Source organism: Coptis chinensis, chromosome 8 (genome assembly GCF_015680905.1).
Source record: "Coptis chinensis isolate HL-2020 chromosome 8, ASM1568090v1, whole genome shotgun sequence".
In the NCBI taxonomy this organism is placed as follows: Eukaryota; Viridiplantae; Streptophyta; class Magnoliopsida; order Ranunculales; family Ranunculaceae; genus Coptis; species Coptis chinensis.
In genome coordinates, this window is record NC_141463.1 from 77,963,453 (window position 1) to 78,034,733 (window position 71,281).

The window sequence follows — 71,281 nt, forward strand, 5'->3', positions numbered from 1 at the left end:
CCAATATATATATGTTTTACACACTACTCACGTCAAATCTTAATTAGATAATGACAAACAACGTTATATACTTTCCGACAATATTTTATTACTATATTTGTCCATATTCTTAAATATGAGAAAAACTGGAAAAAGTCAACATTTTACAGTCAACGGTCAACGGTCACAGTCAACGGTAAATAGTCAAAGTCAACACGTCATGGTCAAAGTCAAAGTCAACACGTCATTGTTAAAGTCAAACTGTCGTTTCCATGTTCGACAGGTTCAGGGTCATAGCCATGGTTCATGTCTAAGGTCAAAGGTGCATGGCTCATGGGCTCATGACCAAGGTAATGGTTCGGACCCAACTGGCCAAGCCCAAACCTTAGAACCCAAAAGTCTAAAACCAACTCATTTATTCTACCTGACCCAATTGGGGACATAAAGACCAGCCTACATAAATTAGAAATCGGCCCAACGAAAACTAATTGGAAAAGGCCCAAACAAAACAAATGAAACTGGCCCATAGAACTTAATCTAGAACTGGCCCAAACAAAATTTAATTAAACTGGTCCAAAATACAAAACAAATAGAAAAGGGCCCAAACAAAACACTCTAAACTAGCTAAGGCCCAACCACTTAAATTAGATTTCGGCCCAGCAAGAAATAGAACCGGCCCAACATAAAAATAATGTTTTTGGCCCAACCGATTAGGCCCAAGCCCAAATCGGTTACTGTTCATCTTCTCCAGGCTTCTCTTCCTCCAGCCACCAAAACCGACCACCACAATCCTCCACACGACCACCCATTTCAACCAACCGAAAATGGAGAGAGTACAAACCCCCACCACTTTATAAAACAAAAATCCCCACATCCTTCAATCCCTATCTCCTCAAAAACTAGATCTAGAATTTTTTTCCGACCACCATTAATGACTTCCACCACCTTTCAACAGCACTCAAACACCCAAAAACCAAACATCAACCCAATCATCCACAATCAAAAACGAAAAACCAACACTAACAGTTACATAAACTATTACTGGCGATTTCTTGGTTGTAGCTTTGGCAGCCATTGACGCCTCTCATCGAAGCTCCAACAAAGACTTCCGGCCAACCCCAACCACCGGTCTACAGCCCATCATCAGCCAACAACTTATAACAAAACCACCCAACAGTTACATAATATGGTATCGGCGATTTCTTGGTGCCGCCATTAATGTTTCTTCAGAGCTTGAACAGCTCATCCAAACCACAATAACCAACATCAAACCTATAACCCCCGACCTCAAACAACCCATATAAAACCAACAAAATACCCCAAATCCACAATTCCCAGTTCGACAGTCTAAAAGCTCAGTAACACAGTATTTCAATATCTGAGTTTCACTAGAGTTTTAACGACCCGACAAACACGACGACGTTGAATAAAAACAAGATAATGAGCAGTAAAAAAAGAAACATTAGACAGTATACACCGATATACGAAAACTATAAATCCGGTGAAATAGCAAAATAGCTACTCACCTTTATTAACAGCTCGACGAATTTCTCTGAGTCCGAGTCGTCGCACTCCGACGCTCTAGCCAACGAGCTTTCATCTCCGCCTCCATTTTTATCATTTTTTATTCTCCAAGAACCCTATTCTCTAGAACAATGTGTTTATATACTTGGGTCTAAAACCCAAGCCTAACACAGACTCGGGCCCAGAAACCAGGCCCACAAATCTCAAATCCAATCCAGCCGATTTTTTAATAAATAATTAAATTAATTAATAAATCAATAAATAAATACGTATTTTAAATACGGGCGTTACAGTGGAGAACCTATGTGCTATCAAGAGGCACTTGAAGGTACAGACAAAGAAAAGTGGTTGAAGGCTATGCATGATGAGATGGATTCTTTGCATAAGAATCACACTTATGAGTTAGTTGAGAAACCCACAGGGAGAAAAGTTCTCAAGAATAAGTGGATATAAAAAGTCAAGCATGAGGAAAACAATCCTCACCCAAGGCACAAAGCTCGCCTTGTTGTGAAGGGATTCGGTCAAAGGAAAGGAATTGACTTTGATGAGATTTTCTCTCCTGTAGTGAAGATGACTTCTATCCAGGTGGTATTGGGTATGGCCGCAAGTATGAACCTAGAGATTGAGCAGCTAGATGTTAAGACAGCTTTTCTTCATGGAGACCTTGAAGAAGATGTCTACATGGACCAGCCAGAGGGGTTTGAGATCAAAGGCAATGAGCACCTAGTATGCAAGCAGATAAAGAGCTTGTATGGGTTGAAGCAAGCACTGAGACAATGGTACATAAAATTTGACTCCTTTATGGCGAAGCAAGGATACAAGAAGTCTGCTTTCGATCATTGTGTGCTTGTTCAAAGATTTCTAGATGGGGATTTCATAGTGCTATTGCTGTATGTGGATGATATGTTGATAGTTGGCCCAAACATCAACAAAATATCCAAGCTGAAGAAAGACTTGAGTAAGTCCTTTGAGATGAAGGATTTGGGTCGCAAAGCATATACTTGGGATGGATCACCTCGTGACGAAAGAGTGGGAAGTTGTGGCTTTCAAGAAAGCTACATTGAGAAGGTGTTGAAGATATTCAACATGGATCAAGCGGCCGGTCGGTTGTCCGCTTGGTGGCCCGGCCCGCATGACCAAAGAGATGTGTCCTAAGGGTGAGCATGAGCAGAGTCGGATGGAAAAGATTCCTTATGCATCCGCAGCAAGGCGGTTTGATGTATGCCATGGTGTGTACTAAACCGGATATTGCTTTCGCCGTTGGGGTTGTAAGCAGATTTCTGTCAAATCTGGGTAAAGAACATTGGGAAGGTGTTAAGTGGATATTGAGATATCTCAAGGGCACTTCCAAATCGTGTTTGTGTTTTGGTGGAAGTAAGCCCTTACTTGAAGGCTACATCTGGAACATGGCGGGTGATGTTGACTCGATGAAGTCCACTCCGGTTATCAAAGGTTACTTTTGCAGAAGGAGCAATTTCTTGACAATCAAAGTTGCAAAAGTGTGTTGCCCTCTCCACTACAGAAGCTGAGTATATTGCAGCCACTGAGTGTTGCAAAGAGATGCTATGGATGAAGAGGTTTTTCGACGAACTAGGGCTAAAGCAAAAACAATTTGTAGTTCTATGTGTGATCGGTGAGCCATCCACTTGAGCAAGAATCTGAAGTTTTCATTCTAGATCCAAGCACATACACGTGCGTTATCATTGGATTAAAGAAGTACTCGAAGACAAGTATTTGTGTATCGAGAAGATCCATACCGACAAGAACGGGTCGGATATGATGACCAAAGTCTTACCGAAAGGTAAGTTTGATATTTGTTATGCTACCGCCCGGAATGGTAGCGAGACTCTTCCCGTTGATTTGAAATTGCATGGAGGTATCCCCTCACCGCTCGAGGAGGGGAGATTGTTGGAGTTATCCCTCACATGAGGAGAGAAACAGAGCTGGAGAGAAACGGAACTGATTCGGCGTTGGATATGTCAGAGCGCGCCTGCGCTCGTGCCTTTGAATCAGTCCAGTGTTCAGAGCGCGACCCGCGCTCAGAGAGAGCGCACCCGCGCTCGTGACTCCAGTGTTTGGGCGCGACCCGAGCTTAAAGGGGGCGCACCCACGCCTAGGTCTAATCTTCGTGGGCTTCGCTATAGTAACCGCGAAATTTGGTTTTTGGAGATAAAAAACCAAAATCAAGGTTTTGGAAAACCTAACCAAAACCAAGTCAGAAGGATTGGAATCTAGACTAAAACAAAGAGAGAGAAACCCAATCTTGAAAGCTATCAATATTGAGAGATAACATTTACAGAGATATAACCCTGTAAAGAGATAAGAGTGATCTAGTAAGGTGAGAGACTTAAATGAGAGATTGTAATCTTTCTTCCCACTTTATAAAGAACTGGCTCTTGTGGAAGTAGGCATCATTGGCCGAACCACGGTAAATCTTTGTTTTGTGGTTTGCCTTTACTGCTTTGTATTATTATTTGTTGTTGATAGTTGTTTAGCAAGTTGGGCATGTTAGTATAGGTTGTAGTTGATATTTAGATTTTTGTCCGGAGTTGAATTGTTTTCATAAATAAGTTATCTGTGTAGTGAGGGAATCGATTGGTATTGGTATAATCCCCAACAAAACGATGATGTAAGATATTACAGCCCATCACACAAGTACTGATAGAATGTAAACACTAAAATGTACTCAGATTAGTTTTTAGGTTTTATGAATTTTTTTTTTGTTTTATATTGAATTAAATAAATTTAGGAATACTCCTATTATTTGTTTCGTATTCCAAATTAAAATTGAATCATATCTGGATTACGATTAGATGTTTCATCTTTCTGTTGACCACTCAGACCTCTTAGAGGTTTTTGGGGCTTCGAGCTTTAAAGTTGAAGGGGCTTCAAGCCTTATGTAATCATAGAGAATTCCACAAAGAGGATCTCCTTCCCTAGCTTGTGTGAGGTATAGGATGTTGTCTCCCTTTATAAGAGCATCATCAACGCGTTTTTTAATTTGGTTGTGACACATCATCATTTTTAGCAATCAAAAATTTCTAAAACGAATGGTTGAAACAACGCGGATTGGTTAAATTTTGTTAAAAAAATTTGAACGGGTCAAGTTGTCCCGTCCCACTCCAATTTTTTTTTGAATCGGGAGTAGTTGTCCCGTGCACTCTATTAGCCATTTTATTTGAAAAACGAACAATGTTCCAAAGAACATTTGCCCCGCAAGAACTCACCAACATCTCAAAATCCAAACCTTCAATCACCCAATAAAAATTCGATTTTCAACCAAATTTGTTTCTGTTTTTTGCAATGGATCAACGTCGCCGAGCTGGGACGTAAGAAGACTATTATGCGTGGCTCGGGAGTTCAAATCCTCCGAAAATGAGAGTGAACTCGCATCGGAAAATGATTTCAATTTTCCACGAGATTGAGTATTCTTGATCATCCGACATTGGCTCTCGATCCGGACATGCATGTTTCAGGTTTATATAACACCGACGGAGTAAGTATGAGTTTATGAACGTTGTTCAATTGATTTTGATTTAAAATCGTGTTTAAAATTTAACGATATACTAACTGTTTGATTAAATGCCTCAATGTATAGAAAATGAGTTCGACGAGATGGAGATGCTAATGCCGAAGTATTAAAGACTTCCTCGAGTCATCTAGTGGAAAGAGGGGAGGAAATGGAGCACGAAGAGCTCGAATTTTGGGAACACCTTTTGGTCCATTGATATCGCGGTAATGTCGAGCATTGAACCGATTGTCCAATCGATATTTGCATTGGCGGAACGATGGTGGCACACCACGCACACTTTTCACCTTCCATGTGGTGAGATTGGTATCACACCACTTGACTTTACAATGCTAACGGGTTTAAGTGTGGGCGGTGAAGAAGCCGCTTTTGTTTGATTCAAGTATCGAAGATGATTTTGAAAGGTTGAAGACTCTAACGCCGTTGTTTGATGTTGAAGGTAGACTTGTTTCAGAGAATATGGATGGCAGATACATTTTGAACCTGTACATCAGAGAAAAATTCATGCACCGATTGAGTATTGAATATTGTTTAGAACATGAAGTTGACGCCCTATATTTGGACCCAAACTCTGCGGAGGAGGATGAGTTTATCGGGATATTTTGTTATATTTTTGGGCCAAGTTGGTTTTACAACAGGAAAATCTGGGGTTCGGGCTGGTTGGTTAGCATCTTTGGTAGACCTTGATAGCTTGGAAGATTTTGATTGGGGAGGTGCTTTCATGGCACATTTATATACAGGGCTTGATTTGTTTGTACAAACAAATCAAATGGGGAAGCAATGCAACGGAATTACTTGGATACTACAGGTAATTCAATAGGATTTAACTTTTAAGATATAAGTTTTTATTTTGTTAGTTAAATATTATATAATTTAAATTAATTAGATACACTTTCATTTGATTATTTCAGTACTGGTGGTATGAGTATTTGGCTTGCTTAAACCCTATACTGAAAGAGGATTGGGTTAAGGACTTATGGCCTCGCCCTCAGGGATGGGCTGTTTTTGGTCATGCTAGATTAAAAGATGAGGTCCATAATGATCTTCAAGCTGCTAGGATCCAAATAGAGACGAAAAGTATGAAATCTATTGTTTGGAGTCCGTGGCAAGGTTCTCAATTTGAGAATATGCATATCTGTCAGCATAGTACTCTAATGTCATTAAAAAGATTCATATTGCAAGCCCCTGATATACGTGCTTGGTTCCTTGGAGATAGGGTGACTATGCAAACCATTGGATATACATATATTCCTGCTCCCCCACCCACAGATATGCGTGCCATGGATGTTTCAGAGAATTTGATTGAACGGTATCGTTGAGAGTGCGCGGGCGTGTTTTTACGTGATTATGTTGATGTGAACTCCAGTCTTGATTATGAGACTTATTGGCGGAAAGTTTCTAGGGAAGCCTATCTCAAGGGTCCATCAGATAGAGGTGCAAACATGGATGTGTCGAACTAGTCGAGTTTTAGGCTAGACGCCGTCAATTCAGAACCCGCAAGTTCCACAAGAACATCCGAGTATATCATGGTTATACACCCCCACCTAGTGATCCATATGACCCATGGTCATACCGCGTTGTTAGTTCTCAGGGAATGGAGACCACATTTCACTTGGAGCGTCCGGTGCTTGTACCTGATCTACAACAGTTTAATGAGGTATATTTATATTTCATTATGTTAATTTAAACACACTATGTATATTTAACTTATATACAATATTGACACAATGCAGGAAACAGATGAAAGGCAAATCAACCAGGGGCTTCGAGCTAGTTTAATTGAGCACACTCAACAGTATTATGGCTATTTAGACTAAGAACGAAAAGCAAAAGAAAACGCCGAAATTAGGATACCATTTGAGATGACAAACGAATTGGAAGCCTTGGTAATTTTATTATATGTTTTACATTTTCATTTTTTTTTAATATATATTCAATTTTATATTTTAATTGCATTGTGTTGATGTTTCAGAGAATTGCTACTGATATCATGCAACAAAACAGTGCTCCTAATAAGAGAGGGCTTAAAACGGAGAGGGAGTTTGAAAGCGTGATAAAAAGTGCTCCATAGTGTTATATTGCACTATTTTGTAATAATTTAGTTATGTCATTGTTTTTGTTGTTGGTTGTTGGTTGTTGTTATTTTTTAGGGTTTGAAATGTGTTTTGAGAATCTTAACAAAGTTTAGGTATATGAATTATGTTGATTAAACAAAGGAGGCTATGTCCAATTTTTTTTATGCATTAAATTAATTATTACATTACGTTAATTTAAATTCAAGACATTACGTTAATTATTACTTAGAATCTATACATGCTTTTTATTATGTAGACAAAGAAATTCTCATGTGAACAATCAAGCCCATGTGAACGTGACTAATAAGCCCATGGGCCTCAATTTATTATTCTTCCAATCAATTTATATCCGTTGGCATTATTCCCAAAGGGGATCAATTTATATCCAGATTTATTTCCCAACGGATATATTTCTATCCGTTGGGCCTTTGCATATATATTCAAAGTCATTTTCATTCCTCACTTCAGCTTCTCATTTTCATTCTCTAATCTTTCTCAACTTCAACTACCAATATGGGCGGATCAAATATTGTCCACATTTCTACACTTGAGATTTGTCAAGTGGTGTAAGGAAGTTGGTCATTACGCTACTTCATGTCCATACATTAACATCAAATGCCCAAACCCTGAATGCAACGGCATGATGATAGTGGTCATAACTATCAATGATGATGGAACATTGGAAGACAAACTTCTAAAGTGTGATGTTGATGATTGTCCCTCAAATATCAACATCTATCATTCAAAAAAGGTTGACATACCTGTATGTCATTTTTGCAAGAAAGCAGTAGATTTCTGCCCTAGGTGTGGCTTGTGCGATCAATGCAATCCTTCAATGTAATATTTGTATTTTGTTTAATTCCCTAGTGTATTGTCTTTAATTGTTTTGCATGTGTTTTTAAGTCCGTAGAATTTTATAAGATGTTTTGTATTTTATTTCAAATTAAGTTGTAATGTTTTTCATTTCTAGTTGAGTTGATTTGTTTTTAATTTCAACTTATAAACAAACACATTTTTTCAAGAAAATATACTTTCATTAAAACAAAATACAATTTTATTTAAAGAAAAACATACACGTAAACAATAAAAATAGATTACAACATAAAATTTAAATAAATTAGTACGCTAAAACATAATCTAATACCACCCAAATACATGTTCAAAGCCCAACGGGGTACAAAAGTTTTATTACGGTACAATTTTTGCAAATCTTCTCAAATCGTTTCAGCCCAACCCAACGTACAAAAGCCCAACAAGATAATTTTTGTAAATCTTCTAAAATCGTTCGGGCCCAATGTTGAAAAAAGCCCAATGTTAATAAAGCCCAAAGGTACAAAAATCGAATCTGTTTGAATTTTTTAATAAAAAAACAAAAAAAAATTTGACGGTTAAAGTAGTCCCGCCCCACTCTTGGGACGGGTCAAGTTTTCCCGCACACCATTTCTATTTTCTTAACCAATTTGACTCCAGTTTTGACAATTCTTATTATAGAAACGATAATTTGACAACGCGTTGGTGATTAAAATTGCTATAAACATTGTCAACTGTCACATTGAAAATAAAAAATAGCAACGCGTTGATGATGCTCTAAGGAATGATGAGGATATATCGATGTTGAAGAGTCGGTATAATCCATGAATCCCATGACGAACAACAGCATTATCCATGCCTAAATTTAGCACTTGAAATACAAGGTGGCCATCTAGACTATTTATGTGGACCTGTGGTTAGAATAAGTGTTAAAGAGAAGTCAAGAAGATTGGTAACAGTTTGGAAAACAAAGATGCATTAATTACCTGGAGGTTGGAGCGGTTAGCTGATGCCATGGCAATTCGAAGCTTGTAAGTTCCATTGGTTACTGAATCTAGATTGAACTTTACTTGCCATACTGATGGAACATAATTTTCAGCTCCCTTCCTGAAAATATTGTTTGAACCATTTTTGTCAGCTTGCAATAGAACTTTTAGAAGTTAAAAAAAGTTGGGATACAAAATAGAAGAATGTCTTAAAACTTTTGATAAATTATAAATTTGTGTGTGTATTTTTCCAAACTTAACCAAAGTTTCTGCTTCTATGTAACAGACTTGTCATCCTTCCACAAAATAATGTTATTTGACTAATAAGAGTTTTAAATCACTGACAAGGAGTCAAGGATGAACAAAACTTTTGAACAAGGAAATAGAACTAGAAACACCTATAGGCTATAGATAGGTGAACTTGGTTATGTTATATGGGATTAGAGTCCGTTTACTGTTGTATTTCTGTGACCGATGTGAAGCTCAAAGTCGAGACTCGTCTAGTATACATGTGAACTTATAATTTTTCAGACATCAGAGTAGCCATTATTTGCTTATGCGCAATTTAAAACATTTAATGAATGGTCATGCTAGGCATGGCAGGTGTCAACTAGCAAAGCTGGTAAAATTTTTGGGTGATGATACTAGAGGTCTGGGGATCAAACCCGCTAGTTTGAGGTGTGTATAAAACCGGCCGGTCGGTTTCAGGTCGGTTATGTTTATTAGTTGGTTTGATTCGGTTAAGTATATGTGAAAACTGATAGGGTCAGTTCGGTTGTCGGTTTAGTCTTAAACCCGACTTGAACCGACCGCTATATATAATATATACTAAAATATATATATTTAATTGATTTAATTTAAAAATATGTAAAACCGATTCGGTTAATATCGGGTTAAACCAGAACCCAGTTGGTTCGGTTCGGATATTGGTTCTGTTGGAAATTAGTTTGGTTTGGTTCGGTTCGGTTCGGTTAATATAACCCAGCCGATTCGGTTTGGTTCTAGAAAAGCATAAACCGATAGGGTCAGTTTAGTCCCAAACCCGACCCGTGCACACCCCTACCGCCAACATCACTGAGTTATTGATCTCATTTAAAACAGGTTGCGAATCAAAAAAGAAAAGAAAAGAAAATGCTTAGCACATTATATTGGTTAAGAAGCATTTCTTCCTTGATAATGATAAATTTTGTGGCAGACTAAAATACTGTGGAAATGATCACATAAAGACTACGACAAATAGGTTGGACTTAAAACTTTCACCTGTCTACTGTTGGAATCTTCATGTGTATTTCAAATACTTGTGTGTTGTTTAGTCCCACATTGGTGAACCACCACTAGGTAGTGAGGTATATGAGGTGAACCTCTAACATAAGGGCGTGCCCTTAGGGTACAAAGGCTTTTGTGTTAGGAGGGAGGACTCACCCAAAGCCACACATCGCCTGCCCGCCCCAACCGAAGTCGAAGTCGCGGTCGCGGTCGCTGGCTGGGCAATCGAGGAGTCATTCTCATGTTTGGATTCCTACGAGTAAACCTCTATATAAACACGCTAGCAGTGTGTGTCTATAGGGATGAACCGACATGAGAGTAAAGAGTAAGAAGTTGAAGTCGCGGTCTTCTGCCTCCACACCAAATAAAACGTAACTCGTGGATACTCCCCTACACGAAAACGGATAAGTCTTTTATTGCTTCAATCTTCTTCTTTTTTCTTCTTCCACCCGTAGAGAGAGTTATATTGTCGTTTCTAGAGGGTAGTTTGTTCTAGTGCAAAAGTCGATCGCTGTTAACCATTGAATCCTCGTGAGGAAGACGTCATTGTTGCCTTTTCGCACCATTGGAAGCGGGCTTAAATCTTTCCTTAAGGACTGACTAATCCGCGCCTTGGTTATTATTGCTATTCGTCCTTGTCTTCTATTGTTTCTTTTATCCGCATACAACAATCTTAAGGAAAGATCAAGATGTCTACACTGTTGACACCCGCCCGATCAAAGAAACTAATTCTCGAGTCATGGAAATAACTTCGTCTATGAGAGATCTTTGCACCTCTTGAATGCTCGAAATTTACCCAATGTGTCAAAGATTGAATCCTTCACCGGGTTCACACTTCGCGATCGAGAGAAAGGGTGTTCACAGCCCTAGATGTACTCAACTATGCAAAGTATCTCACCGATACAAAGACCTATGGAGGGTTCTAATGATTTCAAAGAAATCAAGCCGCTTTGGCTCAATGGGAATAAGGTATGTCGTCATGCTATTTTCGAGTACCTTGTCCAATGAGATTTTTGATATTTATTGTTCAAATAAGAATGCACATGATATATGGGAGAGTTTGAACAAGAAATACATAATAGAGGATGCTAGTAATTTAAATATGCTATCGGGAATTTTCTAAGGTTCCATATGAGAGAGGATAGAGATGTAACGCCTCAAATCCATGATTTTCATGCGGTCGATTAATGATTTGAAAACCGAGGGTATTAATTTACCCGAATCCTTTGTTTGGATGTTTGATTGAGAAACTCCCCGAAGTCTTGGAAACACTATAAAAATAGTATGAAGCATAAGCGTAGTTAGTGATGACTCTTGAGGATGTGATCATTCACATTCACATAGAGGAAAAGAACAAGACTTCGGGATGAGGTGTTGTCTAAGGAATTTCATTCTAAAGCCAATATCGTTGAAGGTAATCCCAAAGAAATCTAACAAAACCTCTAAGAAGCGAAGTCCAACAAAAATAATAATTTCAAGGTCAAAGGCACTTCTTTTAAAAGGAGTGGTAATACCGCAATGGAAATTGTTATGTTTGTGGTAAACCCGGACATAGGGCTTTTCGCAAGCATAATAAGAAAGACACCGATGATCCTCCCAATGCTAATCTAGTTGAGGGAGATGATATTGTTCTTCGCCGGCGTGTCCACAGTGTTCATAGCCACCGGGAAGAGGAACTGGGTACTAGATTCGGTGCCACCCGCCACATCCTGTGGTGATGTTGAAAGCCTTCTCGGACTACATACTAGTGAAAGATGAAAAGGTCTATATGGGTGACTCTAGGTCCGTTCTGTTGAAAGGAACATGCAAGGTTCTTCCGGGTTAACCGGGGAAAACCCTTTCACTTAGTAATGTTCTTCATGTTCCCGAGATTCGCCGGGACCGATTTCGTGGTCCCTACGGGAAAAGTCAAGGCCAAGGTGACTTTTGAGAGTGACAAGTTTGTTCCGACAAAGAATGAGGGTTTTTTGTTGGTAAAGGTTATTGTAATAACAGTGGTCTTTTCATGTTGAATGTACTTTGACAACATTATTATTAATAAGAATGAATCGCTTCGCTTATTTGCTTGACTCTTTGATATATGGCATGGTAGACTAGGACATGTGAATGTTCAAGATATGAAAAGGATGAAAGCATGTGGTTTATTGTCTAATATTTCTGATTTTCTAATGATAAATGTGAGATATGTGGCCGAGACTAAAGCCACGAAGAACCCCCCGCAGAACGTGTGTCTAGAGATAAACCGGATTACTAACTCTTATTCATAACGGTTTGGGTGAATTCGGAAGTACCATGTCAGAGGGGGAAGTTTTATTATATTACATTCATAGATGACTTCTCTAGGTACACCATGGTATATTTACTTAGACACAAGCATGAGGGCGGTGAGATGTTTTCTCAAGTACAAAGTGGAAGTTGAAAACCGGCTTAATCTGAAGATTAAGAGACTTTGGCCCCGATAGGGGTGGAGAATATGAGTCTAAACCCTTCCGGGACTTTTGTGACAAGAGTGGCATTATTCATGAGACTACTCCACCATACTCTCCCGAGTCTAATGGAGTAGCCGAACGGAAAAAACATAACACTAAAAGAGATGATGAATGCTATGCTTGTAAGTTCCGGAGCTTCCCGAACTTGTGGGGAAGCAATCCTATCCGCTTGCCATATACTGAGAATAGGATACCCAACAAGAAAACAAGGGAATAAGACACCATATGAAGTTATGGAAAGGTCATGTACCTAACCCGACATACTTAAAAATGTGGGGGGTCTTTGCTAAGGTTCTTGTGAACGAACCTAAAAAGAGAAAAATGGGACCTAGACTGTTGATTGTATGTTCATTGGTTATGCTCATAATAGTCTTTGATATAGATTTTTAGTAGTAAAATCGATAATAACCTTGTCGATGCTAACACTATTATAGAGAGTAAAAATGCTTGATTTCTTTGAGAATTTGTTTCCTCCGAAAATTGGCATTGAGAGGTTGGTAGCTCCTAGTGAACAACAATCAATGAGATCTTGAAATTCTCGAACAAGAAATTCGGAAGAGTAAAAGAGAGACGTAAAAATCCACCAATTTTGGTGATGACTTTTACACTTTTCTTCTTGATGATGATCCTGTGGACGATAATGAGGCAATCGGTTCTCGAAAGTGCACCTTTCGGAAGGATGCTATACACTCGAGCTAGATTCGATTATAGCTAATCACACATGGGAGATAGTGGATCTACCTCCCGGGCTTAAACCTATCGTTACAAGTGGATCTTCAAAAAGAAATTGAAACTAGATGGTTCCATTGAGAAATACAAGGCTAGACTTGTAGTCAAGGGGTTCTCCGGAAAAAAGGCATTGACTATTTTGATACTTATGCTCCGTAACTAGGATTTCTTCTATAAGAGTTCTAATGGCTCTAGCTGCTATTCATAATTTATTTATTCATCAAATGGATGTAAAAACTGCATTTTGAATGGTGATCTTGATGAAAGAAATATATATGATGCGACTCGGTGGTACGATAGTAATCGGGGAATGAGCATAAAGTATGCAAGTTAGTTAAGTCTTTATATGGGTTGAAACAAAGCCAAAACAATGGCATGAAAAGTTTGACGGTGTCATGATGTCTAATGGATATCACATAAATGATGCCGATAAATGTATTTACTTCAAATCTTTTGATGTGAATTCATATGTGATTATCCGCCTATATGTGGATGACATGTTAATCATGAGTCCTAGCCTTGATGTTATGAGAAACACCAAGATGTTTTATCCTCCCAATTTGAAATGAAGGATTTGGGAGAAGTCGATGTGATTCTTGGAATCAAAATCATCGTAAAACGATGATGGCTATACGCTTTCACAAGAGCATTATGTTGAGAAGTTTTTTGAAGAAGTTTAACTTTTATGATAGTAAGCCCTGTGTCGACACCTTATGAGGCAAATAGTGAACTTAGGAAAAATGCTCAACATGGTGTACTTCGATCTAGATATGCCCAAATTATTGGTAGTCTCATGTACTTGATGAATTGCACTAGACTGACATTGCTTATACGGTTAGCGGTGCTAGCGGATACACTCATTGTCCTAGTCGGGGAACATTGGAGTGCGCTTAGAGAGATTAGCCAAGTACTTGAGAGGAACAATGAATTACGGCGATAAGGTTTAGACAAACTCCACGTGATAGGGGTTATTGTGATGCAACCGGATATCCGATTCTCATGATATCAAGTCCACTAGTGGTTATATTTTCACACTAGGTGGAGGTGCGCCGCTTGGAAATCTTCTAAGCAGACCTTGATAGCTCGCTCAACCATGGAGTTCGAGCTTATTGCTTTAGATAAAGCAAGTCGCCGAAGTCGAGTGGCTTAGAAACCTCTTGGCAGATCTTCCTATTGGTACAAAACCGCCTCAACCGCATGCATATGCATTGGATCGGCCGCAATAGCAAAGGCAAAGAGCAAATTGTATAATGGGAAAAGGGGCATATTAAATGCGAGCCTACAGTCTATAAAATTCTTTGGAATCCGGAGTTGTGGCTCTAGATTATGTGAGGTCGAGTTAAATTTGGCCGATCCTCCGACAAAGCCACTTAACAGAGACAAGTGGTGGTCGATAATCGAGGGGGATGGGACTTTTGCCTTAGATAGAGGGCTTATTAATCGACGGCAACCCCACCTATGTGATTAGAGATCCCATGAAGTAGGTTCAAAGGGAAAAACAAGTCACCTCGTCGCTCGCGGTATGATATTGTCTTTATTTGAGACGTCCCACCCTATGACTAGATAGCATTATTGTATACTTTGTATAACTTGAATAGCAATGAGAAAAATGATGAGTTATTTTACTCTTAATGGAATCCATAGTCCATTATTTTTATGAGATAGTGTATTTTAACTGCTATGTACACTTGATGGATATCCACCTACGTGAATGTAGAACTGGGTCGGTTCTTATGAGTATTCAGGCAAATACTCTAGAGCATTCACATAACACAGGAAGCGCACGTAAGGGCCAAAAAGCGCGTGCAACACCGCAGAACAGGCATATAATGAAGGAGCAATGTGGGTGCATGTCCTCTATTTTACTACAAGGGAATGTTGGTTCAAAGATTTTTTAATCCACCACTTTCACGTATTATAAGACATGTTACCCTATGACTGGTTCAAGCCCGAAAAGCACCAAGATCTTATGCATTGTTTTTCGATTTCTCTCGGCATTTCGTTAACCCATTTCTTTTGTAATATCCTATTCCAAAATAGTGGGGACTATAAGTATTTTGAAATAGTGGGGATTGTTGGAATCTTCATGTGTATTTCAAATACTTGTGTGTGTTGTTTAGTCCCACATTGGTGAACCACCACTAGGTAGTGAGGTATATGAGGTGAACCTCTAACATAAGGGCGTGCCCTTAGGGTACAAAGGCTTTTGTGTTAGGAGGGAAGACTCACCCAAAAGCCACACGCCGCCATGAACCGTGTCGTGGGCTAACCGGTTGTCTAGTGGGTAGTGGATTACCAATTGCCTAAACTTGTTTTTCTTTTTTGAACAAGTTTTGGCTGGAGTCGCAGTGCGAGTTGGACTCTGTCTCATAACTGTTTTGGGAGACCGAATTGAGGAGTCATTCTCATGTTTGGATTCCTACAGAAACCTCTATATAAAACACGATTAGTGTGTGTCTATAGGGATGAACCGATTCTGAGAGAGTAAGAGAGAACGGTTGAAGTCGTCGCTGCTGCCTCCACACCAAATAAAATGTAACTCGTGGATACTCCCTTCTCTCCACCCTACACGAAATAGATAAGTCTTTTATTGCTTCAATCTTCTTCTCTTCTCTTCTTCCTGTCACCACCAGAGAGAGTTATATTGCCTCTAGAGGGTAGTCCGTTCTAGTGCAAAGTCGATCATTGTTAACCATTGAATCCTCGTGGAGGAAGACGTCATTGTTGCCTTTCGCACCATTGAAGGGGCTTTAAATCTTTCCTTAAGGACGACAAAATAATCCGCCTTGGTTATTAACCTGCTATTCTCGTCCTTGTCTTCTATTGTTTTCTTTTTATCTGCATACAACATCTACTTGTTCGGAAAACCAATCCTTCTTTGAGTCATTAGCTCCTATTGTGAAAACCTGATCAGAGGTAGGGTGTATATCTGTGTATCTGTCCCATAGACCATACTGTCTGAACCTGCATTGCTGAACTTTTTGATGGGATGAAATTTGCTTTCTTGTGGGGTAAACGTTTTGAAGGTCAATATGATAGGAAACATTGCTTACTTCTCAGGACTATTAATGAACAATTTGTTTATATACATTGGGTTCACATCAGGGACATAAAAACCAGTAGCTGTACGATCTGGAAAACCAATCTCCCATACAGTTGGGCCATCTCTAGTTGGAAGATAGATCACATTTCCCAGTTCTGTTTCTGATCCTGTAAAATAGAATACTCATTATTACTGCAGGCCCGTGAACATCAAAGAAACTGATCTTTCTAGAGACAACAGGGGCAATAGAGTATATATAGACGAAATGAAACTCAAGAAATGTACCTGCAGAAATGTTAACAAGCTTCTTATCCAGGTAGTTTCCCACAAAACCAGGAACCCATCCATGAAGACCATAAATACCTGGGATAACATTGTTGATGCTGAAAGCTCCAGTTGAGTCTGTTTGAACCCAGAACTGATAACCCTGTACACTCAGGAATAGATGAAGAAGAGGCTCAATTAGTATCTGATATATTGATCCGTGCCTACAGATTTTTAGGAGGTCATTGATGGGTTTTATGTCATGGTTGGTATACAAGACAAGTTATGAAAATCATTCAGTGTGTTAATTATATGTAGCCAGTTCTATTCTTACCTTGCTTTCTACTTCCCAACCTCCTTCAGTCCTTGCTACTGATAAACCAACATAAGCCGATTTAGCAGGAATAAGAGCTCCAGAAACAAATCTGTGATTCACAGTAATTTGAAATATCAGTGTACAGCTCAAGTAGATGTGTTTTGGAAGTTTTTAATGCACTCATAAAATATTACTTATCCTGAACGAGCAATCTTCCTGAAGCTGATCCACGTTCTTTTGCCGCAAGAAAGTAGGGTGAGGATACAAAACTATACGGTCATGTTGACACTTCTAGCAGCCTCTAGGATGAGCCATAGACCATGAAAACAAACCCAGGAGCAAAGTCGGCATGTAACTGTTTAATTTCATGGTAATTGCATATAACAACACTTCAAGTGGAACAATTTGTAGAGCTGTCGGTATATACCTGTTTTTTTGCATCTATCCATAAATTGTGTGCATCAGATGTATCTGGCTCACGAACGCAGGGCCTAAGTCCTGCGTTCGTGAGCCTGTTCTCTCTCTTTCTAATGGCTGCCGCTCTCGATCTCTCTCAATAGTGAGAGTAGAGAAACCCTCTCCTACGGGGAAAAGCAGTATCTCTCCTTATCAAATCTCCTTCTCTTCTCACCTTCCTTGGTAGCTTCTCTCTCTTCCCACCCCAGCTGCAATGAAGAAGAAGAAAAAAAAAAAATCACTCCTTTAAGTGTTCTTGCAACACATAGGATGATCGACATCACAGGTCATACGCTTTATTGGATCTGGCTATGGGGGTTTTGGTTTTCTCCTTTAGAGAAGTCTTCTTTCCCAATTTTGCAAATTGTTTCTTCTTTGAAGACCTTAAATAAGTTAGATCTAGGTTTCTGGTTATATTTTTCGGTGTTTATTGCTTTGCCGGTTCTTTGGATCTAGTAGCTCAATATCAGTGGCAAAGCCATGGGTTCAGCCCTCTCTGTCTGTTTCTCTGGTTTGGCTCAATATTTTACTTGGCTGAGACCAAGGCTCTCTCCCATTATCTATTCCCTCTCTGGATTGCTGGTTTGGGTAGTAATTTGGTCAGGCCACCGCCCGCCCTTCGAGGGCTCTTGGTGGGGCATTCTTTTATGGGATTGCTAATCTGCCGCTTGTGTCGTGGAGTGTAATACTACGCGATTTGAAGGCTCTTGAGTCTTTGCATTGGGAGATCCAACATGGTTTTTGGTTGAGTACGGTTGTAGCTGATTTGGAGAAAGTGGTGGTGGGGTTTCCAATGTGGAGTTGCTGCCGGTGTTGGGTGTTCGGTTCAGGTGGAGTTCGGTTCAAGATTTTATGGATGTTCAGTACTTGTTGTGGTTCTCTTGTATTGTTTTCATCTATTTTTTCTTGTGTTGTTGTATGTAATCGATCTTTTGATTAATATAATCAGTTTGTTCATCGAAAAAAAAAAAAAAAAAAAAAAAAAAAAAACTAAAAAAGGGCCTAATACCTTCCTCCATGCCTCTCCTTCACTAAAATGTGCAATTATATCATTGCCAATATAGTGACATCCATGAAACATCTGCAGCAGACAACCAAATGATCAATATATCTGTCATGCGGCCATGTGGGTCTTAAATATAAATATGGCTGCCCAATTATATTTGTTTATTTTAGATGCTCTCTTGTATGTATTGCAAAATGATTTTGTCACAACATGTTATATTCTTAAATGTAACTGAATCACTATATTTTGCCTTCACAAATGCAATCCTGATAGAGGACTAAAATGAAGAGAGGGAGAGTTACAGTGAGGCATGTTGGACCAGTATGGCATGTAAGATTTTGCTTCGTAGGTCCACCATTTCTGTACTCATTAGTAGGGATTACAACCCAAAATCCGATGGTCGGACTGCCAGAGCTTATCCACCCATGTAATCCGCCGTCCTTGTTGTCCATTGAGTACTGGTATTTGTCATCAACCTTAATACATCAACAGACACTATAGTCAGACACTCAGACACCTTCAACTCCGTTGCTCTTTGGTTTCAGTTACACTACAAAGAAAGATTGTTCCACAAACCTCCCCTTTAAGATCAGGATTTATTGGATTCGTAAGCAAGACAGCTTCAGGTACAATAAGCTCTTGACATCTATTAGGAAGTCTATCCTCTGGCATTGGCATTATTCTTTGCTTTTCATCTGTAATCGCCATGTAATGAAACCTATACCATTCAATGATAAACAACTTAAACATGCATGGCTAAACTACGGTTATAGTGCGTCTGGTTTAATACTAGTTTATGTCATGCATTTACGCTGGTGGTTATTGCGTTATGTTTATTTAGCACATCTCCTATTGTGGTATAAGTATAACTATCAAGATCAACCACCATGTACATTGTAGTTAGATGTCAGATTATTCATAAGCAACATCTTCAGAGGACCTAAAGTTAGGTTTATTACTTGTCTCTTCTTAATATAAACACCATTCTTGTCTGCACTAGATCAAAAGCAGGCGAGGCAGTGGAGCGCTCATATATGGTGGCATAACAATAGAACCCTGAAACCCCGCTCCTCATAATGATTCTGACAATTAAAAAAAAAAAAGGACATTAAAGCCGATAATTATATTACATCATTCTAGTCTAGGAAACATGTCTCCAAAAATAAAAGGAAAAATGAAACAACCTCTTGTCTATGCTTATTGGTAAGTTGCTTCTGAATGAAAGTTCTATACAGTCTTTACTTGAATTAACGACACTATACTCCGTCGCTCTAAGTCTGGAAAGATAATGTTGTATTGTCAGAACCCAGAGCTTGGTAAGTTTTTGAAGTAAGTTCTCTACCTTGATACCAACCAGCCGAAATATATATAATAGGGTTATTTAGGGATTGGTCCTACTTATTTAGGGGTATTTAGAGATAGGTCCTAAAATTATCGATTATTAGGCTTTAGTCCTACTTCTATCGATTGACCTTAAGTCAACTCAGTTGACCGTGGTCAACCCATTTTATAATAATATAATTTTCATATTTTATCAAAATGGCCAAACTACCCTTCAGCGTGCTTCGTATGTGACTTTAGAGAGTCGTTGAAAATGGCCAACAATCAACACGTGTCAAAAATCAAGCATAATTAAACTCGATAAACCAATTAAGTTCAAAAAAGTTAGAGGGATGATTGCGGCAAGCCTCTATGAAATCGCCGAGAAGAAGAGAAAGATGGATGGTGAGAAAGGCGGAGGAAATGTCCGATTTTGAAGGTGAGCCCTTTGTGGTGTTCGCAAATCAAACACCAAATCTCATCTCAAGCGTCGTTGCTCGGACTTGAGAGAAGCCCCGATTTGAAGGTGAGTGAGTCTTTGTCCTCCCTTCTACATCATTTGCTCTAAGTCCTAATGACTCTGAACAGCGCAGCGAAGAAACTATTTTTCCGTTTCTCTATTATTCGTGATAGTGTTTATTGGTCTTTGGCTTTCGATCCTAGCAAGTGTATCAACAACGCTCAAACTCTTTTGGCTCCTATTTGCATAATTCCTTACCCAAATCGCAAGCAAGTGTAGTGGTTATGTCGCTCTTGGGTCCAAGATCTTTATGATGGGTGGTATTATCGGTGAACCTTCAAAAAAGAGAAACTTGAAGGTTCTACGGATATATTCTCCTTTGATACCAAAACCAAAAATCAATTTTCAATGGCAAAATTAAAATGAAAAAGGAGTCCGCTCACTTGCTTGCCAAGAGGTCTAATCCAAATAGTTTAATTAGAAAATCTATGTGTTTGGAAACAAATTTTTGAACCAACACCGGTTTGAAGTTTTCGACCCATATATAATTAAACTTATCCGCCCTCTTCCTAACCCTCCACATCGGGTCACTTGTAAATGTTTTGAATAATTTCTTAGAACTCTTGTTGCAAATGGGGATAAGATTCTTTTGGTTTTGAATAATATTGTATCCTATTTCGATGTGAAAAATGAGTCGATTGACTCAAATCCCAATTCCTATTGGCAAACCATATCTTTGGTCCGATCAACCAATTAAGTTAAAAAAATTAGAATTTGATACAACATAGAATTAGTCTTTTAAGAGTTAACCCCTCCTGTATTTGAGTTAATTAGGTTTTGGTCCTACTTTTATGTCATTAAAGAGTTTGAATTTAAGTTCATGAAATACCTTTGGTGAATTTAAGTTGATGAAATATCTTTGGTCGATTTTGACACGTGCCCATTGTTTGGCCATTTTCAACGACTCTAAAGTCACATCACAAACTTTGAAGGGTAGTTTGGCCATTTTGATAAAAATTGAAAAATATATTATTATAAAATGAGTTGACCACAGTCAACTAAGTTGACTTAAGGTCAATCGATAGAAGTAGGACTAAAGCCTAATAATCGATAATTTTAAGACCTATTCCTAAATACCCCTAAATAAGTAGGACCAATCCCTAAATAACCCTATATAATAAATAGAAAAATAATGCACTTTCGATCTGTTAAGCACTCACAATTGGTATCTATCCCCGCCTCCTGGTAAGTTCCAGTTGATGTCCCAATACCTGCACAGTTTCTAAGATGTTACTTCATAGTTTATTGCAGTTGCTCTGACTTTTTGTTACTTAAGAGAAACTTGTGTGTTTATATACCCTCTACTAGATGATTTTGATTGTACATCCAAAAGGTTGTCCATTCCTCCATAACTAATTCCTGTCAAAGATCCATCAGGTCTCGATATTGTAAGCTTTGCTAGGCCATTGTCCAATGTGACCTGCACAAATTTGAAATAAAACACACACTTCTATTAGACTGTTTATTACTATATTATATTTCTGTGCAAGAGAGGTAGAGTAAACTTGCATAGGAGGGTTGGGTAGTTAAGAACTTAAGATCACACTCTTCATAGCCATAAGAGAAAAACCCTTAATGCTGAAAAAACCTTAATGTTTTTGTTTAGAGAAGTAAACAGAGTTTCGATACTTGCTCAATGGTTGATGATGTTTAAATCGTTGCTTACAATGATTTAAATGAACTATGAAGCAAATATACGATGGTCTTTTTTCTAGGTATGTCTCTATGCATGATTCATTCTCTTGTTAATATCAACTTGGTCATTTACTATGTATATACGTACTAAGATCAAACATAAGGTACGTTAAACTTTGATTAAAGACAAAGATGTTTAAAGATCACTAGTTGTTTTGTGACTTTGTCAGCATATACGGTATGCAAACAATGTTGTTCGTGGAATTTATAGCTGTCATATGCGACTAGACATAGTTCAGTTAACGACAGTAATGAAAAATTAATGAAAAAGTATATACCGAGATAACGTCAGCATACACACAGTAATGAAAAATTAGGCAATTTGTTCAACAACTTTAAATCAAAGAGATAAATTAAAAAATGTATTAATAACAAAAGAAAAGGGTTAATTAGTTGGAAAAGACAAAAAAGAATCAAATCATAAGGATATTTGTGGCCTAAGTGATTTTTTTAGGCTCCAGCTATCCCAAGGATATCCTTATAGGAATGAGGGTTTGCATAACCAAATTATGCAGATATGATAATATTAATAACATCATAATCATCACTATTTAGATTATTAGAAATCCTATAGATCGAGTTATTACTTTAGACAATTGAATCGAGCTTTAATTTTCCCGAGTGCAAACACGGAAATATGTAGACTCACGCTTCTTGTTGTTGCGTATGGGGGGAATGGCAAGCCACTTAGTTGTTGTAGCACCATGAGATCACGACCATCATACATTCAATTGCTCAAATAAACAGAAGGTTTCCACTTAAAAAGGTAATACATTAGAGCAAGTCCAATGGAGAGCTGCTAAAAATGTCACTTGTTGCCACATGCTTTTTAGCTTGCAAGTTGTAAATTTGGCTTCCCAAAAAATAAAAAACCAATCCAATCGAAGGTTTCGTTTTGAAGTGCTAAATAATATGGATGGTATAGCTGCCGCCATTCGCTTATTATTTTTGAAATTTTTGGATGGACGATAAAATGATATGGGTCCGTCGTCGTCGAGTCGAAAACACACCGGACGGTAAATTATGTCGTCCGTCTTTCGAACTTATTATAGCAGCTGCTAGCGAAGGTTTTAATTTTGGCTGGGTTTTTTTACTCCTTTCAAATTTAAAACATTTTTAACAGTCTCATTAGAATGACATTTTTGTAGTTGGAGTGTTATATTTGTCTTTAGCCGTCTATATAGCCCTCCATTAGACTAGCTCTTAGCCCCCACAAAATTTATGATGTGAAGTTGTGAACGATAGACGAGAATCCCACAAGTCAAAAACTCCAAAGATTCTATTTTTTTTTTTTCCAGAAAACCGAAATTTTCAATGACGACGAAATTGATGTCGATCTATGCCGCCATGGTGTGAACGAACAGATGTGTTGCACTTTGAGGTTACTTACGTGCTCGTCATTATTCTATTTACTTGTATAACAAACTAAGATATAGAACTGTAGAAGTCGACTTGGGCCTAAACCGAAGCCAATAATTTGTTATCGTACCAAAACTTTAATACTTGTTTCTATGTGGCCTGCCTCTTAAAATCTACATCAGGAAACACTTTTCCGTGTACGTTGGCAAATTCGTAATGAGTCTGGATTCACTGAGGGTATCCGCAAACCCAGATTTAAAGGGACGCACAATCCACCATAATGAGTGATTCACAAATTCTCTCCCTTCTGAGTTCAAATTCTTACGTATAAGGGTAAAGATGAAATTGAAAAACATAAAATTTGAGGAAGAGGGAAAATCGTCTTCTTCCTTGTTGCTGGTTGCATCATTATCCCCCCCTCTAAAACCTTTTCTGGTTCAACATTAATTGACTAATCAGAAATATAAAGACAAAAATTAAGGTATCTAACAAAACATCCTCTGCATATCAACTCTATTACGTCATCGCAAGTATGAACAAATGGAAATCAACACCCATCCAGATTCAGTAAATAAAATTGGGTAGGAAGCTGAAAACATAACTTTAATCAACACTTTGAGTTAGCCTCTTATTTATGTTTGATGCTGGCAGGATTCAAGCTCTAGACTTTTGGTATTATCGCCCAAAAGTTTTATTGACTTTACTAGTCGGCACTATATGTACTTTTTTTCTTTTAATTTTGATTAAATCCAATTAAAAGATAATTTAGAGACAAAGGAAGTAAAATGTTCATGTCAATGACATGAGAAGGTTGTTTAGATTTGATGATTACTTTGGAGCACATTTTCATATTATCAATTAACATCTATTAACAAACCCACACCCTTGTTTGCTTTTGAAATCAACTGAGTGAGATATGTGATCTCTAAAAATAGGAGAGTGGGCAATCAATTGCATGTATATCCATTATTATGTATGGAGTAAAGTGTTGTTATAACTTGCTAGATTAAAAGTGGTGCAACTCTATCGTGAAAGAAGCAAGTAAACAGGGAAGAAGAGGTACTTGTCTTTATTTGTATTCCCAATTATACCCTCACACGTATCTTCATCATTTGAAGTTAGAAGAGAATAATTTTCTCAAGATTTGAACCCTCAATCTTATGGTGATTTGTGCGTCCCCTTTCCCCTTTAAATCTAGTGTGCGGTTACCCACTCTGAATCCAGAAGAATGAAAACGTTAATTCGTACAAATATATGTAGTGTAATTGTACATCATGACAAAGTTATTTTAAGCATATATCAATTTCAAAATTTACAAATATATTTGTAAAGTCTTGTTATTTCTTACAATACTACAAATATTTACAACTTAAAAAATAAAAAATAAAAATAAATGTATAGAAAGCTATCTATTATTATAAAAATTAGTAAACATGTTTTTAAGCGAGGCTTTTACTTTTTTTTTTTGGCAAACTTGTTTTTAAATGAGATCAGTAACTTGTTGATGCGGCGGGTTCGAACCCTAGACATATGATATCATCACCCAAATATTTTAACTGTCTATTCGTTTAAAAATTTAGTACGTAACCAGTCAATACTAAAACCTTTTACGTATTTGGTCTACATCACTCTACCTCCAATCCATGACGTACACTAGCAAGTAGTAACATAGATGAATCTGTTGTGCGGCTAGAGCAATAGAATCTTAAGCATGCAAATGCGTCTATATAAGCTCCAACAAGGCAACATACTTCATCGAAAACAAAACATTCACTAAGAAAACTTGTTTTAGTTGAATTGGTAGCAATAGTATGGCTGCAACATGGCAATCAATCAACTTTGTTAGTGTAGGCCTAATTATTTTGAGCCTTTGGGTATGTCAAGTGATTTGTAGGACTCTACCTGATACTTCCATGGTAGAGAGACATGAGCAGTGGATGGCTCTACATGGTCGTATATACACTGAAGCAACTGAGAAGGATATGCGTTTTAAAAAATTCCAAGAGAACGTTGCGTATATTGAGTCTGTTAATAATGCTGGAAATCGACCCTACAAGCTGAGTGTTAACAAATTCGCAGACCTAACAAATGAAGAGTTTAAGGCTGTTCGAAACGGGTACAAAAGAACTTCTTCACTAGAAAAATCATCGGACGGGTTGTTGTCCTTCAGACACGCAAATGTCAGTGTGGTACCATCTAGTATGGACTGGAGGAAGAAAGGTGCTGTAACCCCTGTCAAGGACCAAGGCGAGTGTGGTAAGTGTTTATTTACGTAGTAAATAACCTTTACCAATAGGTAATTAATAATTAATTCATAGGTAATTAATAATTAATTCATTTATCACTCTAGCTTGATGCCGCTTGAAAAAATAAGAAGAAAAGAAATCATACTTCAGTCATCAATCTGTTGAATTGGTAGCATCAACAATATAATTTACACGTACTGCACCAGCTACACCTATAGATAGTACGTAGGGCCGCATGATATCAAATTGTTGAAATTCATTTCTAATACTTCAGCAACATGTTATCGAAAAACACAGGAAGTTGTTGGGCATTTTCAGCAGTTGCAGCCACAGAAGGAATTAACCAACTCAAAAGAGGTAAGTTGATCTCATTGTCAGTACAAGAACTAGTGGACTGTGATGTTAAAGGCGAGGATCATGGTTGCCAGGGTGGTTTCATGGGTGATGCATTTCAATTCATCCAACAAAATAAAGGTCTTGCAGCAGAAGCTACCTATCCATATAAGGGTGTTCATAGCACTTGTAATAAAGCAGCCTCTCATGCAGCCAAGAAAGCAGCCTCTCATGCAGCTCAAATCAAAGGTTATGAAAATGTTCCAGTTAACAGCGAGAAAGCACTTTTGAAAGCTGTAGCAAGCCAACCAGTATCTGTAGCTATTGATGCAGGTGGCTTTGATTTCCAGTTTTACTCGAGCGGTGTTTTTACTGGTGAGTGTGGAACAGACCTAAACCATGCTGTAACTGCTGTTGGTTATGGAGTGAGTGTCGATGGAACGAAGTATTGGCTTGTGAAGAACTCATGGGGCAGTGGATGGGGTGAGAATGGATACATAAGAATGCAGAGGGATGTCAGTGCCATGGAAGGTCTATGTGGTATCGCCATGAATGCTTCCTACCCTACTCTGTGAGGAAGAACTTTATGTTAAAAAAAAATCCCTCCCATCCCTATATTATTTGCATAATATTATAATGGAATATATGGATTGTTGTAAATGGATGTATATATGGATTGTTGTAAATGAATGTATATATGGATTGGATTGTGACAAGTTATGTGACTCTTATATGTAATTATGTATACAAAATTTGAAATAAGAAAATGAATTTTTTTTGTATATTTGTAATATTAGTTTTGGTCACTGAATTCAGTTAAGAACTAAGCAGTTACAGGACTAATCGTTTGAGAAGCGATATGCGATTAACCGGTAAATCGGCGAGTAATTGAATTGGTGATTTAATCAAATATATCAGATGTATATATCTCCCCATTTCAAAATATATAATAGTATAATCATACAAAATATTTTAAAATCGTTATTCGAGACGATATGCAACAAAAAAAATATCAAATTCTCATAATCACATCCAACCAACTCAATCTTGGAGTACTACAGATATATATCAAACACAAAAAATTGTGCACGTTAAATATTTAAAAGAATAAGGAGATTATATATATATATATATACAAAATTTTGTATATTTAATATTGGTTAAGGAGGAGAAATAAGTAAACTCTTAATTAACTTTGTGTGTTGTTTAGATATTTTATTATCAATCTGGTTTAAAAATCCAATTTGATAAAATACATATATTTTTTAGGGGAACCGATATTTTCCGTGATTTTTTTTTTTCTCAATTTAGTGATAAATTGATCAATTTGCTGATTAAATCTCCAGTGGAAAATAAAAATAAAATAAAAAATAAAATAGTCCAAAAATTAATCGGTCTACAAGCGATATAGCGATTAATAGCCGATATTGATAGCATAGGTTAAGAAGCTTAAATATGCATGGAAACCCAAGAACAAATATTCACAAACTTTCAGAAATTTGAATTTGAATACTGACGAAATAAAAATCGAATGAGCGGGGGCGAGTACATAAAAGTACTTGGTCTAGTTGTCTGTCCGCCCAAAAGTCTGTCTTACAAAAAATAATCAGAAACCCATCTTCTCCGACCAGATCTCTCTCTCATCTCCATAATCCAATTTTCGGAATAAGTTGCTAGTTTTTATATCTCTGTTGCATCTCCTTCCTCTTTAGATCGGTGCACGACACCTTCGAAACCTTCCTCACAACTTTTCTTCCTAATTGCTTCTCCTTATGTTGTGACTATTTCGATATATATGAACTAGTTTTACTGAATTACCATAAAATATAACGGATAAAGAAATATATGAACTAGTTTTACTGAATTACCATGTTGATCATCACCATAAAATATAACGAATAAAGAAATCAAATAATCACCTAATCCTTGGCTGAGAAGAAGGAACAAATAAATCAGACATCCTGTTTCCATCAATCTCCAAACTGGGGAAAGAGTAGACCAAATAAGAGAAAAAGTTGTACTCACTAATTAACTATTAAAGTAACCTCAGTAGAAATAAATAACCTTTTTATTGAAGACTAGTTTTGGATGACATCACTCACCGTTATATTTTGCCATTGTGGTAACTGGCAACTTGAAAATACAAGTAAGGCAACAAGCAACAAGCAGACCTCTCTCGCCATCATGATTAGCAATTCGGGATACGGCAAAAATTCGATACGGGAATAATTTGAGTTATTTTGATAATTCAAAAAAACAGTACGGTCAAATATTCAGTAAAAAATTCGCAATACGGTAATTATGCGGTGTTTAATTAATATGCGTTTTAAACGTTTGGTTGCAAAAATTTGTGATATTATGTTAGTAAATATTAATAATAGTTGTCATTCTTTACAACATAACAAACATATCTGAACAATTTAACTATAAAAATATTGAAACCAATTGAATGGTCCACATAGGTACCTTCGTTTATTTGTTCTTAGATTGAAATTAACGTTCAAATTTCAAAATACACACACACACCATGAGATATGAGATGACAATTTAAATATTGCCCTAAAAGTATAAAAACAAAGCTTTTGAATTAATTTATCACTAATAATGTAAGAGTGAGGGACTTAAAATAAGAGTGAGGACATAAAGTACATAAAAAATAACAAAAACACAACCGAATTTTTATTTATTTATTATTAGTTTTTTTTTAGCCGAATTTTTGAAAATTTGGCAAAATCCGTATTATTTGTTTCAAGGCAAAAAATCGCGAATTGTTACGAATCTTTCAAACATTCGGGAAAGTATTATACGTTTTGCCCTTCAAAAATTCAATTACCGAATTATTCGCGAATTGCTAACAAGGGACAAAATGCCATACAATAATACAATTCATCTTTTCAAGCTTATATTTTATATTAAAAGATTTCAACAACTAATCAACTCTATGGGAGTTAAGTAGATGCTTGTAAAAAGAATTTGTCCACAATGTACTAAATAAGCCCAGAACATCCAATTTGTTTGTCCTTAAAACATTTTGATTTATCAACTAATCAATCTGGTACGAAGTTGTTATACAATCCAACATAGAAGTCGATCTGGACTGAAACAAAACCAATAATTTTATGATCAGATCAATAGCTCTGTTCCTAAATCTTGGTGCCGGCCAAGCAAGTCTAAATGACTAAATCAATATACTTTTTCGTGCAGGTTGGAGAGTTGGTCTATATCAATCTTCCTACATCGCACTAGCAACGTACGTAATTAAGTTCTTGTAGGTAAAAGAAATATCGAGGTATTGTGCGAAACTGCCTATATAAGCTTAAGACGACCTTAAGTTCAAGTGTGCCTACACAATCTTCCATAAGATCATAAGAAGCGTCTAGTTAAGAATCTCAGTTTAGCTCCTAGCAATGATTTCAACATGGAAATCCATCCACTTTCTTAACATATGCCTAATCATTTTAGGCCTCTGGGCTTGTCAAGCCCCTTCTCGCGCTATGCATGAGGTTTCCATGTTGGAGAAATATGAACAATGGATGATTCGTTATGGTCGTGTGTATAATGATGCAACAGAGCAGGAGACGCGTTTTCAGATATACAAAGAAAATGTTGAAAGGATTGAAGCCTTGAATAGGGCGGGGAACAGATCCTACACTTTAAGTGTTAACGCATTTGCTGACCAAACCAATGAAGAGTTCAAGGCAGCCCGAAATGGATAAAGGTTTTTGCTCACCTGCAAAATCTTTCCAGACTACTCCTTTCAAATACGAAAATGTCAATGCAGTTCCCTCAAGTATGGACTGGAGGAAGAAAGGCGCAGTAACCCCTGTCAAGGACCAAGGCCAATGTGGTAATCTTCTTTACTTGGAGATCTTGACTAGCTTTCATAATGTAGAAAACATAACTAGCTAGCTTTATCCTCTATACTGCTAACCATACATGTCTTTAGTTCTCTGACTTTTATCCTATAGATAAACCCAAGTTTTTCTATTAAACATGTTTCTAGTTGCCCCTTGCTCAGGAAGAGCAAAGTACACTGTACATTACTAACTTGTGAAATTTCAGGATCCTGCTAGGCATTCTCAGTAGTAGCAGCTATGGAAGGAGCTACTCATCTAAAAACAGGGAAGTTGATCTCCTTATCCAAACAGGAATTGGTGGACTGCGACACTAAAGGCGTTGACCAAGGGTGTGAGGGCGGTGAAATGGATGATGCATTTCTATTTGTCCAACGTAACAAAGGCATTGCCTCAGAAACTACCTATCCTTACACTGCTGCAGACAATACTTGCAATACTAAGGAGGAAGCCTCTCATGCAGCTGAAATCAGTGGTCATGAAGATGTCCCAAGAAACAGTGAGGTGGCCTTGCTGAAGGTCGTGGCCAACCAACCAATAGCTATAGCGATTGATGCTGGAGGCCCTGATTTCCAATTCTATTCAAGTGGTGTATTCACTGGTCAGTGTGGTACAGATTTAGACCACGGTGTGACTGCAGTTGGTTACGATGTGAGCGACGATGGGACTAAGTATTGGCTTGTGAAGAACTCATGGGACAGCGCATGGGGTGAGAATGGATACATAAGAATGCAAAGGGACGTTAGTACCAAGGGAGGTCTCTGCGGTATCGCCATGGATGCTTCTTACCCTGTTGCTGCTTAAGGACACAAAGAAAGTGATGTTCCTACTTCCTAGTCCGGAAATCCTGTTCCTACTTCCTAGCCTGTATTAAGTTCGAATCCCCTTTCACATGTATATAAGGCATGTCACGAAATTAAAGGAGGAATGTATGTATTATATATCTCAAGCTCTGTGTATAATTTTCAGTAAGAATGAACATCTTTGGTTATAATGGTTTTGCCTAGCTTTTAAAAAGAAAAATATCTATCTAATAAGATAGTTTTTTTTTTTTTTTTTTCCGCTACAGGACAAAACTATAATAAAAGACGGCCCAGATCATTTCTAGCAAAATCTAACGGCTACTATACTTTGATAATTTTAATTGTTGAATCGGGACACTGATGGAACAGCTCCGATTTGGTTTTTATGGGCTTTGTTTCCATAAGGTCGCAGGTTCCAACCATGGAAACTTAAGGGTTTTTTGTATGAATTTATTAAAATTAATTCACTCTTCCAAATCTTTGTGTCGCTACTTTCGGCAAATCAAGTTTTTGGATTCCATCTTGCTGCTGTAAAAGTGAATCATCGTGTCTTCTTGATTGATTGAGTAGCCATTAAAGAAGGAACAACAGCTATAATTGAAGAAGCAGATCAAGGCTGTTCTCATTTCTATTCTTACTTGAACAATACCAAAAAAGAGTAATGGAGTTATGGCTTCCAAGTCCTGAACTCAAGCGAAGGTGACCTTACTTGCACATATTGTTTTTTACAAGTCACAACCATTTTCTCTTATTTCAAGTGTACATGATCAGAATTCATAAGCTTTCCATTTACCCTTATATGATTAATTATGATGTTGTTATTTTTTAAGTATAGATGAACCTGAGTATGATAATGCTATTAAGTTTTATTATGAACGTATGGTTAGGAAAGGGGTTGGGCATAACTGTTATACTTTTTCCCATGCTAGGATTGTGAAGAGAGGGTTTGCAATAGATTTGTTTGGGCAGAATTCTCTAATTTACATGTATTATTCGATTAGGAGAATTTGGGATGCGAGGAAGGTGTTTGATGAGAGGTGTGAGTTGGATTTGGTGTCATGGAATTCGATATATGATTGCTGGGTATGTGAAGAATGGGGAAGCTGGTATTGCAAAGGAGTGTTTTGATGTGATGCCTAAAAGAGATATTTGGAGCTGAAATTTGATGATTGCGTGGTATGTTGGAGTCGGCGATATGGTGGTTGCTCAAGAGCTTTTTGAGGGGATGGTGGTTAGAGATGTTATCAATGTGCTGATGTTTTGTGTTTACCTATCGTTTGTGACATATTGCAAGTTTGTTAGGTATTTGTCATTATGCGTCAATGTATTGATATTATGTGTGTGTTGTACTACGATACTATTTTGTGTTTTGCTTTGGACTGCTTTATATTGGTGTTGTTTTCGTTAGAATTTATCAAACCTAAATAGAAAAAAGAAAAACATAGATTTGGCAAACTGTTTTACTTCATGTTATTAGTCAACACCATTTTTTTAGGCAGTATTTGAATTTTATTTTTTACTTCCAAGTGAGAGGATTTGAGTCAATAGCTTACAATAAGGACTATAGTGGTGTGGTTTTGTTGACAATCATTCATCTGATGAAATTAAAATCCCATTTTTTGTTAAGAAGAATATTTATGAGCTTCTCGAGTTTCACAGAAGTTAGTTAGAGCTCCCATAAACCAATATTCCAGGTATAATATTTCACCCACTTTTGTTCTTAGAACTCTCCTTATTAAACCATCATTTCAGTTATGATACCATTTAACTTTATTCATAAATGGTATGCAAAGTCTTCTTTAATGTTTAATGAGTTGTCTTTTAGTTTTAGAAGTAATTTGTGTTATGTATAAATATGAAGTTATATATTTTGATATGGTTGATCTATAAGAATTGTATTGTTTGATTTTAAGGTTATGACAGGATTTAGGTTTTTAAAATGTTGAAAATACAAAGGAGACTCTGCTGGATTTTTTTTATTTAAAATAAAATAAAAATGATGATGTTCTTAATTGAAGACTCACTCCCCTTATTTTCCTTATTCTCATTCTGATATGTGTTGAATTAATGAATGTGTAATGGTATGTGTAATGAGTTGGTTTGTGAGAAATAAAATGCATAGAATTGCAATCATTAAGTTCATTTGAATATGCGTATGAAATGATTATGAAGTATAAAACTGTTGGAAATGGTTATATTATCGATCCAATGCTACTATAGAGATGGTCTCTTGGGGTGTTGTTCAAAAGCAATGTGTCTAGAGTGCCGACTGGCACGGGCATTTACTAGTAATGAATAACCAATGAGGCAATGCCGAAAGAAAACATATAACATATAGGATTTATTCAGAATGATACTTTGCGTTGTTACCTTTTTCTTGAATATAAATTTATGTGTAGTAAAAAATAAAACAATTTTAATTCTATAGAAGTCCCTACCTTCTTTCCTGTATATATACTCAGTAAATTGAGCATGGGAGCAGAGAACATAACAGGGATAAATTATGCTTTCTTGTCTTGAAACTAAATTCGTGGCATCTAATATTTCTAGGAATTATAAGCATTCTAACAAAGATCATAGAAAGCATTTCAACGTTACAATTATCACAGTCACATTTCCACGACAAATCTTACCGCTTTGTAAAATCTACAGAAGTAATTACAAAAAAAATATGTAAGTGGAGTATGGTATACTGATATATGTCGCAAGCAACACTAAAACACATCCTAAGTAATTTAGGCAAACGCAATGATTGCCTTATCCAACCATTTGAGTTTCTAAGGCCAACAGGACTTTGTCAAATTGAAATCGCGAAGAACATATTATTACTGTTATATTTTTGAGTTCATCAGCTTGCTTTTGTGATCACTGCTTAGAAGTAGAATCTTACAAGGAATGGTCTGTATGAGTCTGTCCTTTTCATGCCTAGAACAGAATAGATTACAGTGTAAAACTTAAACAATTAGTAAAGAATATTAATCAACAATTAGTAAAGAATAGGGTTAGATAGACTTACCCCATTTTCAAAAATATTAGTGATACCCCATTTGTAAGATCCAACTTGATTTCTTCATCTGAAAAAAAAATCATCTCGTAGCCGTTGGATCTTGCAATTGGGGGGGTATCACTAATATTTTTGAAAATTGGGGTGGGGGGGGGGGGGTAACACTAATTGCAACTATTAATGGGGGGTAAGTCTAACTAACCCTAAAGAATATTAATCAACTTCTGATAGTACTATATTTAAAGGTGCTCTAACACTTGAGTTTTAGAGTTAGCATAGTTTGGTGTTGGATGTGAATAAAGAAAACAATAAATAGACAAAGATAGAATTAACAGGTAACAACCAAGACGCGGATTAGACTGTCTTTAAGGAAAGATTTCGCTCCTTCCAGTGGTACAGAAAAGCAGTAGTGGCGTCTGTTGGCGTTATCCCTCACATGAGGAGAGAAAACGAAGTTCATTTTGCGTGGAAATGTTTGAGCGCGACCCGCGCTCAGATTGGCCTTGACCAAGGCGTGACCCGCGCCCATGCTGTGGAAGACTTTCAATACCTTCAGCACGACCTGCGCTCGACTTGGTCTTGCCCAAGGCGCGACCCGCACCCAAGTCTATTTTCAGAAGAAATTGTGGACCGCGAGTTTGCAATAAGAGTAGAGTTTTTGGCAAAACCAAACACCCAGAAAACACACGAGAGGCAGCACAAAAGTCAGAGAAAACCCAATCTTGAAAGCTATCAAGATTGAGAGATAACTTTACAGAGAGACAACCCTATAAAGAGATAAGAGTGATCTAGTAAGGTGAGAGACTGAAAAGAGAGATTGTAATCTTTCTTCCCACTTTATAAAGAACTAGCTATTGTGGAAGTAGGCACCATTGGCCGAACCACAGTATATCTTTGTGTTGTGGTATGCGTTTAATTCTGTTTTACATTATTATCTGTTGTTAATAGTTGTTTAGCGAGTTGGGCATGTTAGCATAGGTTATAGTTGATATTTAGAATTTGTCTAGAGTTGAATTATGTTCAAATACAAGTTATCTGTGTAGTGGGGGAATCAATTGGTAATGGTATAAACCCCAACAAGTGGTATCAGAGCCAGGTTAGATTAGCCTAGAGTGTTATCCAAATCTTGGTTGGAAGGTGTTTGACAAAACTCCTGAGAGAAGATTTAAGTTTAAATAACTTGTAGAAATGGACCATTCCATGAACACTCGTATGACGAGTCTTAATAGAACTACACCATTTTGAAAGCCAAGATGGAAGACTTGCTTTATTGCAAGGACTTGACACAACCCATTGAGAATGAAGGAGAAAAATCGGAAGCGGTTGCTGCGGCTGAGTGGAGCAAGCTTGACAGAAAAGCAATTGGATACATTCGACAGTGGATTGACGACAGTGTCTTTCACCATGTATCCCAAGAGACTACAGTTTTTGGCTTATGGAAGAAACTCGAAGACCTTTATGAGAGGAAGTGAGGCGTAAACAAAGTCTTTGGTCGTTAAGAGTTTTGCCGACCACGACGGTACCAAAAGGTTCTTCAATGTCCGAGCATCTTAACGAAATACGAATATCATCAATCGATGCATTTGATGAAGATTAATTTGGGAGATGAAGTTGAGGCTTTGTTTCTATTAGGCTCTCTACCCGAAAGTTGGGAGACATTAGCAGTCTCTTTACACGGAGCAGCCAAGGATGGAATTGTTACCATGGAGATGGCTACCACGTATTTGTTGAATGAGGAGACTAGAAGGAGTTCAAAAGGCAGCTTCTCTCGCTCAGAGATCCTTGTCACAGAGAAACGGGGAAAGGTAGATACAGAAAACCATCTCGTTCTAGAAGTGATGGCAAAAGTAAATCTAGGGGTAAAGGTAGAACTCCTAAGGCAGAGAGACAATCTTACTATTGTGCCACCAAGGGCCACTTCGGATATAAGTGCAGAACACTGAAGAGGGATGAGAAAAATAATTGTGTACATGAAGACATGGTGTAGAGGAACGGAAACACAGGCAGAGATACTACCGCACTAGTCAACGACCTAGTGGAAATTGTGTCAGATTGTGGTGTGTGCTGTCTTAGTACCTCATCTCAGGATACAGAGTGGGTGATAGATACAGGAGCATCCTATCACGCCACATCCAAGACAAAGGAATTCTTCACTACCTACAGTGGTGGTGAATATGGTGAAGTAAAGATGGGTAACAGTGGCGTCTCGAAGATTATAGGCATTGGTGATGTTCATATAGAAACCAATGTCGGCTACACCTTGACACTCAAGGATGTAAGACATGTCCCTGACATTCGGCTAAGCCTAATTTCAGCTGGAAAGTTAGATGACGATAACTTTGTAAACTCGTTTGGTAACGGGGTATGGAAACTGAGCAGAGGTTCCATTGTAGCAGCCAGAGGGAAGAAAACTTGCTCTCTTTACAAAACACAGGCTAGTTTGTGTAAAGCAGAAGTGAATACGGCAGAAGAAGAAGCTTCCTCCGAACTGTGTCATATGGGCATAAAAGGGATGGAAGTCCTTGCTAAGCAAAAGGCCTTTCCAGACATCAAATGTACACATTTAAATACATGTACTCACTGTTGGGTAGAAAAGCAACACAGGGTGTCTTTCCAAAGATTCTCGTCTCACAGAATGGACAATGTCCTTGAACTAGTACACACAGACTTATGTGGTCCTATAAAAGTGAAGTCCCACGGGGGAACTTCATACTTCGTGACCTTCATTGATGATGCGTCAAGAAAGATATGGGCCTATAGTCTGAAGACCAAGGATGAAGTATTTGGCGTGTTTGAGAAATTCCACAGCATGGTGGAAAGAGAGACTAGGAAGTTATTGAAGTATATTTGCTCAGATAATGGGGATGAGTACATTGGGCCGTTTGAAGGGTATTGCCAGAGTCATGGGATTCATCATGAGCAGACTGTTCCCAAGACACCGCAACAGAATAGAATAGCAGAGAGAATGAACCGTACCATTGTAGAGAGGATGAAATGCATGCTATCTCACTCTAAGCTACCTATAACCTATGGGGTATAAGCAATGCGTACAGCCGTGCATGTGATCAATCTATCGTCGTCCAAGCCTCTGAATAGTAATTATCCAGAGAGAATATGGTCAGGCAGAGATGTTGATTATGGATACTTGAGGGTATTTGGGTGCAAGGCATTTGTGCATATTCCGAAGGATGAGAGATCCAAGCTTAATGACAAAGTCAAGCAGTGCATTTTTCTGGGTTATGGAGATGAAAAGTTTGGTTACAAACTCTATGATCCGATTAACAAGAAGGTAATCCGAAGTCGAGATGTTGTGTTCCTGGAAGACTAAACCATAGCAGACTTTGAGGATGGTGAGAAGCTACAGGCTTTCACCAATGATCTTGTTGATTCAGAACCAGAAGTTCCTATTGTGGAACGTGTAAAAGCCATTGAGAATGCAGAAAACCATGAGTTTGAAGCTCATGATGAGAATCCTATTGCTTATGATGGGATAGAACCTATCGATATAGAAGATGCAGATGAGATGCATGAACCACCACCAAAGCAAGCAGAAGTGCATCCTCTTGAGGCACCAGCAGATAGGGCAAGGAGGTCAAACAGAGAGAGACTAGCTTCAACCAGGTATCCACCACATACGTACGTGCTACTATCGGATGGTGGAGAACCTATATTGTAATAATACGGAACTTTCTCAAGGACATTTCGGTAATATCGCCATGGCAGTTAATTTATATGGTATAATTATTAATATTTACTTGTTTAATTTATTTGGTTAGTTACACAAATACTTTAAGCTATATTACTATTTGGATTATGTACCGTTTGTTACGTTAGTGGGCCTATTCAATTGTATTGGGCTCGTTCTTTATTTCAGGCTTGCTATATTGTTTTGGGCCTTGTCTATTGTTTTGGTTTTTAGGCCTGGACACTTAAAGAAAAGAGGTCGGCAGGAGAGAAAAAAGAGGGAGAAAGAAAAAAAAAAAGAAAAGAGGTCGGCAGAGAGAAGGGACTGAGGCACACCTCCTGTGGGCTTGTACTCCTCGCAGTTAACGCAATAAAGACCCTCATATTCTGCACGGGTTGACTAGGAGTGGAACCAGCAGCAGTGGCAGCTATTGCAATTTTCTCCCCATGTTCATCCGTGCCCGTAATGAATAGAACTTTCTGTTTCGGCAGTAACTTGCTTCAACACATGCAATGAGAGCAATGGTGACGAACGCACTAAGAAACAGAGGAATTTGATGTTGGGGGAGATGAAACTGAACCAAATAATGGCTGCCTACGTACCCAAGATCTATTCTCTAGGGATCAAGTTTCAACGTAGTTCCTTATGAAAAATAATGTGGTATTTATATAGGTAGAGTAGAGAGTCCTTGTAGCTCAAGTAATCTTGTTGCTTGAGTAATTGTGATAGAATATAACCGGCTAACCGATAATTATCTCTTTGATAAGAAATGAATCTGGACATAAATCAATGTACATTAGTGGCAAGCCATGTGGCTAAGGTTCAGCCTTAGACACATGAGTTAATGTGCCTGTACATTGATCAATGGTATTGCAAATTGGGTTTTAGCCCTGTTGATTAAATGAATAAAATAGAGACCCCTACTAATGGACGTTTGCCACGTAGGTGGGGTCGAAACACTTTCTTTGCCACTAATCTCTGGAAAAACGAGCAATAGCATCAGCAGCAATGGTAGTATAAGCACTGCTCATGTGAGGTGGGGCATTTACGTAATAAAGTGGTGTTGTTAAAACAAATGGCTCCTGTTTCTTCATCTGTTTCTATTGACGTTCAAACTGCAAAACAAAGCTGCTTTCGAACAAGGAAAAAGGTTTTGAGGATGAGGAAAGAATCTTGTGTTTGTACAAGTGACTAGTGAAGAATTGAGGAGTAATCTCACTGTCATGTCAATGAGTATCATCAAGAGACTTTGACTATTTTGAAGCTGGCTATTAAGGGTACTCAGAAGCTATGTGATGTTATGCTTGATACAGTCGGCCCAGAGTTGCAAGTTGTCAATAAAATTGAGCAGTCTATTTCTCTTGAGACTGATGCTTTTGTCGTTCTAACCCCAAACCAAGATCAAGAAGCCACTTCAAAGCTATTGCCGATCAATTTCCATGGGATGCCAAAGCAGTTAATGAACGGAGAAAAAGTTAAAGTGCGGGTCATTTAAATACAACAAATATGGTAGCTAGGAAGCTAGCTGAACATTGGAAGTTCTTCCTGAATCTTTGGTGGTTTAAAAGGCGTCAAGTAAAACTTTAATATTGTATATTGTATACATTAAATTGCATGTACATTAAATTGCATGTATACCTTTAATTACAGTTTTTATTCTTGATTTAATGCGATTTATTTATATACAATTAATTAGTTATGTACAATTAAATTGATTAAATGTTTTCATTTCTGTACAGTGGGTTGTTATGATAGTGTTAATTAATTTTATATTAATAACGTATAACGTACGGTGTTGTTTCTAAGTTAGCATTAAACCCGGCTATTTGGTACAATTGTAACGTTTTTATAAGAAAACGTTATTGACATGTTCATTTTATGTTATGACGCAGAAACCGTAGATAGTTATAGCGGTTTCAATTTGTGATTTGGTTACGGTAGAACCGTGGATTGTTGTCAGCGGAGAAGCATGAATAAAACAAAGGGTAGAGAACCGATGTCGCTTTCCTTATCGGAATGACTTAATCCATTCCTATAAATCTTTACATCTCAATATAGCGGAGAACTACGATTGGCTTGATCCCTAAACGGGTATGTAGGCAGCCACCCGGCTCAGCCGCTTCCATAGGAAAACCCCTACCCCTTTGAAGAACCGGATGCTTTTATATTCTTTTACCGTTGTTTAGTTTGGACATGAAAAGTATATAAGTGTGCGTGTTATGCATAGAAAGATTGATTTATCTTGAAGGCTAATGCTTTTCTTGAGTTTATGTTACTCGATGCACTTACGATGATTTAATAAGCAAACAGTAAGTTTTTGTAAGCAGCTAAATAAAGGTACGTGTCAACCTTATCTTTTGTATTCAATTTCATTTCAAGTTGATTATTATATATTGACTTCGTATCTAATGTTGATCGTCGGAGTGTAAATGGACAGGGACGAACAGGTCCCTCCATATCGAGATCTACAAGGCGAATACATACTAAGGAATCAAGGCGAAACCTTAAAATGAGCGTCTTGGAATCATATGGGTTGTTCAGTGACCTTAATATCGGTTACAAGTTGTGGCTTCCTATTTCTGTATATTATATTGATTCCTTTTTGGTTGTACATAAATAATTGCAGCTTGTATTGCATGACTTTAATTTATATATGATGTCATGGAGGGTTGTGCATATATGTGAAATACTGATCTAGAGTAAGGGATCGGTTAGCGGACGTTACCGAATATATTTTGGAAGGTGTTGTGTATATGTTTTAATGGAGTTGTATATATTTGGTTCGCGTTGTATATAGATAGGTTTTGGTTTTCAAACTATGTAAAGTTATATATAACTTGACAGGGTTGATATATGAATATTAGGTTATTCTGCTTTTCAGGTTATGACAGGTTTTAGGTATATGAAATGTTGAGAATACAAAGGAAACTCTGTCGGATTTTTTGTAGAAAAAAAACATATATATATGATGGTTTATCGTTAATTTTATATTATTAATATTGAACGTAGTCTTATTAACGCCTCGTAATCTTTATTGAAGTTTTTGGGGCGTGACATATGTACTATCAAGAGGCACTTAAAGGTACAGACAAAGAGAAGTGGTTGAAGGCCATGTATGACGAGATGGATTCTTTGCATAAGAATCACACTTATGAGTTAGTTGAGAAATAGCAAGGACAAAAAATTCTCAAAAATAAGTGGATATACAAAGTCAAGCATGAGGAGAACAATCCTCACCCAAGGCACAAAGTTTGCCTTGTTGTGAAGGGATTCGGTCAAAGAAAAGGGATTGACTTTGATGAGATTTTCTCTCTTGTAGTGAAGATGACTTCTATCTAGGTGGCATTGGGTATGACAGCAAGTATGAACCTAGAAGTTGAGCAGCTAGATGTTAAGACAACTTTTCTTCATGGAGACCTTGAAGAAGATATCTACATGGACCAGCCAGAGGGGTTTGAGGTCAAAGGCAAGGAGCACCTAGTATGCAAGCTGATAAAGAGCTTGTATGGGTTGAACCAGGCACCGAAACAGTGGTACATAAAGTTTGATTCTTTTATGGCAAAGCAAGGATATAATAAGTTTGCTTCCGATCATTGTGTGTTTGTTCAGAGATTTCCAGATGGGGATTTCATAGTGTTATTGCTGTATGTGGATGATATGTTGATAGTTGGCCCAAACATCAACAAGATATCCAAGCTGAAGAAAGACTTGAGTAAGTCCTTTGAGATGAAGGATTTGGGTCAAGCAAAGCAGATACTTGGGATGCGGATCACTCGTGACAGAAAGAGTGGGAAGTTGTGGTTTTTCAAGAAAGCTACATTGAGAAGGTGCTAAAGAGATTCAACATGGATCAAGTGAAGCCACAGTTGTCCGCTTGGTGGCTAGTTCTGCATGACCAAAGAGATGTGTCCAAGGGTGAGCATGAGCAGGGTCCGATAGAAAAGATTCCTTATGCATCCACAGTGGGCAGCTTGATATATGCAATGATGTGTACAAGACCGGATATTGCTTTCGCCGTTGGTGTTGTAAGCCGATTTCTGTCAAATCCGAGTAAGAAATATTAGGAAGGTGTTAAGTGGATATTGAGATATCTCAAGAGCACTTCCAAATCGTGTTTGTGCTTTGGTGGAAGTAAGCCCTTACTTGAAGGCTACACTGATGCTGACATGGCAGGTGATGTTGACTCGATGAAGTCCACCTCCGGTTATCTGGTTACTTTTACAGGGGGAGCAGTTTCTTGGCAATTAAAGATGCAAAAGTGTGTTGCCCTCTCCACTACAGAAGCTGAGTATGTTGCAACCACTGAGTGTTGCAAAGAGTTGCTATGGATGAAGAAGTTCTTCGACGAACTAAGGCTAAAGCAGAAACAATTTGTAGTTCTATGTGGGACAGTCAGAGCGCCATCCATTTGAGCAAGAATCTGAGTTTCCATTCTAGATCAAAGCACATACACGTGCGTTATCATTGGATTAGACAAGTACTCGAAGACAAGCATTTGTGTATCGAGAAGATCCATACCAACAAGAATGGGTCGGATATGATGACCAAAGTCTTACTGAAAGATAAGTTTGATGTTTGTTGTGTTATTGCTGGAATGGTAGCACACTCCTCCTGTTGATTTGGAAATTGCTTGGAGGAAGCCCCCCTCACTGTTCGGGAGGGGAAGATTGTTGGCGATATCCCTTACATGAGGAGAGAAAACGAAGTTCATTATGCGTGGAAATGTTCGCCTATGCCGTGGAAGACTTCCAGTACCTTCAGTGCGACCTGCGCTCGACTTGGTCTTGCCCGAGGCGCGACCTGCACCCAAGTCTATTTTCAGAAGAAGTTGTGGACCGCGAGTTTGCAATAAGAGTAGAGTTTTTGGCAAAACCTAACACCTAGAAAACACACGAGAGGCAGCACAAAAGTCAGAGAAAACCCAATCTTGAAAGCTATCAAGATTGAGAGATAACATTTACAGAGAGACAACCCAGTAAAGAGATAAGAGTGATCTAGTAAGGTGAGAGACTAAAAGGAGAGATTGTAATCTTCCTTCCCACTTTATAAAGAACTAGCTCTTGTGGAAGTAGGCACCATTAGCCAAACCACAGTATATCTTTGTGTTGTGGTATGCGTTTAATTCTGCTTTATATTATTATCTGTTGTTAATAGTTGTTTAGCGAGTTGGGCATATTAGCATAGGTTGTAGTTGATATTTAGAATTTGTCTGAGTTGAATTGTGTTCAAATACAAGTTATCTGTGTAGTGGAGGAATCGATTGGTATTGATATAAACCCCAACAACGTCTTCCTCACAAGATTCAATGGTTAACAACAGTCTGACTTTGCACTAGAACATACTACCCTCTAGAACAGCAATATAACTCTCTCTGGCGGCTACAGGAAGAAGAGAAGAAGAATAGGGCAGGTTATGGTTTATGTTTCTCTGAGATGGGTGTCTTATGAATTGTACCTTCTATGGACGCACAACCCCTGTATTTATAGAGGTAGGTCGGTCACAGCAGTCCAACTCGCACAAGGACATGGTCGATCAAGAGACCAACTCACACTAGGACACTAAAACCGTATTTATAGAGGTAGGTCGGTCACATCAGTCCAACTCGCACAAGGGCATGATCGATCAAGAGACCAACTCACACTAGGACACTGAAACTGAAACTTACAGCAAAAGAACATGGTCGGTCAAGAGACCAACTCACACTAGGACATTGAAACCGTATTTATAGAGGTAGGTCGGTCACAACAGTCCAACTTGCACAAGGACATGGTCGGTCAAGAGACCAACTCACACTAGGACACTGAAATCGAAACTTACAGCAAAAGAAAAAACAAGTTTAGGCTTTTGGTTAGCCACTACCCACTAGACAGTAAGCCCAAGCCCAACATGACGCGACTCGGTGCGGGCGCGTGCGTGTGGCTTTGGGTGAGTCCTCTCTCCTAACACAAAAATATTTGTACCTTAAGGGCACGCCCTTATGGTAGAGGAATGTCTCTTATACTTCACATGCTAGTGGTGGTTAACCAATGTGGGACTATCTACAATGCACTAAAGTGGAGAGAACACACTTTGTTTTGTTCATCTCCTCCACTTTGCACAAAACAATAAAGAGATAAGGACAGAATTAACAGGTAACAACTACCTAGAGAGAACACACTTTGTTTTGTTCATCTCCTCCACTTTGCACAAAACAATAAAGAGACAAGGACAGAATTAACAGGTAACAACTACCTAGAGGCAGAAAGGCAGCAGCAGTCTGACTTTGCACTAAAACAGACTACCCTTTAGAACAGCAATATAACTCTCGCTGGTTAAGGAATGTCTCTTATACTTCACATGCTAGTGATGGTTAACCAATGTGGGACTATCTGCAATGCACGAAAGTGGAGAGAACACACTTTGTTCATCTCTTCCACTTTGCACACACACTAGTATTTAGAAATACTTATAGAGATTCCAACATTTGGCAGGTAGTTTTATCCTGTTGTCTCTTGTCTCACTTTATAGCTGAAGAATGACAACGCATTCAATCTTCTACCTTCTTACAAATATTCTATATTGTTGTCTTTTATTGTGAATTTAATTTTCTTTTGAATGGTGGATTAATGATTATTCGTGTTTTTTGTAAACTCCCTTAACCAAATTGATATAGTCAAAGATGCTAGAACAAGCCGATTTTCTCCAAAGATGATCTACATGGTTTGAAAACCATCCTCATAAAAATTCATGTCCAGCGTTTTTACTGTTTCATTTGCTTAAGAAAAAGAAAATCCATTAATTAACAGATGATCTCGTATTCTTCTTTTTTAAAAGTACTAGCTGAATTGAAAATTTTCACAGACGACTTATTATTATTATTTTTTAATAAATAAAAAAAATGGCACTGAAAAACAAAAACATATCTTCTGTAAAAATCTATTTCATTTTCTACACTTTCTATTTCCCTTTATATTTTCTTTGACGCGTCTGTAAGTATGTCCTAAGAGGCAAAAGAAGTTTTGAGGAACCATTTGATCCATTAAAGAAGTTGCTTAAAAGTTAAAACTGGCGTACTGTTTGAAAATCTAAAACTACTTTAGGGAACCATTAGAAAAAGTTTTGCGTATGCGCAGTTTTATAAGCACTCCTTGATGCGAACTAAGTTGCACTACGTGTAAGGGTGTAATCACATATGGTGGTGACATTATCAGTGTTAACAAAATCAAATTCATTATGCAACATAAACAGTAATTTTTGTACGTACACTTCAATTATCAGTAATTAAGTTGTTACACAGTCCAACGGAGTTGTCTAAATGGCCAAAAAAAACCCATAGTTTGTCATTATCTTAACCACATCTCTGCTGCTAACGCTAAGGTGCCGGCACTTTGAAGTCTAAATCAATAAAGCCTACCGTAGCCGTTGGAGAGTTGGTCTCAATCATTCTATCTTCATCAAAGTTAAATAACAACAGAATTGAATCTCTGATATCTTTAATATAGAATGTTTAGAATCTTTATGAAGTTAGTTGTCTATATAAACTCAAGGATAACTCGACTTCAAGTGTACCTACAAAGACATCCATAACAAACATTAATTCCGAGTCTTGGTTTCAGTTGCTCGAATGGCTTCAGTCGGGAAATCAATCCATGTTTTTAATATAGTCCTAGTCATTTTAAGTCTATGGGCTTGTCAAGCTGCTTCTCGAACTCTCAATGAGGCTTCTATGTTGGAGAGATATGAACACTGGATGGTTCAGTATGGTCGTGTATACAATGATGCAACGGAGAAGGACAGGCGTTTTGAAATATTCAAAGAAAATGTTGTACGTATTGAGTCCTTGAACAGGGCTGGGAACAGAACCTACATATTAAGTGTTAACGGGTTTGCAGACCAAACCAATGAAGAATTTAAGGCAGCTCGAAATGGATTCAGAGGACTTTGCTCACCAGCAAAACCTTTCCAGGCCACTCCTTTCAGATATGAAAATGTCACTGCAGTTCCCTCTAGTATGGACTGGAGGAAGAAAGGCGCAGTAACCCCAGTCAAGGACCAAGGCCAATGTGGTAATTATAGTACAAAGAGATCATGACTAATTTTTCGTACTGAAGAAGAAACAACTAAGCCTTTTCCTTTACCTTGCAGGGAAGTGATCTTCACTAACTTCATATAATAATGTGAAATTTCAGGATCTTGTTGGGCATTCTCAGCTGTGGCAGCTATGGAAGGGGCTACTCAGCTAAAAACAGGGAAGTTGATCTCCTTATCTGAACAGGAATTGGTGGACTGCGATACTAAGGGCGTGGACCAAGGGTGTGAGGGCGGTGAAATGGATGATGCATTTCTATTTGTCCAACGCAACAAAGGCATTGCCTCAGAAACTACCTATCCTTACACTGCTGCAGACAATACTTGCAATACTAAGGAGGAAGCCTCTCATGCAGCTGAAATCAGCGGCCACGAAGATGTCCCAAGAAACAGCGAGGTGGCCTTGCTGAAGGCCGTGGCCAACCAACCAATAGCTGTAGCGATTGATGCTGGAGGCCCTGATTTCCAATTCTATTCAAGTGGTGTATTCACTGGTCAGTGTGGTACAGATCTAGACCACGGTGTGACTGCAGTTGGTTACGATGTGAGCGACGATGGGACTAAGTATTGGCTTGTGAAGAACTCATGGGGCAGTGCATGGGGTGAGAATGGATACATAAGAATGCAAAGGGATGTCAGTGCCAAGGGAGGTATTTGCGGTATCGCCATGGATGCTTCTTACCCTATTGCTTGAGGAGGCAAAGAAAGTTCTATTCCTGGTCTGCTCTAATTTCTATATGAATATATACTAAGCTCCCTTTTAGCTGTATATATGGCTTGTCATGAAAGGATGAATGTACTTGTAAATAAAAGCCTTTGGGTATAAGTTTCAAGTGAAATGGGAACTTCTTTAGTTTTAATGACATTTTGTCATTCCAAGCAGGAATGACTGTGATTCCTTGTTTTAAACTTAAATTATTGTTAAAAAAAATAAAGAAAAGAAACACCAATCAACAACTCATCCCTATTCAAGTTCAAAACCATCCCTTGTTCTAGCCCAAAATTACATCCAATATTTTACATGTAAACAAGCACAGCCTTCATAATCCTGAATGCTGAAATTAGTAAACACCAAAAACAGAGTCATATAAACAAGATACAGATCATTATAGCACACAGTTCTCTCTTTCACGGCATCATTCAGAGATTGTATAACACGAAACACTAGAAAAAAAAATTAACAAAAAGATCATACAGCTTCGCAAGATGCCAATCAATATGAAGTGGAACAATCACATCCTACGTGAACAACTGCATGTTAATAACCATAACTATATCAATTCCACCATACATCAACATGCTCTCTTATCATCTTATGTCCTTTTTGTCCAAAATTATCTATACAAGTTGCTAAAAGACAAACTAAATTATATGATACACATACCTAAAGACAAACTAAATTATATGCTACGAATACCTAAGACTCCATGATTAGTTGTTGATGCTTCCCAATTTGGTCTCATCTTGTCCAGCTATCAAGCAATACGAATAGCACTACTCATATATGGCATTCGTCTATTCGGTTCTTATGTAGCTGAAAAGCCCAATAATAAGGCCCCCAGGTGCTTAAGTGCCGGGGTTTATCTGGATTCACATATAGAGAAATTAGAATAGCAACCAACCCATTTTTGAACATAAACAACAGGTTATTTTCCCTTTTAAGAATTTGCTTGGGCCCCCACAATCTCGTGAGCCGCCCTGCCCAGTTCTTATTAAAGGAACCATGAAGCCAATTGCATTGCCTTGCAACCTAGCAAGCACTGAAGCTTCTCTTCCACTGTACCTTCTTCCACTGCAGCACAGAACAACAAAGGTTAACAATTTACAAATTAAGTTAACAAGTATAAAAATATAAATAGGCTGGGTTAAAATATAACCTGCTTGCATCCACTTCATGGGCTCAACAAATATAGAGGAGCACTCAGGCGGTTCCTTCTCCGTGTCCCACGAATCACTTCTCTTCTTCCATTTAAAACATCTCTCCCCCTCTCCTCGCTTGTGGTCAACCACATTCTCCTGAGATGCAACGATTCCCCGGCACTTCTTACAACGGTATATTAATTGCGTTTGCAAGTCTGTTCCAACATCAGACTTTTTTTCTTCTTCCATTATGGTATTAGTATCCGATATATCCTTATATCCTGTCACAATTAATAACAAATAAAAACCATAAAAACAAGATGCCACTTCATTTTGTAGTAGAAATAGAACTTCTTTAAAGTGAATGTGGGCCTGGGCTGGTAATGCAGCCCATAGCCTGTAGATCGGCCTGGTCCAGTCTTCCCTCACTAAATAAACTCTTTCTCACCAAAAACCTTTTTTTTTTTTTTTTAATCCTCTCAATCTGTTAAATTCTTTTTTGTAGGTGAATAATGTTATTATTCTTTATAATATATATGCAATTTCACATTGGAATATTGGATGCATCATTTGGGAACACCAATCTTTCTTTATTTTTTTTTGTTATAAAGTTAATAGTTCCACTAGCTAGGACCATCTCTTCACGTAATTTTTAATTTCAATTTCATGATAATCGCATTTTTTGGTGTGTGGTGGCCAATGCGGGTTGTGTAGTTATTATTAACCCCATATTTCAGAGGCAACTATAGTGAAATGGAGGTTTATCTCGTTGTGATTGTTTCGATCTATTTTGTTTTTTGTTTTTTTTAAGAAAAAAAAAATCTGTTTGAGCACATTTTACACGGACCTACTTTTTAGACTGATAAACACTCAAAATTGTAATACTAAACCCCGTATGGGTAACACCATACATCTCTTTTACGAGCCTACAGTTGCTATGACTTTGGATCTTCCCTATCACGAGCCCACCCCCACCATTCAATACATCGTACATAACTCTTTTAATCACTACTTTTGGGAAGATTTCACCGGCCTCTATGGCGATGGCCTCACCCGAGTCATTAAACGTGAGGAAGCTGGCCGATGGCTGGACAAAACAATTCCCCTAGCAAGTATGACAATGAATGTCGGGACTACCATGTTATTTATCCTTCTGAACAGGATTGGCATTTTTCCACTTCCACCGAATCAGCTTGCAAGACTTTTCATGCTCTTACTCAGCAACATACCTTCTTCGACATCACGAAGCTCGATCGTAATTGAGAACCTGAAAAGGGCTCGTCATTTTTGACACCATTATATCACCTTGCCCGTTACCGCATGCCGGATAATAAGGGCATTCTTCCCACAGTTTTCAGCCACTTTTCATGATTGGGTACGAGTAGATTCTATGTGTCCGGCGAACATGATAATTCGTTCTTTGAGATTTCAGGTCTGGCGTCGGCGCTCTTCAAGGTACCTGAAGTACGTTTGTTGCTTCCCCAAAGACAAAGACATGATAGTTCATTTGGACACTTCTAAAAAGAGAAAGTGGAGCGAAGTTGGGCAAACCATGATAAACTGGAGTGATGCCAAAGAATGGCACTTCAATAGAGATAAAGCTAGAATGGACATACCCCTAATTCGTAATTAGGGCAGTGTAAGTTGATGTACATATTTGTTGTTTTACTTTTTGATGTGCCCTTTCCCTTTTGTTTTGTATATTATATGTGGTGTTCGCATAATCTTCTGTTGCAAATATCAGCTCTATTTTTGCTCAAGCATCTCTGGTATATTCTTTCTTCCTCTTGACACTTTGAGGACACAGCGTTTTACTGTTTGGGGGTGGTTAAAACCTTTCGCAAAAATTAAGCATTTATAGGTTGTATATAACTTTATTTTATGTCTAAATAAGTGTATTTAGTGATAAAGTCTCGTTTTCTTTTCTATGATGAAAAATATTTAGAAATCTCACCTTAACGTTAGAATTAGGATTTGTTATTAGAAACTTAAGTTAATACGTATGTAATAGTTTTTATATCTTTTCATGAGCATTTATGCACTGACTGTCATTGAATTTACATAGCAGTAAGTTTCTGGGACCTATGGTCAGACAACTTAATTTCCATATCCTGTGAGAATCTAACCAAAAAGCCTAAAAATGTGTGATTTATGAGTAATGACACAGAGGAGTAGTTTTTCCGAATTGAGAAGTTCACGCGCCTACTTACTTGATCACTACCCGAATCCTAGGCGAGAATTTAGGCTTTCTTTGGATCGATATAGCCAAAAATTCGTACCTGTTAAATTTTTACTGCTAGTCGCCCCACTGAACCTTTCATTAACCCTTTCTATTTCACCAAAAAAATTCTTACCAATTTATTAACCACAAATAAATAAGCCCACCTAGATGATAAGTATGAGAAATAGGATGAAGTGTGGAAAAATAAAAAAAAAAAACTTGTCACAAATCAAAATCAGTTACCTGCTTCAGAAAGAAAAGAAAAAGAAAAATAGAAATATGTTTTCAAAAATCAAAAGAAAAATCAAAGTTAGAACTTCCTCCAAAATCAAATCAAAAGGGAATACAAAAGCTTAAAAAAGCTAAGTATGGAAAGTCATGTTAGAAGCAGGAAAGAAAATAAGGATTTTTCTAGTGTAAATATCTCGAAGACCTTATTCTCTCATACATATTATTTTTGAATTTTCCATTTTATTTTCTTCTACACTACCACCTAAGCCCCAAAACACCTAATAAAGACTTTTAGCTCAATTAAGAGTAGGATGGTGTGATAATAAGTAGTAGATGTGAATTCTCGACCTCGACTCCTCTGACTGTCATTGAGTATGTGAGAAAACGTATGCTCACTGCATACTGAAGTTAGCAAAACTTGAGTGGAAAAACATGAGAGAATTTGTGTTTCGACATATACATGTGAGAACCTACTTAAGGACGCTATCCAAAGGATCCAGAAACGACCTTGCTCGTACATTTCATTGTAAAGATCACTGCATGCATGTTCATATGTAGATGTTTTGATTATTGTATGTATATTAACTTGAATTTCAAAAGACTTAATCCTTATTCTCCCCTCCCTCTTAGTGAGATGTATAGATATCTGAGATTAATTAAGGGAACAAGCCTTTGTTACTAAGTTGTTATAGTATAGATGAAGTTGTGAGTATCTTATCTGGAAAACTCTCACGAGGCTATAACTCGTCCACTAGGGAATTCCAAGTGGTTTAAGGCCTTGTTGCATATGGTCAATGCAACCGCACTATGCAAAATTAGACTTAGTTTATGATAATACATTTTTGGCCACTTATCGTTTTAATGTTTCTTCTTTGTTTGAGGACAAGCAAAGTGTTGTTTGGGTGTGTAATCACCCAAAACTGTAATACTAAACCCCGTAGAGAAATAGCATTTTGGTTAATTATGTGTTTAATAATCATGAAATAATTATATTTTCGTATTTTTGCAGGTTTTCGCAGTTAACATGAATATAATGATAAAACATGCATCAAAGTACGGGAATACTGTGCATACTTGAAGTATTCCCACTCAGCCCAGTGAAGCCCAACAAAGCCTGACTAAAGTCGAAGATTCCAAAGGGACAAAACCAGTGCAGAACGGGACCACGTGTAAAGAAGCAGCAAACTTCCGAAGCTCACATCTTTCAAACTTGGACGCCGATTTCGGCAAATGAACTGCCAGAACGACGAGCTATACGCAAAGACATAAAGTTGTAAAAACGCCAAAATCCGGGCCAACACTAGACACAGCACGTGGACCCACTCTGCGAGCCTACAAGAAATAATGAGTCATCATGCATAGACAAGTGGTAAGTGATGGACACTTTTGTGACACCTTGCAAGAAAAGACAAGACAAGACAAGAAATTAAATACATGATTAGATTGTTGATTAGAAAAGGGTGAAAAAAGTTTGGATGTTTTGAAAAGAAAAAGACAAACTTTGTGAAAAAAAGTTTGGATGTTTTGAAAAAGGAAAAAGACAAACTTATAAATGTGGGAAGGTTTCACGTGAGATTCTCATAGGATATATATTTTGAATGTTGGAGAAAGGAGGGGGCTGTTCTTGCATTTCATTTTGGTTTTTACATTTTCATGCTTAATATTTTCTCATTTTGAAGCTTTTGTATTAGGTTGGTACAGGAAGATTTTATCTTATAATAAAATCTATTTTCTTCAAGTTCAAATTCCAGTTCTTCCTTCGGTTGCAAGACATAAAATCAATCCAAGGACCATGAGCTAAAACCCTCCCAATGGGTTAATGATGCTCATGTGAGGATCAGGCTGCAATTTAGTAGTCCAAAATCACTACTTAGGGAATAGGGTTTGATTATACATTCGGTCCCAAAATAACTGAGTCTGACCAAGTTTGGAGTGTTGATACTCCATATTAGTCTCGTACGAGACCCAGTTAACACTAGGTCAAGTCTCATGCGAGACCCTATGGTGGCCGTTAACCCTCTGGTTTGTCCAGCTGGTGTATACTTAAACAAGGAGTTGAAGTGATATTCCAAAGATGGAATGTTAATTCAACTCCTCATGCTAGTGAGATTAACTCAGAGATGAGTGCGTCTTACTAGGGATTGATACTCGACGCCGTTTCGGGTTTGTCTATAAACTCGAGACGGATTAGAGCTGTAGTGATAAGATACTCTAAAAAATTGTAATTGACCTTGCATGATTACGATTAACCTTCTTCTTGTATCTCTCTCTCTCTCTCTTTCTAGTTTATTAAGTAATCAATCTTTGTAATTCTAAGTTAACTTGCATTCCAAGTCTTAATTGAGCAACATAAGAAATAACAAAGTAAATCCTACTCACTAAATCCCTTGAAGCTGTAATTTCAGTTGTGAAATTTGCCTAGTCCTAAGGTTTGGACAATCCCTTACTCGATCTATGCTACCAACCCACGTGAGTAAGGTAACTTGACTAGTCGGACGATTTACGGACTTTGGACTCAAAAGAACAAACCTTAAATTACTGATTATCATAGACTTACTACTGTGACTCACTATTTGGATAACGTTGGTTTGCATTGCAATATATACAGACACATATCTCTATGTAAATCAATAGTTACCATTAGTAGGTCGATTAAGTAGGCCAAATTAGTAGGTTTGTGTATCATTACTACATTATTTTTTGCATTTTATTATTTTATTCGCATTTTACCTACTAATATATGAAGCAAAAGTATAAATGGCGGTCATAAGAAAACATCAAGAAAGAGATAAATAGTGGATGATTTGCATTAATTCATTTATATGCCTATTCAAATAACTAAAACAAAAACAAGTAATTCCCATTGCTTCAACTGGCGACTGATTATTTATTTATTTTGGCCTTTCAACTAACGCGCGTGTAGGCTCTCCCCAAAAACATATGCAACCAGTGTTTGCGGTAAATTGCTTGCAGCCTTGCACCATCTAAAGTAGGGCTGGAAATGGTACGGGTTTCAACCGAATCCGACCATATCCGAATCTATTTTACCGTATATGGTTTCTATGTTTGTGACTAGAATCCAACTCGAACCCGAACCATTTTAACAAGATTCATATTTTGATGCCTAAAAATTAATTTATATCTTACATTTATATATGAAAATCATTAAAATAATATATTTTTTGGTGTTTTTTAATGGATGGATATCTGAAATTCGACTCAAATCCGGATGGATCCTAATATGGTAAAGAGTTATGAGTGAGAATCCGATCCGAACCCGCTCCATTTCCAGCCCTAATCTAGAGGCTAGAGATGCTCTTATAACACCATTAGCTTGTGATTTGGGCCTAATTGGTGAAAAAAAACCCAAAATGCCTTATTAACAAAATGTTAATGGAGACTTTCTCTCAAAAGTCAAAACACCATTTTCATCTTTTTCAATCCTCAAAACACAAGAGTGACTCTCAAGGACAAAACGGACGCAAAAATCACTCCCAAACCCAAGCTTTTTAAATAATCAGCCACAAAGACCGGGTTAGGGTAAGTTCAATTTTACCCCAAATTTCCAGACAATATTTAAAACAATGATATTCAATCATCTGGAAACACGGGGTGAAACAGAACCCAATACCCTGTTATCAAACATGATATATATAAAAAAAAATTGAAATCAAAATAAAACTAAAAGGAACAACTCTTCATCACATTATTAAACTACAAAGAAACTAACCAACTTTATTACATCCATGCTCAAAAAACAAAACCGTACACGAGGAAAAACTTAAACCATAAGACTCCAAGAGCAACTCCAAATCACGTGTCCTCATCCACTGCACTCTACTATCTATGTTTCCAAGAACACACCCACGTTGCAAAACAAAACAAACATGGGTCAGCAAATTGAATTTGCTGGTATGAGTAAGACTAAATATAAAATAACAATACGTTCATATTTTTCGAATAAAGAAATATACAATTCAATCATTTCAACTTGGAAGACAAGTTAGTTCCGTATTTTCAAAATGTCATGTAGTTTCTTCGCAAGTAAAATTTTAACCCCCAATGTACATTTCCAAGAAATCTCAGATAACAGTATTCATCATGCTCACTTTCCAAAATAACTCACAATATAATTTTCACTTATATTCAACTTATTACATACACATATGATAACTTATTTAAATATGAGTTTGATATACTTTTTACCTTTAAGCCAACACGTTGTCTTAGGGTAGGACAATGTGCCTGCATAAAAAGTTAATAAGTCGTACTCTCTTGCAAAACAAAGTTAGATTTCCCAAACGTAATCATTTATAGTATACATCTATTTCACTCTCACTGCAACCATCATGGGTATATATAATATGACATAATATATAGCCAATATTAACTAACATTCATATCACACCACTATATCCATCATATCACACTAAACCAGATTCACAAAACTATACGCCCAGCAGCCGAACCCATGAGCAAAGTCGGCATGTAACTGTTTAATCTCATCTTAAAAAAAATGGCTTCACCTCGTATCTCAAACTGAACAAGTGGAAGAAACAAATAATAACATTTCATCATTAAACTTTGGAACAACAGAAGCATTATCTCAAATACGTAACTTAACAGACGTTGGTGCAATGACACGTCATCTCCATGAATGTATAGCTTATCAAAGAGGTATAGATCTTCAACTCCAAACTTTACTTTCATCAAAAACAGATGTTGAAAAGAAACTTAACAATTTATCCAAATCAGCCCAAGTATTAGAACTAGTTAAAATGGACTCAGACTCAATGTTAAGCAATGTGAAAACTACTTACAATTTAGCTGATCAAGTTAGTAGTAAAGTTAGAGAACTGGATTTAGCTCAATCTAGAGTTTCTACTACATTGTCTAGGATTGATGCTATTGTCGAACGGGGAAATTGCGTCGGGGTGAAAAAGGCCTTGGGTGCCGAGGATTTTGAGAATGCCGCGAGGTTTGTTAAGACATTTTTGGAGATTGATTCTAAGTATAAGGATTAGGGGTTGGTTGAACGAGAAGAGCTATTGAATTCGAAGAGAGTGTTAGAAGGAATTGTAAGGAAGAGATTAGGGGCTGCGGTGGATCAACGGGACCATTCGAGCATATTGAGGTTTGTTAAGTTGTTTTTGCCACTTGGGTTGGAGGAAGAAGGTTTGCAAGTTTATGTAGCTTATTTGAAGAAAGTTATTGCGATGAGATCTAGATTGGAGTATGAACATTTAGTTGAGGTTATGGAACAAGGGGGTCGTGGGAGTGAGGTGAATTTCATTGGGTGTTTGACGAATTTGTTTAGAGATATTGTTTTGGCTGTGGAAGAGAATGATGAGATTTTGAGAAGTCTTTGCGGTGAAGATGCTATTGCTTATGCGATTATTGAGCTTCAAGAGGAATGTGATTCGAGGGGTTCTCTTATTTTGAAGAAGTATATGGAGTACAGGAAATTGTCTAGATTGGCGTCCCATATTAATTCTTATAGTAAGAATTTGCTTTCCGTTGCAGTAGTGGAAGGACCAGATCCAAAAGAAATTGAGCGGTATCTTGATGAGATATTGTCGTTATGCACTTAATTGGGAGATGATTATACTGAATTCATGGTGTCCAAAAGTAGGGGATTGAGTTCTGTTGATCCAGAACTAGGACCATGAGCCACGAAAACTTTTAAAAGTGGTACTTTTAGCAGAGTGGTTCAGGATATTACTGGGTTTTATGTGATTCTGGAGGAATTCTTTATGGTGGAGAATGTGAGGAAGGCAATAAAGATCGATGAACATGTACCTGATAGCCTCACGACTTCTATGGTTGATGATGTGTTTTATGTACTTCAGAAATGCTGCAGAAGGGCCATCTCAACTTCAAATTCCAACTCAGTGCTTGCAGTGCTTAGTGGTGCAATGAATTTGTTGAGCAATGAGTATCAGGAGGCATTGCAACAGAAAATGACCGATGGAGCCAAGTAAGTTGTTCTTAGGTGGGGCAGGTGTCCAAAAGACTGGAATAGAGATTGCAACGGCTCTAAACAATATGGATGTCAGTGGCGAGTATGTTCTTAAGTTACGACATGAGATTGAGGAGCAGTGCGTAGAGGTATGTGCCTGATTCAATTTACATTATCCTTTCATTTTCATTTATGTATACACAAATTGTGTTATGCTACTGACTGAATTTAGTGAAGAATGCATGCGCTTAACTGATGATTTTGTTGAACATCCTTTCTTGTTTATCCTTAAGTGTGTTCTGCTAAGAAGGAATCAGCATATGGTATTTATGCCATTATATTGCAAAATGACAAATAAAACACAATTGCTTAATGTCTGTTTTTATGTAATTTATTGTAGTTTCATCATGTTATCCTGTTCCATTGTGAATAAATGATCTTATCATATTGATTTACGCCAATTTTATAAGTAATTGTCGTCAACTAGTGGCATTCTATCACCAATCAAATTATGCATCGTAAATGGTCTAGTAATGCTGTAGCATGTGATACTAGATATTAGTTTGGCCTGCATCTTTAGAGAATGGCCTCTTTGCTGATGAGAGAATTTAGACGCCTGATCCCGTCATGTGTGTTGCTATTAGTAAAAACTTATAATACTGTCTCCCTGTCTCCTAGATATAAGAGACTTTTGGGCGGCTTGCTGAAGTGAGTAAAATAGAATGTCATTGCTTGATTCTGCATAATGGCAGATGACAGTGAAAACCCACCCTGATCATAACCCACTTTGGTTCAAAATTGCTTGATAATAAACTATGCTATATAACTATATAAGCAATGGTAAGGGGGAAATGAAAATAAAGTAAATGTTCAAATGAGCTGATTTTTGCAAGGATGATCTCCATGGCAGGGAGATCATCTCCTCAAATAAGTAGCCCCTGATTCATGATCTACTTCCCTTTTGGGGTGGAGTGGTTCTACCCCTCCCATATATATGTTGCGAGATTTGGTTGAAGCATGTTTTGCGCAGGAGATTGAAATATTGTACTTAGAAACTGAAAATTTTGTATTTGTTATTTGTCTTTATACTCATTCCATGGTTTCACTAATTGGCGTCTTAAGATTGTTACTTATCCCCTATGTTGAACAGCATCAGTGATGGTTTTAGTAAAAGTTTATCATTTTTAATGGAGAAAGAAGTCTGGAGAGAAAAGAGAGGATACATAATAGATATTTGATCTGGGTTTTACATAATAGTATAACACATACCCAGTCCTTAAATTCCCTCAGGTGATGTCCTTTTAGAACTCAACCAATTTTGGATGCTTGATCTGCATTTCTCTGAATTGATTCTCAACTTCCTCGCTAATATTACATTTAGTAAAGAGCTTTTTGGCACTTCTACATAGCTTCCTAAATCCTATAAAAGTTGAAAGATTAATATAATAAATAATGGGAAATAATTAACTGACTGAAAAAATATAATTGAGGGTGTACTTATTGCAATGTTTGTGTGTTCTTCATTTTGCGTTGTTATTGAATGATTTTACATTCATTATACTATATTGGCCCTTAATGGTTTGGGAAATGATCGCGGGGAACATGCAATATTGCAATGTGTTATGTGCTATATGTTACATATTAATGTCTAGTTATGTGTTTGCTAGAGGGCCCCAACTTGCAACGTCTCTAAACAATATGGATGTCAGTGGCGAGTGTGTCCTTAAGTTACAACATGAGATTGAGGAGCAGTGTGTAGAGGTATGTGCCCGATTCGTTTTATATCATCCTTTCATTTTCATTTATGTATACACAAATTGTGTGATGCTACTGACTGAATTTGGTGAAGAATGCATGCGCTTTACTGATGAATTTCTTTAACATACTTTCTTATTTATTCTTAAATGTGTTCTTCTAAGAGGAAGCAGCATGTGGTATTTAGGCCAGTATATTGCAAAATGACAAGTGAATTTTTTTTGCTTAATGTCTGTCTTTTAATGAAAAGAAACAGAACTCAGACAGATGGTGGCTTTTACATCTGTGATATGTTCTTCTTTGTAGTTTCATCATGTTATCTAATCCACGCCGTTTTTATTTGTAGGTATGTAATGGTCGTCAACTAGTGGCATTTTATCACCAATCAAATAATATGTAATAAGTGGTCCAGTAACGTTGTCGCATGTGTTACTAGATATTGGTTAGGCCTGCATCTTTAGAAGATGTCCTCTTTGCTGGCTGATGAGAAAATTTAGATGCCCGAGCCCTTTATGTGTGTTGCTAGTAGTAAAAACCTATAATACTGTCTCCCAGATATAAGAGACCTTTGGTGGCTTGCTGAAGTGAGTAGACTAGATGTCATTGCTTGACTCTGCTTAATGGCAGATGCCAGTGAAGGCCCACTCCTGATCGTAAGCCACATTGGTTTAAAGTTGTTTGATGATAAACTATGCTATATCACTATATTAGCAATGGCTAAGGGGAAAATGAAAATAAAGGAAATATTCAAATGACCTGATTTTGCAAGGATGATCTCCATGGAAGGGAGACCATCTCCTCAAATAATTATCCCCTGATTCATGATCAAGTCCACTTTTGGGGTGGAGTGGCTCTACCCTACCCATATATGTTGCAAGAGTTGGTTGAAGCATGTTTTGGGAAGGAGATTGGAGTTATTATACTCTGAAAATAAAAACTTTGTATTTGTTGTTTGTCTTCATACTCACTTCAAGGTTTCACTAATTGGCGTATTCAGGTTACTTATCCCTGATGTTGAACAGCGTCAATAGTAATTTTGATGCTTGATCTGAATTATCTGAAACAATTCTCAACTTTCTCACCACCTTATTATATATTGCATGTAGGAAAGAGCTTTTTGGCACTTACTACACAACTTCCTAAAATCTGCAAAGGTTGAGAGATTAATATAATAAATAAGTAGCTGCATGAAAATTATAATTGAGGGTTTACTTACTGCCATGTTTGTGTGCTCATCGTTTTGCAACGTGATTGAAGGATTTTACATTCATTATAGGTCCTTAATAGTTTACGAAAGGACCGCGGAGACCATGCTATGTTTTACATATTAATGTCTAGTTATGTCTTGCTAAAGGGATTCAACTTGTAACTATGGAATGTCAAAGTCAAAGTACGTTCATAATCTGAAGACACCAACTCACTGCAAAATTTGATGGGATTCAACATCCATTTTGTTTTTATCTGATTGTGCGGGTATTCTAGCAATAGTGCCAAATAATGACGTTGCCAGTGAAAACCCACTCCTAATTGTAAGCCAGATTAGTGAGTAGACTAGAATGTCGGACCCTGCATAATGGCATTGCCAGTGAAAATTCACTCCTGGTTGTAAACCACATTAGCTTATAGTTGCTTGATAATAAACTCTCCTATATAAGTAATGATTTAGGGGGAAATGAAGCTTAGTATCGCCGATGTTGACCAGCCTTCACTGCTTCAATAAATAATTTTGAAGCTTGAACTGCATTTCTCTGCTTGATCATGGCATAATAGCTCTATGCACTTGTAGAATTCTAAATCCTTTTATTTTTTTGCTCGATAGTTCTAATTCATAATCAGAGGTGCTGCATGTTCTCTTTTGTTGGTTCCACTTGAAGAATATATTTTTAAGTCATAAGGTCTGGGAATGTTGTTGCCCACGAGTTAGAATGGAACATCTGCATTACATTTGGTCGTTTTAGTCTGTGATCAGCGATGACCTTGTTCTTGTTTTGATGTTATCGATACACTTGTGCTTGATTTATTAGTTTGTTGAACATACTTTGTCTTTCATCCTTAATTGTATTCTGCTGAGAAGGAAGAAAAATTTGGTATTTATTCTAGTAAGATTGCAAAATGACAAGTATTAAGAATTGTTTAATGCCTGTCTTTATGTTGCCTTTTACAGATTTACATCTTTGAGTATAACATTTTTTGGTGGTTCATTATAATATTTGATTTACACCATATATACTTGTAATGATTGTCAACTAGTGGCATCTTATCACCTATCAAAAATATACAACTAGCAGTTCCTTCTCAACTGTTACAAGAGATTTGATGATAAATTTTAAACGCCTGACTGCCTGAGTGCCTGACCACTTCATGTGTTGCAAGTTATGAAAATCTAATACTGCCAGTTTGCCACTCAGATACATTGAAAAGAAGACCTCTGGGCAATTGGGCGGCTTGCTTAAGTGAGTATACTAGAATGTCATTGCTCCGCTTTGCAGAATGACATTTCCAGTGAAAACTGACTTATTGGTTCATACTTGCTTGATCATAACCAATGATTAACGGGGAAATGAAAAAGGAAATTTTCTAATGAGCTGATTTTTGGCAAGGATGATCTTTACGGTAGGGAGATCATCTCCACAGATAGATAGCATTGCTTCATGATGTAGTTCCACTTTCGGAGTGAAGTGGCTGTAACCCTCCCATATATATATGTTGCAAGATTTTTATGTTTTCAGAAGGAGATTTAAGTTAGTAGTCTACTTAAAATACTTTTAGGTTAATATTCCACAAAGTTTGTATTTGTTGTTTGTGGCTCTTTGAGATAGTCACTACCGCCAAGGTTGAACATTCTTCAATGTTTCAATAGTACTTTTAATGCTTGAACCATAGTTCTCTCAAACGGTTCTCAACTTCCTCACCACTTTGGTAATATCATTTAAAGTAAAGAGCCTCTGAGGCACTTTTAGTGTTCCACGCCTAACTTCCCATATTCTGCTAACACCAAAAAATTGTAATCAGAGGTGTACTTATTGTAATCTTTGTGTGTTCATCATTTTGCATCGTATTGAGGTCCTTAGTGGTTCAGTGGTTTATGTTTTGTATAATCCTGTTTTCGTTTTGATATAATAGATTTTTTTTTTTTTGGTAAAATATAATAGAAAATTTTATTGATATCCTGCTTTACTTTCGTTCTTAATCAGTTCTGCACTATTATCCTTAGGCATTCCCAGCACCGGCTGGCGGAGAGATGGTTAAATCTTGTTTATCGGGGTGACATGAACAACAGTTTCAAGCAACTCTTGAATGCTGGGATGGAGCTTGTGACCGCTGTGACACCCCGCATCCGTCCGGTGTTGGACAGCGTAGGAATTATCAGCTATGAGTTGTCTGAAGCTGAATATGCAGAGAATGAAGTGAACGATCCATGGGTTCAGAAGCTCCTCCATGCAGTTGAGGCAAATGCATCATGGCTCCAACCTATTATGACAACCAACCACTTCGATTCATTTGTTCACGTTGTTATCGACTTCATCATAAAAAGACTAGAAGTTATCATGATTCAGAAGAAGTTCAGTCAAACTTGGTGGCTTGCAACTCAACAGAGATGTACGTGCACTGGTCAGCCATTTCTCCAGTATGACCCAAAGGACTGTCAGAGACAAGTTCACTGCCTCACTCAAATGGCAACTGTCCTTAACTTGGACATGAGTTCGATAACTTCCAACCTCATTTCAACATCTCAGAAAGACCACAAGGAACATTCATACGTGTCGGTTCGTCATCACACAACGGTGATTTTAATTACATAGTAACTAAACTTTACTATTCCAAGTTAAAAATACAAGAGATTAGTAAATGGCTAAATTTTACACCTACACGTACAAACAAAGTTAAGCGTATGAGTGAAGAGATTACAGAAGGGGAGTTTGGGAGTGGGAATTGGTTTAATAATGTACTTGTGGGGGCTTGTTGTTATGTTATAATACTTGTGGGGGCTTCTTGTTATGTTATAATGAGGAAGGATAAGTTGTCTTTATCAATGGTGGAAGTCGCGGTCGTTATTGGGTGTGCATTACACAAGCTAGGTAGCATGGTTGTTAGAGTTACTCGGTATTTGGAACTAGAGTTACCTGAGTATTCTATTGTTTCGTCGTTTGAATGTTGCGGTTGAGAATATAGTGAAGAATGCACCTGGTATTATTCAGAGAGAAAATGTTGCTAATATTGATTGGGAAGATTTTATTATTGAAACTCTCCTCCTCCATCATGTGAAGGAGGAAATAGAACAAGGTCATTATAAGAGGATGCTAGACCTGTATGTCTTTGATTCCGAGAGAACTTGTAAGCTATTTGGCAGAAAGAAGATGAACAATATCGGTGATCAGAAGAAAAGGAACAAGATGAGTATAGTCTCAAATAGCAGTCTCATGTTGAAGGTATGTCGTTTTGCAGATTTTACATTGAAGCTTAGGAATCAAGTAATATTTTTTAACACTTTTTTGTTTGTACAATGTTAAAAGGTTCTGATATACAATGTAAAATTTTGAGCTCATGAAATTCATCTTCATTTTCATGTTTTGAGTGAGTTTATGCAATTTTGTTTTGGCTTATTCGTGTTTCATACTGCCCATTTTACTTTTTAGTAGTTTTTGTTAAATTAATATCCCGTCTCAAGTGCTATGCACGTGCACAAGTAGTTATTGCTCGATGTTTGGTGATGGGCTTTTTTGTGACTTTAGGACCAGGGCATTATCCAACCAAAAAAAAAAACAAATTAAAACTTTAGGACCACAATTCTTCTTCTTCTTTGATGTGTACGGTTTTCAATTGGGTTATGGCTTATGGGTGAGTTCACTTAAGAGTGACATTGGTTTAGCACGTGTTTGTTTTGAAACTTTTGCGATATTATTATTTGAGGGTTCATTGAGATTATTGAGATTTGGGTTTATGTGAAAATTTTCATTCAAAAAAATCAACCCTTGGTTTGAGGGGTGTGGATTTGGTGCACATTAAGTGCAGTTGACTTTTGGTACATTAAAGAAAAGAGTTCGTCTACCCGAGGATATCCTCATAGGGATGCCAGCCGAGCGGTCCGAAAATCAAAAACAAATCTATATTCTCTCTCTACTTTTTTGTTTTTGATTTTCGGATCATTGGATCTCAGATCCAACGGTCTCAGAACACTCATCTATATAGAGATATCCTCGTGGTAGCCCAGATCTAAAGAAAATGCCTATTTGGATTTTGGAATACGTGGATTGGATTTAGAAGAATTGGTTAATTGGATTTGACGAGGAAAATGAAATGACTGATGATGAGGTCCAGCAAATCCAAATTATATGGACCTCGATATACTAGGATCCAGGCCCATTTTACTAGGATGTACCAACAAATTAAACAATTTAGGACGGCTCTTCATTTATTCCTTTGGTGCGTTGACATCTTCATTTGTTTCAACAACAATTGATCGCAAAAGCGTATGGCAGCAGCAACTTAATTTGTATATTACATATACCATAATGGAAAAGGGTGTCCAAAGATGGATAGTAGATATATCAGTGTGGAATCCATCTCGTGAAGAGTTCTCTTTCATATTATCAATACTACCTCAGCATGAGCACTCTTCTATAACCAGGTTTGTTCATTTGAATGATAGGAAAAGAGCACTTGTTAGTAGATGGCTTCAGTATAGTTTAGTGCATGAAGTTATGAACATTCCTTTCGACAAAATAGTAATCAAGAGAACACTTGAAGGAAAGCCTTATTTAGATCAAACCAATATAGGTAATGTAGAATATGCGAATTTTAACTTTAATGTATCACATGATGGGGACTACGTCGGAATAGTTTCTGAACCATTTTACATTGTGGGATTGGATATTGTTTCTCTTGTAGTGCCTAGGCAAGAAAGCGCGCTCGAGTTTGTTAAAAACTTTTCAGCACATTTTACGAGTAATGAATGGGAGAACACTGTTAGTGCTGGGACTTGTGAAGACATTTTGTCGCAGTTCTGTAAGTATTGGTGTTTAAAGGAGGCGTTTATTAAGGCTATAGGAGCTGGATTAGGGTATAAATTAGACAGATTGGAGTTTGGACATGATGATTGGACTAATGTATCCTGTCATATTGATGGCATGGAATTGAAAGAATGGGAGTTTTCGATTTCTGAGATGGGAAAAGGTCATTGGGTTTCCATTGCAAGGGGTCATCCAAAAGACGCTGTGGAGAGCTATAAGACAACTCTATCCGCGCCCGATTTTGAAGAAACGAGTAGTGCTTCTTCAAGTGTTCAGTTTACGACATGTTTTGAGCTGCGTACAGTGCAGCAACTAGTTCCAGTTCCGTTCAGAGAAAGCCATAGCAAGTATCACTGACAAACTATCCGCACCTGATTTTGAAGAAACGAATTAGTGTTCACATGTTTTGAGCTGCGTACAGTGCAGCAACTAGTTCCAGTTCCGTTCAGAGAAAGCCATAACAATTATCACTGACAAAGTTACAATAGAGATCTCACAAATAAGTGAGCATCATATCTGAAGCTTGCTAGAGAAAGACTTGACTTGATTTGGCAACAATGTTAATTATAGGAACCTGGCATGGCATGGAAGATTTCATTTCTAATGAAGTGAGCTCTGTACTAGGAATATCATACTTTGTAATAAAGAGAAAAACTAATGGATTTGTACTAAAACTGCTCCCTTTGGAGGCCTATGAAATATTATAAAGCCATGCTTACAATACAACTGTACATTACATTACGAAATTCAGCAGTACATTAAGCGTTTTTCTCCACCAAGAAGCATTGCAGATCCCTTCATGATGTAACAATCCATTTTGCGTCATAGCAAGTTGCTGTCTTGCTTTTACATTTCAATTGTCAGTCAGTCAGTCAGTCAGTCAAACCCTTGCGAAGAGTGTGGAGGGAAGTTTTGTTAGATTTGTGAAGACTGAAGAGTGCAGGCTGGCACAAAACAAATGTGTTTCGTCAACTCTTGATTACAAGCTCTGTAGAAATCATTCATCTATTTTGAGCCAATGCATGCTAGTCACTATTGTGTTCTGCAACATCTTGCATTCACTTTTGATGAACTGATGCATCTTTCACCTCTGTGCATTAAAAATGAAGCTTACCTACTGGGGGGATTTTTTTTTAAGGAAATGTGCAGAATAACAGCATTGAAAGGTCTATTAGCAAGGCTATAAACAAAACATTAAGGAGTGAAGACTTTCGACCAAAAGAATTGCACAGATGGTACACTTGAAACAGCTTGAAGATCCACAATTTCATAACTGATTATCAAGATTGTATATTCTTATAAGCTAGTTATCACATGTTTACAGTTAAAACTTGGATAATAGAGCATCACATGTGATTAATACCAAACACATATCACGAGGCAGACACAAAATTGTTGGTCTGATGCTCGCACTTACACACCATTTGTATAAACGTACCTTGTAGAAACTTTACTCTCTAAAAGCTTCTTCAAGAACTTCCTAAATCTCGCCTCTGTACATGCCATGAAAGGCATGATCTCCAAATAGGAAGAGAGAACTAGAACTTCATAAGGACACAAATCTTTCAGAATTATGGGGTCGCGATCATAATCCTGCTTATTTAAATTATATCAGTAGTATGAAAGGAAAAATACAGCTGCGAGTCAAATTTGATACTTGAGGAAAGACATAAATGAAAGAAAGGGTATGGAAACTCTTTCTCAAAATGAAAAATAAAGTAGGTCAACAAAGACTTCTTATTTTCATAAAGCTACTTAGGTGTTCCAGGGTCTACTCACCTTCTCTGTCACCACAACAACAGGCTTGAGACCAAACTCATCATGAAGCTTTCCTAGTCTTTCTGTGATAATCTCAACGTCCTACAAAGATCACAAAGAAACTGAAGCTTGAGATAATATTAGATTCATGTAATGAGAAGGCCTACAGCTCCTTTGATGCATCATCAGTGTGTAATATGAAAGTTTCCACAAAAACTAATCGGAAATCATTGGTCATAAAACCATGAAAGTGTGTCCCTGCCACAGATACAGACATCAAATACAAAAGACAGAATGACTCACCTTGGCTTGAAAAAAATGATGGTCACTGAAGTCCAATCGATCAACATACAATGGTCCTAACTGCAGCAAGTAACTTTAAGGTCAGCATCTCTCTGATATTGCTAAGTATGAAAGAACAAAAGAATATCCTCAACGAAAAAGAAAGGGGAGAATTTCCGAGGAAGAGAAGAAGTACCTCTCCCTCCCCACCTACACTCCCCCAAGCACAGAGTCCCCTGGACTCTGGGGCTTACTGTGCGAGTGTGTGGTGCATAAACAAAGACAGAAAACCTAGTCCCCCAAGAATCTCACACTCCTCCAAGGAAACAGTGGCAGGTGATATTGTGGCAGTCACAATCATAGAAGTACTGCCAAGCTACACTTTTTAAGGTCATTCCAAATGATTGTGCCATTATTGTTTATGAATCAAGGAAAATAGGCACCAAAACCATTATTTTGTTGATGAACCAAAGCTTAGTAAAGTAAGTGATCTGTACAGTGAGTATTTTGCAGCCCAAATTTAACAAAATGACTGCTATATCTAGGATATTCCCATATATCAATCTAAGGTAACTCCTAAAAAGCAAATACAGTACTGGCCATTGCATCTCAACCACATCACTGATTCAAAACTCATCGAATTAAAAACTATCAGACAAGATATTGACTAATTATATATAAGCGCCATGATATATTTATATATATATTTTTTTTAAAAATGGTGAAAGAAGAAGAGACACCTTTTCAATCCGCCGAATAAATGCATCTGCGGAACCAATGGCAGAAACACATAATGCAATCTTATTATGTACCACATTTAAAGGCAATTTGGAATAACAGTTGTCGACTACAAAGAAGCATGAAGGAGACAAGGTAGTGAAGAAAATGGGAAGTCCTTCATTCACTTCATGTATCATAAACTCAATAAGCTTCAGCTCCTTATCCGATATCTACATGAAATAAAGCAAAAAAACTAAGAACAAAAGAAAACATAGAACCAAAGGAAAGAATACAGCAGCGTTCAATTTAGACAAATTTTTGCTATTTCAACACCTTTAAAAAATGCAAAATGCACAAAAGAGAAAAACAAAAATAAAAATAATTTAGGATCGGAGCTCATGTTACATAAACATATTTCATTGTGGTATTCAGCAGATATTAATGCTGCATTATTCTTCTTACCAAAAATCTAAACCAAAAGTCCACCACAATTTACCAAGAAAGAATGTAAGCCTATACAACTGACCATGTGATTGAAATGTCAAACTTTATTTACAAGCACAGAATCACCAAAAGTTGAATTATTTAATCTTAGCAGGAATATGGAGTTACTGTACAAAGATGAGAGCACACAAAGAAACAAGCTTCAAGGATCCAATTATACATACCATATCTGCGTGATGGATTACTGCAACATCTGCTCGATCAAGTGCAGCCAACGGTTCTCGTAGAGGTCCAAGTGGAAGCAATTGATTGTTCCCCCATGGCTTCATCCCATTTACCATCACAATTTCCACGTCACGATACAAACTCCAGTGCTGTCTTGTTCATAACCACAAAGTAGTACAAGAAGTCAATAACCCCTAGATGAACAAGAATACCATGTATCCTGATTCAAGTATTCAATAGCTAAAGAAAAGAGCAGATAACCTGCATTCCATCATCAAGAATTATAGCACCAATATTTTCTGAATACGAACTACTTTCCAGTTCCTGGTTTGTGCAAAGCTTCTCGATCCATTTACAATTACGTGGATCCAGATAACCATATTGTTCAAAAAAGCAAGCAGCAGTAGCAGATCGATTAGCACCCACACCAATCTTTGCAGATGTTGCGGAAAGACGCCTTTGAAGCATTTTAGCTTCATCCCCACCGGCATAACCCTGCAAGAGAAAGAAACCTTCAGCACCAGCCCATCCACATTCTTCCCAGGCAAATAAGCTTATCCAAAAACCAGAATAGTAATTATGGAAACTGATTGATATTAACTAAAAAGCCAGCACTTTGGGAAATTTTCATATAAGTTAATGTGAAAAACAGACTTTCAGTCCTTAACTCCAAATAGGCATAGACCTGCTCTTGGAAGTACCTAACTCTTTTGAGGGTATCCAAATTCCATGGGAGCCATTTTTGGCTCTAAGGGAACACGGTCTGAAGGCAGATTGACCATGGAGTAATTATACTCCCCTAGGCGCCACTAGCAAGTTTTGATCTCACAAACACCTACATGTAGTAGGGCTGCACAAACACTGAGACACAGGTTCATATTCTAAAGCCTTCTAATCCCACAAATCAAGAAAGGGAACAAAAATTTATCCCTCTAGCCCAAAAAATCAAACACATACTCAAATTCAAACCAACAAAAGCTTCAATCTAACTTGTCACAAACTTCCCCAACACATTAATAGGCAAACAAACATATCTAAACACATAGTAATTATCTAAAAACATTAAATTGAACAACCCCAGTGCATTACATTCAAGAAAAAACTCACTCTAGTAAGAATGAGAGGAGAAACTCCAGCTTGATGAAACAAAAGAGCCAAAAACTCAACCATAGGTGTCTTTCCATTTCCACCCCAAGTCAAATTACCAACACTTATAACTGGAACAGGTAACCTGACAATACATTTTCAACACAGTCAATAATCACAGTAAACTTCAGTTCAAAGTTAAGTAAAAGAGTTTAAAAAAAAAGGGCGGGGTACCTTTGTTTTTTGAAGAGACCAAAGTGGTAGAGATTGTGACGAAGCGAGAGAACAAGTTTGTAGAGTGAAGAAACAGTGTAGAGAAATGGGATTAGTGAACGTTGGAGAAGTGGAAGGTTTGAGAAGTTTTGAGGTGAAGTATAAGCTATTTGGTTTACTAGTCTTTTAGTGCGTTCCATTTTTTTTTTTAATTTGAAAAATAACCAAGTAAGAACATTATATATATGCATGCCTCTTCCAATGGGGTGCGGCATTGGTTTTCGTCCCAGTTTTTGGATTTTTAATGTTTAATGTGGGGGTCAAATTAAAGGGCTGTGATATATAAAATTATAAAACCCTAATCAATTTTTTGTTTGAAAAAATTGCAATTCAACTCAAAATAAACTAGACTCTTTTAATGCAAATTTCTTTTGGGGAAAAACAAAAGACAATACAAATAAGATTCATTATACATGTTGGAACAAGATTTGTAAACCTAAATCTTGTTGTGGACTTGGAATCAGACTTACTTCTCACCACAATACTGCTTTACAAACAAAGTTATTCTGGAGAATAGTAAAAGAATTGGACAAACCATAGGCCTCTAAAGAAATATGCAGGAGGGAAACTAATCATTTTAGTTAAATGTCCAAGAGGCGCCTCAAAGATCTAGAGAGGTATTATCAATGCAAGAGATGAAATCCTCCCTTAGTTATGCTGGCACATTGGATAAGGAAATGAAATAGACATATGGATGGATCCCTGGATACCTACTTTGCCAAACAAAAAACCTTTTGGCCCCCGCCATTAAATAACCCTTACAAGAGAGTAGCCAATCTAATAGACTCGGAAAACCGCACATGGAAAACAAATATTCTGGATAGGCTTTTTCTTCCTAACATTGTGAGGAAAATTTTGAAAATATCACTCAGTCAGAATGAACATGGAGACATCATCAGATGGATGAAAGAGCAAAATGGGGAACTAAGCGTAAAATCTGTCTACAAATACCTCAGCTCAAAGACAGACGAAAACGAGCATAATTTGCACCTCTGGAAACAAATATGGAATACGGATACAACAGAAAGAGTCAAGTTGTTCCTCTTGAAGCTGTCACAAACAGCCTTCCCACAAGAGAGAACTTGAGGAATAAGACTATTACTAACTCTACAACTTGCTCGCGCTGCAATAACCAAGTGGAATCTACTTCTCATGAGTTTTTCCATTGCAATATGCTAAGGCATATTTGGTATGCTTCTAAACTTTCCATTAGAACGGACCACTGGAACCAAACTGATTCAATCAGTACTATTATTAGTATTATTTGCTCTAACCTACACGATAAAACCATTTTATGGAACACTATAAGTAATTTCGCCACTATTATGTTTTTCATTTGGATTAGTATAAATGACATTGTTTTCAATCAAAAACATACAAATGTTTTCAACATTATACGTAGAGCTACAACTTTCATTACAAATAATGAAAAATCTTTCTCCAAAAATAACCATTTACATATATGGCCACAAATAAACAACAATTGGTACTAGCTCACCACAGATGCCTCTTGGGATTGTAACACAAACCAAGTGGGAATAGGTTTTTCCTTATGGAATAACTTTGGTTACTGTATTATAAGACCAATTTGAAATTTGTCACATTCACATGTGAAAGAATCTATCACATACTATTTGCAAAGGAAATCCAAATCTCACCTAAAAATAATAATTGCAAGAAACATAATGTATAGTTATAAAGAAAAAAAAAATTACCCGAATTGGTTAACTTAAGAGCTTGATTCTGCACAATCAAATCTTGCTCTCAACCTGCAGTTTGCGGAGTCAAGTAGTAAGGAAGGTTGTTGTTGAAGTAAATATGGAGAGCATGAAATTGAAGAAAAAAATACCCAAATTGGTTAACCTGCAGGAGAAGGTGGTATATTAGAATGGGAAAAGACTAACAACCACGAATGAAAAGACTTCTAATCAAACTAATAAGAAGCAATGTTTGTGGGGCTCAAGCAAAATAGGTAACAACAATGGAAAAGCTTATGGCGATATCATGTTAGTGTACGGTGTAGTAACCTAGAACCTTGCATTTGATGAGGATAACCTTGAGATGCCTAGACTACTTGTAGTAAGGTAATCACCATTCCTTATACATGTTCCCATGCCTCAGTCCAACTAATGCTCCTAATTAAACACATAATAATAACATAATATTTTGAAGGAGAAAGTTTTCAAAATATAAGGTACTCATTTTTCTCAAACAATTGCTATCATAAGTTGAACACCAAGAATGAATGTATGGTATGACAAACAAACACATATGCAAGGGAAGAAACAAAATATGGATTCTACATTAACCTAAAAACGATGGAAACTAACTTACAAAGTGAGGCATTTTTATCAAACAATGTGAGTATCTCAAAGATATAACGTGTGAATGCAACCTTTAGCTAGGATTCAGGATACCAATAGAATTTTATAATCATCAATGCTTTTTAATAATGGCGAGAAGTAAACCATGAGCAAAACAAAACAACCTACTAAAACAACAACTCATGCCGGTTTAAAGAAGGTCTTTGAATCGATGAGCCAATGAGAATGGTACTCATTTAACTTACTTCCAAATTTCCAATAAAGGTGAAACAACCACAAAGAAAATATTGTTCCAAGTATAAAGGTAAACTTGTAATGCGCATAAATGCCTCAAAGACAAAAGCTCCATAGACCTCGCCGTAAATAAACCCGTTGGCTTACCACCAATGAGACCATGTCCATAACGTTTTGACGAAACTCTTAAGTAGGGTGTCAAGTTGACTACATGCATGGCTGGTATCTTGAATCAGCCGAGTCTCCAAAGATATAGATTTCTTGAACTAAGTCTTCCTAAACCACCACCAAAACAGATGAAACAAAGACTACCCATTGAAGGATTTAAGTAAGGGGATGGACATTAATACTTATTTCTCTCATATAATATATTTGTTTTACCGCAAGGTGACTATGATTGATAAGAACCCTTACAAAGGAATCATATTCTTCCCAAACCAAGATCTGCTCATAAGTATCACCATGTCTTTTAATAATTGTTAGCAAGCTCCTTATAAGATTCCCATTGATGGCCTTCAGTCTTTAAGAGATAAAGTTAAC

The 71,281-nt window shown here is 37.3% G+C and overlaps 5 protein-coding genes, 1 long non-coding RNA gene and 2 pseudogenes across 15 annotated transcripts; 5 read left to right on the plus strand and 3 right to left on the minus strand.

Annotated features, from left to right (window-relative positions):
- Positions 1–17,437: 17,437 nt before the first annotated feature.
- LOC147483222 (rhamnogalacturonate lyase B-like) lies at positions 17,438–22,000 on the minus strand. 6 transcript variants are annotated; one of them, XM_086577851.1, is made up of 9 exons: positions 21,979–22,000; positions 21,611–21,732; positions 21,473–21,523; positions 19,657–19,749; positions 19,432–19,554; positions 19,049–19,190; positions 18,775–18,948; positions 18,476–18,547; positions 17,438–17,675 (listed from the first exon to the last, which is right to left on the minus strand). In XM_086577851.1, exons 2-9 carry the CDS (start codon positions 21,652–21,654, stop codon positions 17,592–17,594), a joined length of 783 nt encoding a protein of 260 aa, XP_086433977.1. In that variant the 5' UTR covers positions 21,655–21,732; positions 21,979–22,000; the 3' UTR covers positions 17,438–17,591. The 6 variants fall into 6 exon arrangements, with proteins under 6 accessions (XP_086433977.1, XP_086433978.1, XP_086433980.1 ...); XM_086577852.1 differs by lacking the exon at positions 21,979–22,000 and adding an exon at positions 21,822–21,899 and having other exon boundaries at positions 18,859–18,948; XM_086577854.1 differs by lacking the exon at positions 21,979–22,000 and adding an exon at positions 21,822–21,899 and having other exon boundaries at positions 18,828–18,948.
- A 3,039-nt stretch (positions 22,001–25,039) lies between these two features.
- On the plus strand, positions 25,040–26,727 carry LOC147483223 (senescence-specific cysteine protease SAG12-like). The gene is made up of 2 exons (XM_086577849.1): positions 25,040–25,622; positions 25,910–26,727. The coding sequence occupies exons 1-2, from the start codon at positions 25,178–25,180 to the stop codon at positions 26,518–26,520; spliced, it is 1,056 nt and encodes a 351-aa protein (XP_086433975.1). The 5' UTR covers positions 25,040–25,177; the 3' UTR covers positions 26,521–26,727.
- LOC147483224 (uncharacterized) lies at positions 25,350–28,001 on the minus strand. Its single transcript, XR_015204882.1, has 2 exons — positions 27,865–28,001; positions 25,350–25,598 (listed from the first exon to the last, which is right to left on the minus strand). It is a non-coding gene; the product is annotated as an uncharacterized LOC147483224 (long non-coding RNA).
- Positions 28,002–29,270: 1,269 nt separating this feature from the next.
- On the plus strand, positions 29,271–30,793 carry LOC147483225 (senescence-specific cysteine protease SAG39-like; annotated as a pseudogene). Its single transcript, XR_015206553.1, has 2 exons — positions 29,271–29,792; positions 30,008–30,793. The product of XR_015206553.1 is annotated as a senescence-specific cysteine protease SAG39-like (transcript).
- Positions 30,794–44,836: 14,043 nt separating this feature from the next.
- LOC147483226 (senescence-specific cysteine protease SAG39-like) lies at positions 44,837–46,221 on the plus strand. The gene is made up of 2 exons (XM_086578267.1): positions 44,837–45,336; positions 45,460–46,221. Exons 1-2 carry the CDS (start codon positions 44,895–44,897, stop codon positions 46,050–46,052), a joined length of 1,035 nt encoding a protein of 344 aa, XP_086434393.1. The 5' UTR covers positions 44,837–44,894; the 3' UTR covers positions 46,053–46,221.
- A 7,913-nt stretch (positions 46,222–54,134) lies between these two features.
- Positions 54,135–61,953, plus strand: LOC147483227 (conserved oligomeric Golgi complex subunit 4-like; annotated as a pseudogene). The gene is made up of 2 exons (XR_015204129.1): positions 54,135–55,778; positions 60,599–61,953. The product of XR_015204129.1 is annotated as a conserved oligomeric Golgi complex subunit 4-like (transcript).
- A 743-nt stretch (positions 61,954–62,696) lies between these two features.
- On the plus strand, positions 62,697–64,170 carry LOC147483228 (uncharacterized). Its single transcript, XM_086576677.1, has one exon. The coding sequence runs from the start codon at positions 62,718–62,720 to the stop codon at positions 63,750–63,752; it is 1,035 nt and encodes a 344-aa protein (XP_086432803.1). The 5' UTR covers positions 62,697–62,717; the 3' UTR covers positions 63,753–64,170.
- A 134-nt stretch (positions 64,171–64,304) lies between these two features.
- LPXK (tetraacyldisaccharide 4'-kinase family protein) lies at positions 64,305–68,661 on the minus strand. 3 transcript variants are annotated; one of them, XM_086576673.1, is made up of 9 exons: positions 68,145–68,661; positions 67,932–68,055; positions 67,086–67,319; positions 66,824–66,973; positions 66,176–66,385; positions 65,457–65,516; positions 65,175–65,255; positions 64,834–64,988; positions 64,305–64,485 (listed from the first exon to the last, which is right to left on the minus strand). In XM_086576673.1, exons 1-9 carry the CDS (start codon positions 68,396–68,398, stop codon positions 64,428–64,430), a joined length of 1,326 nt encoding a protein of 441 aa, XP_086432799.1. In that variant the 5' UTR covers positions 68,399–68,661; the 3' UTR covers positions 64,305–64,427. The 3 variants fall into 3 exon arrangements, with proteins under 3 accessions (XP_086432799.1, XP_086432801.1, XP_086432800.1); XM_086576675.1 differs by having other exon boundaries at positions 64,305–64,509; positions 68,145–68,658; XM_086576674.1 differs by having other exon boundaries at positions 64,305–64,512; positions 68,145–68,658.
- Between the last annotated feature and the right edge of the window lie 2,620 nt (positions 68,662–71,281).

What these genes read in the sequence shown, in the direction of transcription:
- LOC147483226 (XM_086578267.1), top strand. Translation starts at nt 44,895, where the DNA reads ATGGCTTCAGTCGGGAAATCAATCCATGTTTTTAATATAGTCCTAGTC. An exon ending in CAAGGACCAAGGCCAATGTG is followed by an intron (nt 45,337 to 45,459) that starts GTAATTATAGTA and finishes GTGAAATTTCAG; the next exon opens with GATCTTGTTGGGCATTCTCA.
- LOC147483223 (XM_086577849.1), top strand. Translation starts at nt 25,178, where the DNA reads ATGGCTGCAACATGGCAATCAATCAACTTTGTTAGTGTAGGCCTAATT. An exon ending in CAAGGACCAAGGCGAGTGTG is followed by an intron (nt 25,623 to 25,909) that starts GTAAGTGTTTAT and finishes CGAAAAACACAG; the next exon opens with GAAGTTGTTGGGCATTTTCA.
- LOC147483228 (XM_086576677.1), top strand. Translation starts at nt 62,718, where the DNA reads ATGGACCTCGATATACTAGGATCCAGGCCCATTTTACTAGGATGTACC.
- LPXK (XM_086576673.1), bottom strand. Translation starts at nt 68,398, where the DNA reads ATGCCGCACCCCATTGGAAGAGGCATGCATATATATAATGTTCTTACT. An exon ending in TTCTTGATGATGGAATGCAG is followed by an intron (nt 66,974 to 67,085) that starts GTTATCTGCTCT and finishes TGAACAAGACAG; the next exon opens with CACTGGAGTTTGTATCGTGA. An exon ending in GAGAGTAAAGTTTCTACAAG is followed by an intron (nt 64,486 to 64,833) that starts GTACGTTTATAC and finishes TTTAATGCACAG; the next exon opens with AGGTGAAAGATGCATCAGTT.
- LOC147483222 (XM_086577851.1), bottom strand. Translation starts at nt 21,654, where the DNA reads ATGGACAACCTTTTGGATGTACAATCAAAATCATCTAGTAGAGG. An exon ending in GGCGGGGATAGATACCAATT is followed by an intron (nt 19,750 to 21,472) that starts GTGAGTGCTTAA and finishes TTATCTTTCCAG; the next exon opens with ACTTAGAGCGACGGAGTATA. An exon ending in ATCCTGATCTTAAAGGGGAG is followed by an intron (nt 18,949 to 19,048) that starts GTTTGTGGAACA and finishes TGATGTATTAAG; the next exon opens with GTTGATGACAAATACCAGTA.